The sequence below is a fragment of the Mobula hypostoma genome, chromosome 7, assembly GCF_963921235.1.
Source record: "Mobula hypostoma chromosome 7, sMobHyp1.1, whole genome shotgun sequence".
In the NCBI taxonomy this organism is placed as follows: domain Eukaryota; kingdom Metazoa; phylum Chordata; class Chondrichthyes; order Myliobatiformes; family Myliobatidae; genus Mobula; species Mobula hypostoma.
In genome coordinates, this window is record NC_086103.1 from 19187364 (window position 1) to 19253841 (window position 66478).

General features: G+C 41.8%; 1 protein-coding gene across 1 annotated transcript; it reads right to left on the bottom strand.

Moving 5' to 3' along the window:
• Positions 1-14491: 14491 nt before the first annotated feature.
• LOC134348856 (uncharacterized) lies at positions 14492-45878 on the bottom strand. The gene is made up of 11 exons (XM_063052638.1): positions 45630-45878; positions 39715-40056; positions 37939-38208; positions 34786-35124; positions 34412-34672; positions 31116-31235; positions 29364-29462; positions 27794-27868; positions 24767-24820; positions 16742-16785; positions 14492-16604 (listed from the first exon to the last, which is right to left on the bottom strand). Exons 1-11 carry the CDS (start codon positions 45688-45690, stop codon positions 16539-16541), a joined length of 1731 nt encoding a protein of 576 aa, XP_062908708.1. The 5' UTR covers positions 45691-45878; the 3' UTR covers positions 14492-16538.
• Between the last annotated feature and the right edge of the window lie 20600 nt (positions 45879-66478).

Genomic DNA, 66478 nt, shown 5'->3' on the forward strand with positions numbered 1-66478 from the left:
TGTCCAGCATTGTGTTACAGTGGCTGAGTGAGGACATCAGCTGGTGAGACTTTCCCAACAGCTAAAAAAATTCCTCCAGCTAATCATGAGACAAAGGAAATCTGCATTTAGCAGATTGGTTATGAACTGTACTAGTGAGCTGACCATTGTTAGTCATCAATATCAAAACAGCCAGTGTTCAAGAACTGCAATCCAGCAATACTTCAAAAGAAAAAGAAAACAGAAAACTCCAAGACTCCAAGATTTTCCAACACTGAAATCACACCGTTTTCTTTAACTGTTGACAAAATTCCCTGAGAATTTTAAAGTCGGAGTTTAACTTCTGTATGGATCAAGGAGAGTACGAATCAATGATTCACTATCGTTGAAAGATCATTGTTGTTGACATCTGTTACAAATTGTAACATTTTAGAAATAAACCAGCAGCAAGAGATTTCACACTGAGTCTGATTTTAATGTTAAAACCACTATCTTTATTAGTATCCACTTATAATATAGTAACTTAACCAAGACAGACAAAAGTTAACAGTGTTATGTGTATATATAGCTCCCAAACTATGTTGAGCTTGGGGAAACAAAGTCTTAGAGTCTTGAGATGGTAAAGTAGGGAAGTTCAGTTCATCCATGGAATGAAAGATAGGAGAGAGATATTTATAATCCAGGGTGAAATGTAGAGAAAAGGTGGTTGCGTCGAATTTCACAGGTAAATGAAAGTATCGTCATCGAAGATTTTTTCTGTTGCATTGTTCCAAATCCACATACTAGTTATCACCGAAAGTGACCTGTCACAGCGATATCATCTTCAAATGATTACCACACAACATACCCAGGCAAGGGTCAATACATAAGTGGTCTCCACAGGATATCCCGAAAGATCCACTCCTTTGGATTATACGAAGTGATAGTCCCACATTCGTTGTGCAAGAGTTTCAAACCATCACAGTGACCAGCTGAAGTTTCAGCAGCTGGTCTTTTATTTCTTCTCTCTCTCTCCCTCCCTCCCCCACTCCCCCCCTTCTGGCTTCTGACCATGAATGTCTGTGTCCTTGTTTTAAAGTTAAACAAGCTGCAAGTCAGTCAGTGAACAACATCATAGTCCCGCCTCATTTAAGTGCTCTTAAAGTGACAGTCCACAGTAAACGAAACCTGTGGGTTCATAACACATCCATCATGCACAGATACCCTGCACTGTCCCCTTGATCTCCAGTTGTGACATGGGCATTCAGATCTGTCCAAGAATGACAGCATTTCTGGGACCATGATGATGATCCAATGTAGAAGGTCCCGAGCTTTCATCTTTCACTTCCTTGGTATTGCGTTCAGCCAACCCAAATAGAAATATCTGGCGTCAACATTTACGTAAGTGTAAAGTTTGGTAGCAAACTGTTCACATGGAAACTAGTATGAGGTCCAGTATCATTGACGTATGTCATGAAATTTGTTGTATTGCAGCAGATTTCACATGAGCTATAAATGTTATATTAAAAAGTCCCAGTGCAATTGGAGCTTCCGCTTTGCTCTGTGTCACATTCAGGAGGAGCCGAACCAGAAGGGGCAGCCGTATTGTAAGACAATAATCCAGACATCTGATTAAGTCTATTTATAATAATTATCAGTTAATATTAGTTTTTGATTTAGCCCTTCCTCCTATTTCCTGAGGAATGTTGTTTAGTGTCCCTATTTTCTGTAACATTTAAGTTTCTTCCTATCTGCCACCCAGGCAGTCTATCTGTCCAGCCAACTGCAGAGATGGGAGGTCCAACTACAGTAGGTTCATGAGGTCCCACTGCTAACATCATCAAACTTTGGTGTTTGCAGCTTTACCATGTTCTTGGCCCATCCTTAGCCTCATTTGCTCCTTCCCACTCATAGCAGGAGATCTACTGCCACTCACCAAGGTGTTCATCGGTCTTTGGATATCAGCCTCGAGCAAATCTGAAACATGCTTCCGTTAATAGACGACTGCCTCATCCCAGATTCCAAAATGCACAATAAATGTTACCGGTGTCTGCAAATAATTTCAACATCTGCAATGTTCACACCCTTTTCAGGGATGCACTACTGTATAACACATTTTTTGTCTTGCTTTATACAACACTCTTCCGAAAACTTTTGTGGCATGAGTGTCGTTAGCATAATCGAGTATACTTAGTGGAATTCAGTTTAAGTTGTAACCTGAAAGCTCAGATCCCAAAACCTTGCACTAAAATAGGAATTTACCGGACTAAGTTACAATTTGGAACTGGTAGTTTTGTTAGGGGCTATTTATTAAGATTTCACCACTTTTATGAGTTCTCAGCTTTTCTGACATTCAGTCAACTTTTCAGAAACTTCCTGTTAACTTAATCAGATTTTACAGTTCACCATGTGTGAATTGAAAAAGAAATACATTTGCATCCTGTGGAATTCAGGGGAAAAAATAGTTAATATCAATTAGAAATGAACACACTAGCTAAATTGTTGCAACACATGGATGAGGAAACATCGTCATTATCCACTTCCTCATTTATATTAACAGACTGTGGCAGTTTGAAACAGGGAAATAATTTGTCAAGTTGCTAAATATGGAAGCAAATGTGTAACTAGATGAAATCATAGATTTCTTACCACCGTTGCAGCTTTGACACATGAAACTTAGTTGTTTCATTTCTCTTTTCAAATCTCTTACTAGCTCTTCTTTCAGTTAGTCCTGACGAAGGGTCTTGGCCCAAAACGTCGACTGCACCTCTTCCTAGAGATGCTGCCTGGCCTGCTGCGTTCACCAGCAACTTTGATGTGTGTTGCTTGAATTTCCAGCGTCTGCAGAATTCCTCATGTTTGCACTGCTGAACTGTTGCAATGTTTGCTAAATATGGAAGCAAATGTGTAACCAGATCAAAATTACAGAGCTCTTACCACCGTTGCAGCTTTGACACATAAATCTTAGTTGTTTAAGGAGTCAGCTCACCGGTTAGTAGACAATAACTATTGGCTTTGCCAATGATACCAGCATGCTGTGGTTAAAGTAGCAATACATTTTATCACACTTTCCAGTAGAGAATACAGAGATAGATTTATTTTGTGTTACAGCAACTCTATGGACTCACATTTTATTGACCCAAAACCCAAAACATATTATCAGAATAATATTCTGTATTGTTTTATATGGATAAATGTTGTATGTTTCTGTCTATCTTAACACATTTTTAAATATCAGCTGTTCATTCTTAGATGAAATGTTCATGTCTGATTGATTTTCAGACACGAGCAAGGTCAACATCTAAAATCAGGAACTTGTTTTTTCGTAATCTGACTTAATCTGTGTATACAGGGTGTAATGCAATTCCCACCTTACTCAACCATCGGTTTATAACGGTTGCGTAATCCCCTGTTCTGTGGTGGGATGTTTTCCTTCTGTTTGAACATTGCCTATTGCCACTCCTTAGGTTTGCCATATTCCACACTTTATAAACAAAGCAACTGGCTGCTTTCAACCAACACCACTGAAGTTCAAAGTACAAAATAAATATATAATCAAAGTATGCATACCATACACAACCTGGAGATTCATTGTCTTGTAGACACCCACTGCAAAACAAAGAAATCTACAAAAAACACATATAACAAAGAGCAATTCACATCCAATGCACAACGGAGAACAAGTTGTGCAGATAATAAAAAAGTAAAGAAATAATACATAGAATAATAACTGTAGAGACCTTGAAAGTGAGCCCACAGGCTCCACTGCCCTCTCCAAATCTTAACTGATTTTTAGAGGAGCACCATTGAGAGTGTCCTGACAAATTTCATTTCAATCTGGTATGCAAGCAGCCTAGCATCAGACTGGAAGTCTCTACAAAGTACTAAGACATTTGTGGGGTCTCCCTAGCATCCACTGAGGACATTTGTCAGGAACGCTGAGTACACAGGGCTCTTAGTATTATCTGGGATTTCACCTGTCCATCCAGCATTCTCCTTGACTTTGTACCATTAGGCAGGAGACTCTGATGCATAAAAACAAGAATGATCAGGATGGGAAACTGTTTCTTCCCCCAGGTCATCAGGCTTTTGAACTCCCTGGCAGATCACATTCGAAGTGACACTGGCTAATCTGTTCTGTACCTTACAGTATTTAATTTATGCACTTCCATCCAGGGGGTCAGTGTGGACATGGTGGAGAATTACAAATACCTGGGGTTACGAATTGACAATAAACTGGACTGGTCAAAGAACACTGAGGCTGTCTACAAGAAGGGTCAGAGCCATCTCTATTTCCTGAGGAGACTGAGGACCTTTAACATCTGCCTGAAGATGTTCTACGAGTCTGTGGTGGCCAGTGCTATCATGTTTGTTGTTGTGTGCTGGGGCAGCAGGCTGAGGGTGGCAGACACCAAAAGAATCAACAAACTCATTTGTAAGGCCAGTGATATGGTGGGGATGGAACTGGACTCTCTCATGGTGGTGTCTGAAAAGAGGATGCTGTCTAAGTTGCATGCCATCTTGGTCAATGTCTCCCATCCACTACATAATGTACTGGGTGGGCACAGGAGTACATTCAGCCAGAGACTCATTCCACCGAGATGCAGCACTGAACGTCATAGGAAGTCATTCCTGCCAGTGGCCATCAAACTTTACAACTCCTCCCTTGGAGGGTCAGACACCCTGATCCAATAGGCTGGTCCCGGACTTATTTTATAATTTACTGGCATAATTTACATATTACTATTTAACTATTTATGGTTCTATTACTAGTTATTATTTATGGAGCAACTGTAATGAAAATCAATTTCTCCCGGGATTAATAAAGTATGACTATGACTATTTACTTTGTTTACTTATGTGTAACTCATCTGTAGGTTTTATCCTTACTCTGCTAAGATATTGTGTGTCTATAAAAATATTTAACCCTCTTGGAAGTTTTCATGTTTTATTGTTTTACAACATTGAATCACAATGGATTTAATCTGACTTTTTTGACACTGATCAACAGGATAAAAGACTCTTTCATGTTAAAATGAAAACAGATCTCTACAAAGTGATCTAAATTAATTACAAATATAAAACACAAAATAATTGATTGCATAATTATTCACCCTCCTTTAATATGACACACCAAATCATCACTGGTGCAGCAAATTGGTTTTAGAAGTCACATAATTTGTTAATTGGAGATCTGTTTCTGGAGGCCTGTGTGCAGTCAAGGTGTTTCAATTGATGGTAGTAAAAATGCCCCTGGATCTGGAAGGTCCAACAGCTGGTGAGTCAGTATCCTGCAAAAACTACATCATGTAGAGAAAAGAACACTACAAGCAACTCCACAAAAAGGTTATTAAAAAGCACAAGTCGAGATGGATACAAGAACATTTCCAAGTCACTGAATATCCCTTGGAGTACAGTTAAGTCAATCATCAAGAAATGGAAAGAATGTGACACAGCTGCAAATCTACTTACAGCAGGCCATCCTCAAAACCTGAGTGACTATGCAAGCAGGGGAGTAGTGAGGGAGGCCACCAAGAGACCTATGACAACTCTGGAGGTGTTACAAGCTTCAGTGGCTGAGACGGATGAGAATGCACATAAAACAACTGTTGTCCAGGCGCTTTATGGGAGAGTGGCAAAGAGAAAGCCACTGTTGAAAAAAACTCGCATGAAATCTCAGCTAGAGTTTGCCTGAAGGCCTGTGGGAGACTCTGAAGTCAGCTGGAAGAAGGTTCTTTGGGCTTATAAACCAAAATTGTGCTTCTTGGCCATCAGAGTAAACTCCATGTTTGGCATAAGCCAAACACTGTACTTCATCAAAAACACACCATCCCTACTGTGAAGCATGGTGGTGGCTGCATCATGCTGTGGGATGCTTCACTGCAGCAGGCCTTGGAAGGCTTGTGAAAGTAGAGGGTAAAATGAATGCAGCAAAATATAAGGAAATTCTGGAGGAAAACCTGATGCAGTCTGAAAGAGAATTGCAATTTGGGATAAGATTTGTTTTTTAGCAAGACAATGTCCCAAGTTTAAAGCCAAAGCTACACAGGAATGGCTTAAAAAAGACAACAAAGTTAATGTCCTGGAGTGGCCAATTCAGACACCAGACCTCAATCCAATTGAGAATTTGTGGCTGAATTTGAAAAGGGCTGTTCAGTCGGGATTCCCATGCAATCTGACAGAGCTTGAACAATTTTGTAAAAAAGAGTGGGGAAAATCTGAGTGTCCAGATGTGCAAACTTGATAGAGACCTATCCACACAGACTCAAGGGTGTAATTGCTGCCAAAGGTACATCTACTAAATACTGACATGAAGGGGGTGAATACTTATGCAATCAATTATTTTCTGTTTTATATTTATAATTAATTTAGATCACTTTGTAGAGATCTGTTCTCATTTTGACATAAAAGAGTCTTTTTCTGTTGATTAGTGTCGAAAAACCAAATTAAATCCAATGTAAAACAATATTACATGGGGGGATGAATACTTTTTATAGGCACTGAATGGGTGTGTTATGTGTACTACTGCGTCTTGCACCCTTGTTCAGAGAAACGTTGTCTTGTTTAACGGTATACATGTGTATAGTTAAATGACAATAAACTTGACAGTGTCTGTTCAACACTGAGGCGAGTGAAGCCGGTTCAGAAACTCGTGGCTGCAGGGCATGAACTGTTCCAGACCTGGCAGCATGGGAACCATTACTCCTGTACCTCCCACACAAAGGTAACGGTGAGAAGAGAGGGAGACAGGTCAAACGCAGATGGAATAGGCTTTTCAAGATGCTGCTGGATTTGTACCGCAGCGTTTTGTGGAAGCCCACTAACCTGAGCAATTCATAGAGCAATGGGAGCAAACTTTCCTGCCTGAACTGCTTTTTTTGCCCTTTGCGATCATGTGAGCTAGAGACAATATTCTATTATTTGGAGTCAATTGTTAAGAATGAGGTTACAGAATACTTAGTGATCAAGGACAAGATAGGACAAAGTCAGCATGGTTTTCTTAAGGGAAAATCTTGCCTGGCAAACCTGTTGGAATTCTTTGAAGAAATTACAAGTAGAATAGTTAAAGGGGATGCAGTAGATGTATATTTGGAATTTCAGGCTTTTGACAAAGTGCCACACATGAGGCCACTTATCAAGTTAAGAGCCCATGGTATTACAGGAAAGTTACTGGCATGGTTAGAGCATTGGTTGATTGGTAGGAGGCAGTGAGTGGGAATAAAAGGATCTTTTTCTGTTTGGCTGCTAGTGGCTGGTGCTGTTCTGCACTGGTCGGTGTTGGGACCGCTTATTTTGATTCTGTATATCAATGATTTAGATGATGGAATAGATGGCTTTGTTGCCAAGTATGCAGATCATACAATGATTGGTGGAGGGGCAGGTACTATTGATGAAACTGGTTGGCTGCAGAAGGACTTAGACAGATCAGGAGAATAGGCAAGAAAGTGGCAAATGAAATACAATCTTGGAAATGCATGGTCATGCACTTTGGTAATAGAAATAAATGTGCAAATTATTTTCTGAATGGTGAGAAAATCCAAAAATCTGAGATGCAAAGGGACTTGGGAGTCCTTGTGCAGAACACCCCAAAGGATAACTTGCAGGTAGGGTTGATGGTGAGGAAGGCAAATGTAATGTTGTCATTCATTTCAAATGGTCTAGAATACAAGAGCAGGGATGTGATGCTGAGGCTTAATAAGGCACCGGTGAGGCCTCACCTTGAGTATTATGAACAGTTTTGGCTCCTCATCGAAGAAAATGTGCGCTGGCATTGGAGGAGTTTCAGAGGAGGATCACGAGGATGATTCCGGGAATTAAAGGGTTAGCAGATGAGGAACTCTTGATGGCTCTGGGTCTGTATTCGCTGGAATTTAGAAGGATGAGGGGGCATCTCATTGAAAACCTTTTGAATGTTGAAAGCCCTTGACAGAGTAGATGTAGAAAGCATGTTTTCCATGGTGGGGGAGTCTAGGACAAGAGGGCACAACCTCAGGATAGAGGGATATCCATTTAAAACAGAGATGCAGAGAAATTTCTTTAGCCAGAGGATGGTGAATTTCTGGAATTTATCATCACAGGCAGCTATGGATGCCATCTTGTTGGGTGTATTTACGATAGAGTTTGGAAGGTTATTGATTGGACGTGGCATCATATGTTACGAGGAGAAGGCCCGGGAATGGGGCTTAGGAGAGGGAAAAATGATCAACCAAGATTGCATGGCAGAGTAGACTCAATGGGCCTCTAATGGCCTAATTCTGCTCCTATATCTTCTGGTCTTATGGTCTTACTTCTTTCATCTAAGTTACTAACTTAGTGGACACAAACAAGAGAAGATCTGCAGGTGCTTGAAATCAAAGTAATGCTGACAAAATGCTGGAGGAACTCAGCAGACCAGGTAGCATGTGTGGATATGAGTGAACAGTTGACATTACAGGCTGAGATCTTTCATCTGCACTGGTGAAGGTCCGGACAAAGGGTCTCGGCCCAAAACGTCAACTGCTTACTCCTTTACATAGATACTGCCTGACCTGCTGAGTTCTTCCAGCAATTTGTGTGTGTTACCAATATAGTGAACAGTTGTGTGTACAAGAGATGAACCCTGTGATATTTCACTGGTCACTATTTCCCACTTGGAAAAAGTGGTAAAACCACTTATTCCATCGTTTTTCTTCCAGGCTGCCAATCAGCTTTCTTTGTATGACAGTACATTAACCCTAATCCCATACACTTCAATTTCAAACACTAATCTATCATGTAAGACCTTGTCATAAGTAAGCCTTCTGGAGTTTACATAAATTTGTCAAACATAATTAGCCTGCAATGCCCAACTTTCTATGTTAATCATTATTGTAATTATTTGACAAATTTATTCAAATTCTTTGAGGATTTGCAAGCAGGTTAGATAAAGGAGGATCAGTGGATATTATTCATTTGGATTTTCAGGAAGCCTTTGACAAGGTGCTGCACAGAGGGCTACTAAACAACGTAGTAGCCCATGGCATTAGAGACAAGGTACCAGAATGGAGAGAAGATTGACTGGTGATAAAGTGGTCCTCTTCAGGATGGTTGCCGGTGACAAATGGTGTTCCAAAGGTTCATGTTGGGATTGCATCATTTCCCTTTTAACATTAATGAACTCGATGAAGGAACTGATGTCAAATTTCCAGAAGATAGCAAAATAAGCAGAGAACATAGTGTCACAGTGTCAGGGAATCTGCAGAATTATTTTAATAAGTTAGAAAAGTGGGTAAAGAAGTGGTGCACAGAATACCACTTATGGAAATATAAGCTTATGCTTTTTGGTAGGTAGAATCAAGGTGTAGACTATTATCTAAATAGGAAGAAAATCCAGAAGTCAGAAGTGCAAAAGGACCTAGGTTAGCAAACACGACGAAGGGTCTCGGCCCAAAACGTTGCCTGTACCTCTTCCTATAGATGCTGCCTGGCCTGCTGCATTCACCAGCTTTTTATGTGTGTTGCTAGACCTAGGTTAGGATTCCTTTACAATTAGCTTCTTGATTCAGTCAGTAGTACAGAAGGCAAGTGAAATGTTAGCCTTCATTTCAAGAGGACTAGAATATAAAAGCTAAAATGCACTGTATTCCTTGGGCTTTACAAGGTATTGTCCAGGCTGCATTTGGAATATTTGAACAATTCGGGTCCCTGTATCTAAGAAAAGATGCTCTGGCCTTGGACAGAGTCCAGAGGAGGTTCACAAGAATTAACATATGAAGGCTTTTGATATTTCTGGGGCTACGCTCAACAGAGTTCAGAAGGATGAGGGTATCTCCACGAAACCTACCAGATACTGAATGGCCTAGAAAAAGTGGATGCAGGGAGGATAGAAACATAGAAAATAGGTGCAGGAGTAGGCCATTCGCCCTTCGAGCCTGCACCACCATTTATATGATCATGGCTGATCATCCAACTCAGAACCCAGCCTTCCCTCCATACCCCCTGACCCCTGTAGCCACAAGGGCCATATCTAACTCCCTCTTAAACATAGCCAATGAACTGGCCTCAACAGTTTGCTGTGGCAGGGAATTCCACAGATTCACCACTCTCTGTGTGAAGAAGTTTTTCCTAATCTCGGTCCTAAAAGGCTTCCCCTCTATCCTCAAACTGTGACCCCTCGTTCTGGACCTCCCCAACATCGGGAACAATCTTCCCGCATCTAGCCTGTCCAATCCCTTTAGGATCTTATACGTTTCAATCAGATCCCCCCTCAATCTTCTAAATTCCAACGAGTACAAGCCCAGTTCATCCAGTCTTTCTTCATATGAAAGACCTGCCATCCCAGGAATCAATCTGGTGAACCTTCTTTGTACTCCCTCTATGGCAAAGATGTCTTTCCTCAGATTAGGGGACCAAAACTGCACACAATACTCCAGGTGTGGTCTCACCAAGGCCTTGTACAACTGCAGTAGTACCTCCCTGCTCCTGTACTCGAATCCTCTTGCTATGAATGCCAGCATACCATTCACCTTTTTCACCGCCTGCTGTACCTGCATGCCCACTTTCAATGACTGGTGTATAATGACGCCCAGGTCTCATTGCACCTCCCCTTTTCCTAATCGGCCACCATTCAGATAATAATCTGTTTTCCTATTTTTGCCACCAAAGTGGATAACTTCACATTTATCCACATTAAGTTGCATCTGCCATGAGTTTGCCCACTCACCCAACCTATCCAAGTCACCCTGCATCCTCTTAGCATCCTCCTCACTGCTAACACTGCCACCCAGCTTCGTGTCATCCGCAAACTTGGAGATGTTGCATTTAATTCCCTCATCCAAGTCATTAATATATATTGTAAACAACTGGGGTCCCAGCACTGAGCCTTGCGGTACCCCACTAGTCGCCGCCTGCCATTCTGAAAAGGTCCCGTTTATTCCCACTCTTTGCTTCCTGTCTGCTAACCAATTCTCCACCCACACCAATATCTTACCCCCAATACCATGTGCTTTAAGTTTGCACACTAATCTCCTGTGTGGGACCTTGTCAAAAGCCTTTTGAAAATCGAAATATACCACATCCACTGGTTCTCCCCTATCCACTCTACTAGTTACATCCTCAAAAAATTCTATGAGATTCGTCAATTAGAGAATCTGGGATTTTAGGGCACAGCCTCAGTTAAAAGAAACTTCCCTTTAAAAGGAATTTCTTCAGCCAGTGAATGGTGAATCTATGGAATTCATTACTACATAGGGCTGTGCAGTCCAGTCACTGGGTGTATCTATGGTAAAAATTGATAGGTTCTTCATTGATAAAGTGTTAATAGTTACATACAGGGAGAATGCAGGACAATGGAGCTAAAAATAATATCAGCCATGATTGATATACTCCATAGCAACTGATGGAGAATCAAAAAAAATGTTGGAAAATGATGGTCAATTCATCCACTGTGTCTAGTCACTTCCTGAAGTACTGTGAAGTGTAGATTATCAGAACCTAGGTACACACCCAGTGGCCACTTTATTGTGTACAGATGTACTTAACAAAGCAGTCATTGAATATATCTTAGTGATCTTCTGCTGGATATTTTTGTTTATTGCATCATTAACTATAAACTCTATAGACTGTTACCTGTGAAAACACCAGGAAATCAGCAGATTCTGAGATACTCAAAACATCTTGTCTGGCACCAATAATAATTCCAGGGTCAAAGTACTTAGATCACATTTCTTCTCCTTTCAGATGTTTGGTCTGAATAACTGAACCTCCTAACTATGTCAGTATGCTTTTATGCATTGAGTTGCTACCAGGTGATTGGCTGATTAGATATTTGCATTAACAAGTAGGTGTACAGGTGTACCTAATAAAGTGACCACTGAGTGTATATTGGCTTCCCATGAATTTCCCTAATTTGTACTTTTTTTCCATTCCTCCCTCTTTCAAGATCCTTGATTCCAAACATTTTCTCCTGACTCTGGTTATGCCTTCCAAACTTGAACTTTTCTGCAAGTTTGAAAGGATTGTCTCTATTGGTTTATTGAAGTGGGCATTAATTGACTGATAACAGGCAGGTAAATTTACTAAACTGCACATGTCTCCTTCACATATCCACAGGTGGCCTGGCTTTGAGCATGCTCATCTATGTCAATAACTCTATTCAATATGCAAGGGTTATGTCAAAACCACTAGGTGTTCCTCCAATTTGGGACTGACCTGCTATGCTGCATTATTTACACTGTGATAATCACCAGATTTGTTTCTAACTCCAATTAACTCTGCACACAATGCCTTTTCTCTCCCTCTTTTTTTCACTCTTAAGTCTATTGTTTAGACGTGATTTATTGTGATCTTCACTGACTCACTGTCGACATAGCCAAATGGTCAAAAGATAACCAGGTATTTTATTGCTGCTTTGTCACGTGTTTGTAATCATTCTTTGCCAGGCCATTGCAGATTATAAAGTTATCAAGTCATAGAGCACAAAGAGGCCCTTTAACCTATATAGTCTGCCTAATAACATTGAACTGCACCTGGACCATAGCTCTGGATAACTGTCCCATCCATTTACCTATCCAAATTTTTCTTTAATGCTGAAATCAACCCTGCATCCATCATTTGCATGTGAAGCACATTCCGCATCTTCAGCACTTTTTGAGTGAAGTTGTTGCCCCCTCATGTTCCCCTTAAATATTTCACCTTTAAGCCAGGCCTCTTGTTACAGTCTCATCCAACCTCAGTGGAATAAGCTTTCTCATATTTACCCTATCTATACTCCTCAGAATTTTCTATACAACTATCTAATCTCCACTAATTCTTCTAAATTCTAGAGAATAAAGCCCTGACCTATTCAACCTTTCCCTGCAATTCAGGTCCTCGAGTACCAGCAACAGCCTTGTAAATTTTCTCTACATACTTTCAATCTTACTTACATCTTTCCTGTAAGCAGGTGACCAAAACTGCGCACAACTCTTTAGATTATGTCTCACTAATGTTTTATGCAATTTGAGTACAAGATCCTGTACTCAGCTCATTGATTCTTGAAGACCCTATCTACCTGTGGCGCCACTTTCAAGAAATTATAGATCTCTATTCCCAGATCCTTCTGCTCTACCACACTCCTCAGTGCCCTACCACTCACTAGGTGCAACACCTCCCAAAGTGCAACACTTAATACTTGTCTGCATTAATTTCCATTGACCATTTCTCAGCACCGTTTTTTTGGCTGGTCCGGATCCCACTGCAAGTTTTGATAGTCATCCTCGCTGTCCACCATATCCCCAATCTTGGTATCATCAGCGAATTTGCTGATCTAGTTTACCAGCAATCACCTACTCATCTGATCTTCCAGAGGACCAATTTTGTCCCTTGCTCTCCATTTGCTCTGAATACATCTGTCTGCTAGAACAACCTAATGCCTTATTTTAGCCTTCCTGATTTCCTTCTTAAGTGTTCTCTTGCTTTTATTATACTCCTGAAGTACCTCATTTGTTTCTACCTGCTATAACTGTTATTTACTTCCTCTTTTTCATAACCAAGCACACAACAGCTCTTGAAAACCAATTTTCCATAAAACTGTTATCCTTGCCTTTTATTCCGACAGGAACATACAATCTCTGACTCTCAAAATTTCAATTTTGAAGCCTCCTGTTTATCATGGACGCCTTTGGCAGATCCTTTCTGATACCATCAAAACTGGCCTTTCGCTAATTTACAATCTCAATCCAAGGACCAGACCCACCTTTCCCAGAATTAACTTGAAACTAATGGCATTATGATTACTAGATGCAAAGTTTTCCTCTACACAAATGTCTGTCACCTGCCCTGTCTCATTCCCTAATAGGAGATCTAGTTTAGTTTAAAACTTTAGTTGGAACTGCTATACTGATTAAGGAAACTTTCTTGAACACATGTCAAACTCTTTCCCATCCATTAGTTTTGGAGTTCCAGTCAATATGTGGAAAAATAGTCACCTACAGTCACGGCATTGTGTTTCTTGCAACAGTCTGCGATCTCTCTGCAAATTTGTTCCTCTAAATCCAATGGACTGTGGGTGGTCTATGATATAATCCCGTTAACATGGTCATCCCCTTTTTATTCCTCAGTTCTACCCATAAAGCCTCACTAGATGTGCTCTCTAGTCTATCCTGACTGACCACTGCCATGACATATTCCCCAACTATTAATGCCATCCATCCCCCTTTAATCTCTTCAACTCCCTATCACATCTAAAATAACGGCACCCCAGAACATTGAGCTGCCAGTCATCCCCCTCCTACAACCAAGCCTCACTAATGGCTTCAATGTCATAATTCCACATTTTGATCCATACCCTCAGCTCATCTGCCTTAACTACAATATTCCTTACATTGACAGCTCAGAACATAAGTCAACTTTCTGAGCTAGCCTTGTATGTGGGCTTAACATCGTCTTTCTCCACAGCCACTCAACCACTCCACTACCTGGTCTGGCATTCGGGTTCCCTCCTCCCTGCACTCTAGTTTAACAACCTCCACCCTCCATACAGCTCCAGCAAACCTTTGCACAAATTTGATACACATGGAGACACAAGGAACACGAATACATTTATTAAAAGTTTAATTGCTTCAAAATTTTACATACATTTTGTTGCAACCCAGAGAGCACTCAGTCCTATGACTTCTAAAGGGGTAGGAGCCTTAAAGAAACAAATACTGTTCACATCTAATAATGCTTTTACCATACTACATTTGGTAAATTCTCATCAAGAAGCAAAGACACCTCTAATATTGATGAGAAATCCTGAAATCACATCAGCCTCTGCATTCTGATCTTTTTGATTATTTTAACATATACTCCCTACATCTAGAATAATCTGATTGAACAGCATGCAAACAAAATGTTTTTCTGCACCTTGGTACAGGTGTCAATAATAAACCAATCACCAACTCTGATGCTTGATACTTCCTCATTTTCCTTTAATTTTCTCTTGTCCTTCTAGAGCAATCATTCTGTTGTATTCAAGCCTTTGAGCATTTTCTACTTTTAAATTTCCTTTATAATTTCACTATTTTATAAATATTAAAAACATGGTAACCGACAGTATGTTTTTCAGCTTCAAAAAATGTGAAAAAACACCATTCAAAATTATTACCTTGTAAAGTAAAAAAGAAATGCATCCTTCTTTTAGTGAGGTAATATTTTAAAAGTTTTATTTTCTCTCTTTAATTTCTCTCTTTCTCTTAAACAAAAAAGAACTTGCCTTCTCTCCAAGAAATTAAATGGAAATTGCCTTATGTACATTTAAATATTGGCAATATGTGATTATTTTTATTTCAGGGACTGACACTTGAATATTCATCTGGTTGCCTTTCACCTTCTGCCAGTTGCCCTTTTCGGTTGGTATCCATGGAAATCTAGAAATTGCCCTTTTCGGTTGGTATCCATGGAAATCTAGAAATTGCTCTGGCTTTTTAGGTTGCAACAACACTGTACTGTGCAAATAGTTGATAATTCTTGGGCAGCTGTGCTGTTTCCTTGTTTTTTGCCTTGCAAATTACACATCACGAGCTGATCAATTAGAGCTACTTTGAAGGTGGGTCAATGGAATAATCTGCAGGTGATTTTTACATTTTTGACACTCCAGTGTGGACAACGTAAATAGCACAATGTCCCAGAATGTATTGCACTCCCTTATCACTGACAGCTTGTGTTTTTCATGCTCAGATTAAATCATAAAAAGTTGCAATTTTGAAATATTTGTTGAGTCAATTGTAAAGTCACCACTAATGTTCAAAATAGTTTGCATAATGGAGTTGCATTTTTACATAGCATCTTCAGCAATTGTGAAAATATTTTCAAACTCAAAAAAAATTCTTACTGCCACGAAATTTTTCATAAATTGAGGATTTTCTTTGAATAATGTTATCTCAGAACAGACTCCCATGAAAAACATGTACAGAACAGTTCCAAGGGAAAGATTTCAAATCCCGAAAACATACAATTACAAAATTTTGGTTTATATTCTGAACAGTTCACTCATATCAAAATGTTGGGTGAAATCAGCAGGTCAGGCAGCATTCATGGAAATGAACAGCTGGTGTTTCGAGTCAAGACCTTTCTTCAGGACTGGAATGAAAATGGGGGAAGATGCCAGAAAAAAAAATATTGGAGGGAGGGAAAAGAGGATAGTTAGAAGGTGATACGTGAAGCCAAGTGGGTAGGAAAGGTAAAGGACTGGAGATGGAAGAATCTGATAGGAGAGAAGAGTGGTAAAACATTTTTCCCTTCCCCTCTTCTTCAATTCCCCAATCTGATTTTCACCTGCTTATCACATTCCACTGGTACTCCTCCTCCTTCCTTTTCTCCTATGGTCCACTCTCTTCTCCTGTCAGATTCCTTCATCTCCAGCCCTTTCCCTTTCCCTTTCCCACCCAGCTGGCTTCATCTATCACCTTCCAGCCATCCTTCTTCTCCTCCCCCCACTTTTTTATATCAGCATCTTCCACCTTCTTTTCCAGTCCTGGAGAAGAGTCTTGGCCCAAAACATTTCCGTGAATGCTGTTTGATCTGCTGAGTTCCTCCAGCATTTTGTTTACGTTGCTTTGGATTTCCAGCGTCTGCAGGATTTCTTGTGTTTATGAGTTTATTCATATTACTTGTGCTACTTGTGCATAGATGATACCACGTTGATCATCCTTTGAATCACCAACATCCTGAAAGAGAAGACAGAATAAATATTTGTAAAGGTAATCTATCTTTAGACCTTTTTTCATTAAAGAACAATTTATAAATTTGCAACATCAAGTAAAAAATAATTCAAGATTTGATCAATAGGAATTGATTTACTTACAACAGTTGATGATTTGTTACTGCCCTGCATGACATGTCTGCTATCTGTGATAATTGCAAACACAATTAAAGATAATATTAATTAATAACGTAATAAGATACAACTACCCTTTTTGTGTCGCCTTTGCCTTATACAGACAATAGGTCAACAAAGGCACAAATTGACAGTGACTTAGTTGCCATCTCTGAGAGTCAAAACTAAACTAACTATAGTATTTACACAGGGAAGCAAGTGGACTAAGTTCCTTTATGAGTGGTATTATTCACTGATAACTCAGTTAGGAATTGTTGGCCATGTGTTTTTCCAAGTGAATCCAAGGAACAGTTAATTTTCTAGGAAATGATAATTCCCAAAATATTGATGATGGAATATTTAGCAAAGGTCATCATTCTTCCCTTATTTGCATCCACTTATCTTACTCTTTATTGATCATATTCCAGAACCTGACGACCTTTGATTTCTCCACTTATGACCTCCCAGCCTCTGTCTCTACTTTCATATTTCCCAACTGGCTCCGTTTGCTCATCAACCTCTCCTGGCAGTGATACTGGCAAAGCACTGGTATTTTCTGATTAAGACATTCCCATGGTTGGGTAGGGATGGTTGCCTCTCTGATCCGAGGGCTAATACTAGTGGTGTGCCATAGGGATTGGTCCTGGGTCTGTTTGTTGTTGTTACCTATGTCAATGATCTGGATGATAACTGGGTAAACTGGATCAGCAACTTTGCTGATGACAGCAAGGTTGGGGGTGTAATGGACAGCTGGGACGGCTATCAAAGCTTGCAGCAGGATCTGGACCAGCTGGAAAAATAGGCTGACAAAATGAGGTGTTGCACTTTGGGAGGACTAACTGGGTAGGTATTACACAGTAAGCTGTAGGGAACTGAGAAGTGTGGTAGAACAGAGAAATATGGAAATATAGATCCATAATTTCTTGAAAGTAGCATCACAGGTAGAAAAGTTGCAAAGAAAGTTTTTGGCCTGTTGGCCTTCAAACATCAATGTACTGAGTACAGGAGCTGGGATGTTGTGTTGAAATTATATAAGACATTGTTGAGGCCCAATTTAGAGTATTCTGTGCAGTTGTGGTCACCCACCTATAGGAAAGTTGTGATTAAGATTGAAAGAGTGCAGAGAAAACATACAAGGTAGTTGCTGGAACTTGAGGATCTCCATTATCGGGATAGGTTAAATAGGTTAGGACTTCATTCCCAAGACCATAAAAGACTGAGGGGAGATTTGAAAGAGGTATACAAAACTATGAGGGGTATTGATAGGGTAAATGCAAGCAGGCTTTTTCCACTCAGGTTAGGCTGAGACTACAACTAACAGTTATGGGAGATCAGAATCAGAATCAAGTTTAATATTACTGGTATACATCGTGAAATTTGTTAACATAGCAGCAGAAGTACATGATAAATATAAAAACATTTACAGTAATTTTTAATAGATATATTAAATAGTTAAATTAAAAATAGTACAAAAACAGAAATGATAAAGAAGTGAGGTAGTGCTCATGGGTTCAATGTCCACAGAAATCGGATGGCAGAGGAAAAGAAGCTGTTTCTAAATCAAGGAGTGTGTGCCTTCAGGCTTTTGTATCTCCTTTCTGATTGTAACAGTGAGAAGAAGGCATGTCCTAGGTGATGGGGGTTCTTAATCATGGATGCCATCTTTCTTTGGCACCGATACTTGAAGATGTCCTGAATACTATGGAGGCTAGTACCCATGATGGAGCTGACTAAGTTTTCAACTTTCTAAAGCTTCTGTCAATCCCATGCAGTAATAAACCCCATACCCCCACCCATGCCTGACAGTGATGCAGCCTGTCAGAAAGGTGAAATGTTTAAGGGGACCAGATGGGCTGAAAAAACTCTTTCTGTGCTGTAGTGTTCTATGACCATACGTCTTTAATCTCTGAATTCAGACGGTGATAATGATGCATAGTGGATATGTCTCTGATTTAGGATGGTATGTAACCTGGAGGGGAACCTTACCCATCAATTCACAATGAATTTTGTCTCTTCACTGTCCATCCATTGGATTTGATTGTTTTGTCTGCTCCAGAGATCTTGCTGTTTCGGAGTTGGGAAACAGCCTTCTCAACCTATTGCTTGTCAGGACTGGTGGCAAGACTGGCTTGGCTAGGGGTCTGTGAGGTGGAACCAACTGCACTCACCTCAAGGAAATCTGGTTTTGTGAGAGAAGCTAGAGAGTGGTAGTAGATGGGTAACTCTCTGACTGGAAGCCTCTGATATCCTGCATATATTTTTGCATATATTCGCTGCCCTCTCTTAAGCTTTTATGCTGTCTTTGACTTCCCTTGTCAGCCACTGTTGCCTCATCCTTCCTTTCGAAATACTTTTCATCTTCGGGATGTATCTATCCTACACACTCTGAATTGCTCAGAGAAACTCCACCCACTGCTGATCTGCTGTCATCTGTGGTAGAGTCCCCTTCCAATCAACTTTGGCCAGCTCTTCTCTCATGCCTCTGTAATTCCATTTATTCCACTGTAATACTGATACCATACGTTTGAATTTTAGCTTCTCCCTTTCAGATTGCAGAGTGAATTCTGTCATATTATGATCACTGTCTCCTAACGTTTCTTTTACCTTAAGCTCTCTAATCAACTCCAGTTCATTATACAACACCTACTCCAGAAAAGCTGATCCCCTAGTGGGATCAACCATAAACTGCTGTAAAAAGCAAACTTGTAGGAATTCTACAAATTCCATCTCTAGGGATCCAGCATCAGCTTGATTTTTCCAATCTACCTGCATCTTGCAATCCCCTATTATTATCTTAGCATTGCCTTTTTTACAATCTTTATCTATCTCCGATTGCAATTTGTATCCCATATCCTGACCACTGGAAGCCTGTTCATAACTCCCATCAGGATCTTTTTACCCTTGCAGTTTCCTAATTCTACCCACAAGGATCCTGCATCTTCCAATCTGAAGTCACCTCTTGTGAAGGATTTTATTTTACTTTTTACAAACACAGCAATCTCACCCCCTCTTCTTACTTGCCTGTCCTTTAGATACAAGGTGTAACTTTGGATGTCAAGCTCCTAACTATAATCTTTCAGCCAGGATTCAGTGATGCCCACAACATCATACCTACTAATCTGCAATTGTGGTACAACATGATCTAACATTCCGTATACAGTTTTCATTCAAATATAACACCTTCAGTCTGGCCTTCATCACCTTTTTCACTTTTGCCCCCATGATAATTTAGTTATTGAGGTACTGAAATATTGTAGAATCATAGGGCAGCACCACACAGAAACAGGCCCTTCTGCCCATCTAGTCCATGACACGCTGATATTATGCCTAGTCCTATCGACTGGCATGTAGATCATAGCCCTCCAATATTCTCGCAGGCAGGTTTGTTAGAGGTATTGGGAAGGGTTTAAACTCATTTGCCAGGGATCTGGGAACTGTAGTGAAAGCACTCAGGAGAGGACAGATAGTAGGAGCACAAAGACAGTGCACAGTTAGACTTTCAGGAAGGGCAGATAGATGACAGGACAATTGCAGCCAGCAGGGTGAGTATCAGTGCATTCAGGAAACAAAAAAAAAGATAGAAAATGCATTTCTCAAAGTGTCATATCTCAATATATGGAGTATAAGAAATCAGGTGCTTGATCTTGTTGCACTTTTACAGATTGTCGAGTATCAGATTGTGGCCATCACTGAATCGTGGCTGAAGGATGCGTGTAGTTGAGAGCTGAATGTCCAAGGTTACACATTGTATCAGAGGGATAGGAAGGTGTGGCTCTGCTGGTGAAGAATGGCATCAAATCATTAGAAAGATGTGATACAGGATCAGAAGATGTTGAATCCTTGTGGGTTGAGTTAAGAAACTGCAATGGTAAAAGGACTCTGATAGCAGTAATATACAGGCCTCCAAACAGTAGCTGGGATGTGGACAACAGATGGCAACAGGAAATAGAAAGGGCGAGTCAAAAGGGAACTGTTATGAATGTCATGGGAGATTTTAACATGCAGGTCAATTGGGGAAATCAGGTTGGTAATGGATCTCAAAATGAGTGAATTTGTTGACTGCTTATGAGATGGCTTTCAGAGCAGTTTGTCGATGAGCTTACTATACCGGATTGGGTGTTATGTAATGAACCGGAGGTGATGGTGGAGCTTGAGGTAAAGGAACCCTTAGGAGACAGTGATCACAATATGATTGAGGTCAACTTGAAATATTATATAGAGAAAGTAAAATCTGATATAGCAGTATTTCACTGGAGTAAAGGAAATTGCACTGGTAGGAGAAAGATGTTGTCCAATGTAAATTGGAAGGAGAAGCTGGCAGGGATGACAGCAGAGCAGAAATGGTTTGAACTTCTGGGGAAAATGAGGAAGTTGCGGGATAGATATAATCCAAAAAAAACATACTCAAATGACAAAATAGTTCAACTATGGCTGACAAGGGATGTCAAAGCTAATGTAAAAATAAAAGAGAGGGCATACAACGATGCAAAAATTAGCAGGAAGATGGAGGATTGGGAAGCTTTTCTCATGTTTGAGGAAGATAGAGATTGGAAAGCATTTAAAAACCTATAGAAAGCAACTGAAAGAATTATTAAGAGGGAAAAAATGAAATATGAAAGCAAGCTAGCAAATAATATCAAGATGGATAGAAAAATCCTTTTCAAGTATATAAAAAGAAAAGAGATGAGAGTGGATATAGGGCCACAAGAAAATGAGGCCAGAGAAATGATAAGGGGGAACATGGAGATGGCAGATGAACTAAATAAGTATTTTGTATCAGCTCGCACTGTGGAAGACTCTAACAGTGTGCCACGTGTTAAAGGATATGAGGGAAGAGAAGTGAGTGCAATTACTATTACAAAAGAGGTGCTGAAAAAGCTGAAAGACCTAAAGGTACATAAATCACCTGGGTCAGATGAACTGCATCCTAGGGTTCTGACAGAGGTAGCAGTAGAGATTATGGAAGCATTGGTAATGATCTTTCAAGAATCATCAGACTTTGGCATGATTCTGGAGAACTAGAAAATTGTACATGTCACTCCACTCTTTAAAAAAGGAGGGAAGCAGTAGATAAGAAATTATAGTCCAGTTAGCCTGTCTTCAGTGGTTGGGAAGATGCTGGAGTCAATGTGGGGGATTAGGTGATGAAGTACTTGGTGACACAGGACAAGATAGTACAAAGTTAGCATGGTTTCCTTCAAGGAAACTCTAGCCTGATGAACCTGTAGGAATTTATGAGGAGATTGCAAGTAGGATAGATAAAGGGGATACAGTGGATGTTATATATTTGGATTTTCAGGCTTTTGACAAGATGCTACACATGAGGCACCTTACTAAGTTATAACCCCATGGTGTAACAGGAAAGCTACTAGCATGGTTAGAACATTGGCTGATTGGTAGGAGGCAGTGAGTGGGAATAAAAGGATCCTTTTCTGGTTGGCTGCCAGTGACTAGTGGTGTTCCACAAGGGTCGGTGTTGGGACCGCTTCTTTTTATGCTTATGCTTATCAATGATTTAGATCATGGAATAGGTGGCTTTGTTACCAAGTTTGCAGATGATATGAAGATTGGTGGAGGAACAGGTAGTGTCAAGGAAACAAGGAGGCTGCAGAAGGATTTAGACAGATTAGGAGAATGGGCAAGAAAGTGGCAAATGAAATACAGTGCTGGAAAGTGCATGGTTATGCACCTTGGTAGAAAAAATAAATGTGCAGATTATCTTCTAAACGGGGAGAAAATCCAAAATATATGCGATGCAAAGGCACTTGGGAGTCCATGTGCAGAACACCCTGAAGGTTAACATGCAGGTAGAATCGCTGGTGAGGAAGGCAAATGGAGTGTTAGCATTCATTTCAAGAGGTCTAGGATACATAGAGTAAGGAAGTGATGCTGAGGCTTTATAAGGCACTGGTGAGCCCTTTTCTTGACTATTGTGAACAGATTTGAGCTCCTCATCCAGGAAAAGATGTGCTGGCATTGGAGCGGTCCAGTGGAGTTTAACAAGGATGATTCTGGGAATTAAAGGGTTATTATATGAGTGACTTCTGATGTCTCTGGGCCTGTACTCACTGAAATTTAGAAGGATGAGGGGGATTTCATTGAAACCATTTGAATGTTGAAAGGTCCAGACGGAGAAGATGTGGAAAGGATGTTTCCCGTGTGTGAGAGTATAGGACAAAAGGGCACAGCCTGAGGATAGAGGGGTATCCATTTAAAACAGAGATGTGGAGAAATTTCTTTAGCCAGAGGGTTGTGAATTTGTGGAATTTGTTACCATAGGCAGCTGTGAAGGTCTTGATTGCCACGGGATCAAAGGTTATGGGGAGTAGGCCAGGGAATGGGGCTGAGGAGGGGGAAAAATAGGATTGATCGTGATTGAACTGTGGGGGAGACTGGATGGGCAAATGGCCTAATTCTGCTCCTATATCTTATGATCTAAACCCCTTGCATAAATGTACTTGTCCAACCTTGTTTTAAATTTTGCAATTGAAATTGCTAGTATCACTTCCGCAGACAGGTCATTCCATATTTATGTCACTCTCTGTGTAAAGAGCTTCCCCCTTAGCTTCCTCTTTAATATTTAGCTTTCCACCCAGAACATATGACCTCTATTTCTAGTCTCACAGAAGCTCAATGGTAAAAGCATACATTAACCCATTCTGTACTCCTCATAATCTTTTATACCTCTATCTAATCTCCCCTTATTTTCCTACTTTCCAGGGAATAGTCCTAACCTCCTCAACTTTTCCCTATAATTCATGTCCTTAAGTCCCAGCAGTTTTCCTGTAAATTGTCCTGTGAAGCCCTCAACATTATCCTGGTAAAGAAAGACAAATTCAATTTAGCTTTGTCATATTCGATAACAAATTGAATGCTTGGGCTGCCCTTTATGTTTTCTTGTTATTTGTTTCAAGTTCTGAAATCTCAATACAATTTCTAATAATTTGAGACAACATGTAGAATATTTCTTTCAAAATTCCATATTGTGTTCCTATTTGGTATGTAAATGAATGTATTTATCAAAAGGAACACTGAAATGAAGAGCTTTGTGATCACCCGAGTGTGCAAACAATGCCTCGGTGTAACATTTTATCTGAAAAGCAGCACTTTTGGCCATTATTATAGTTTCCTGTGTTTTAATAATCTTAAAGTACTGGTGTCAAAATGGTTGTTGTGATGGGTCTAGAGTGTTAGTGCAGTGGGTAGTGCTTGTCGCTCTCACTTTCAGCTTACATCACTGGCTAGCAGTTTTGCGAAAAGGTGAGCTGAATGTGTAAGTCTGCCGCCAGTACATAACCTCTCCAACAGCAAGCCTCATGTAATGCCCCCTTGCTAGTGACATATGAAGTCGAACTTATTCGGACTCAGTCTGAACCACAGAGAATGGGGAGGAGGTCTGGCCCCTGCAGATGTAGCATATAAGCCCACCAGTGTGTGGACACGGCCTGGTGCTCGTGAAGCAGATACCCAGCTATGAGTAAGTAGCCCCCCTGCCTTGTGGGCAGTCTCAGGAAAGACGTAGGCTATGGGAGTGAACCTAGACAGCAAATCTGGAGTGGAGCTCCTAAGGTGGCTGGATTTCATTGAACATCCTTCCAGCAGCTCTTGCAACAAGGCTGATGCCAAACATATTGCTTCATAAGCTTTCCTTTGGACTACACTGGTGAAGCCAAGAGAGAGATCTTGACAACTGGGAATCTCAGGATCTCCATACCTTCTGCCCAGGCCTGGGATGATGATGATCCTCACCCATTCTCCTTTGAGACAGATGGATACCAGTCAACCAATATTCTTAAAACGATTAAACCACTGATTTGACTCAGAGATGCATGTGTAACTGATTGTGCCTCTGCTGCTAATTTCCTGATGAGGTACATAGTGAGGAGCTTTACACCAGCATCTTCTTAGCTGTTCGAAGGAGACTAACAGCAATGAATTTTCTTACACAGCACTAACTGCCTGAAAAGATAAAGCAAAAATGAAAAAGAAATTTGAAAAAAGTGTTTTCATTACCTGATGATTCATTTTTGAAGTATATATCCCCATAATGAATAGTTTTCTCTGTATCTGCAGAGACAAGTAACATAAAACTTACATAATGCATACATTGGACTTAAAAATGGAAATATTAATGTCAGACAAACATTATTCACGCTTCTAAAAATAGGAAATTGACACTAATGGTTCCTTTTGACATTACACAACAGCCCATGTCTTTTCCTTTTCCTTAGTTTAGTTGGTGAGCATTGTTATTAGTTTTTATTGGAGGGGGTATTGTTTTTTCCTTTTTCATGCTATTTTTTGTTTTTTTTTGTATATTATATTCATATTTTGCACAATTTTGGGAGGTTTAATACCTGTGTGTCAACTGAGTTTATATTTATATATAAATATATATTAATTATTAACAATGTAATCCCAATAGCTTTGTATTAATACTATGTTATGTTTAACATTTTGATATTAATAAAAAGATTGAAAAAGAAAGAAAAATCAAATAGTTACTCTGTAGTTGTCTTATCAGTTTAGGGAAGAGTTTTCACCCGTCCACTCCTCTGGTTTCCCTCAATCAATACAATCAGCATTAATTTGAACATTAATTTTACTGTGTTCCGTTCTGGTCACCTCGCTACTGGAAGGATGTGGATACTATAGAGAGAGTGCAGAGGAGATTTACAAGGATGTTGGCGTACCTTATGAAACTAGGTTGAGTGTACTTAGCCTTTTCTCCTTGGAGCGACGGAGGATGAGGGGTGACCTGACAGAGCTGTTTAAGATCATGAGAGGCATTGATTGTGTGGATAGCTAGAGGCTTTTTCCCAGGGTTGAAATAGCTAACGTGAGGAGGCATAGTTTTAAGGTGCTTGGAAATAGGTACTGAGTGGACGTCGGGGGTAAGTTTTTCCACACAGAGAGTGGTGAATGCATGGAATAGGGTCTTTTAAGAGCCTCTTAGATAGGTACATGGAGCCTAGAAAAATAGAGGTGCTATGTGCTAGGGAAATTTTAGGCAATTTCTAGAGTAGGTTACATGGTTGGCACAACGTTGTAAGCCAAAGGGCCTGTAATGTGCTATAAATTTCTATGTTATATGTTCTTAAGGAAGGTTTCATCTGAAAGGTGACACTTTTCCAAATTTAGTTCTCCAAATGTTTTGTCAATAGAAAGAACACATTCAAAGCCATAGATTAGATTAGATTAGATAAAGTGGGCTTTGAACCCTGAATTCTATTTTCAAAATTATACTATTGTCAAATAGGTTCTGTCTTATGTAGCTAACTAACTGAAATTAAGAACATTGCAATTAATCACATTTTCTTTTCCAGGTTATTTTTCTTTACTCCTATCTCTGCAATGTCATAGTCATAGTCATAGTCATACTTTATTGATCCCAAGGGAAATTGGGTTTCGTTATAGTTGCACCAACTAAGAATAGAGTCATGCTGTGTTTCTACCAATACCAAGAGTTTTCCGGCCTGTAACCCAACGTGCTTTATTCCTTCAGCCTGAATAGTGATGGGAAGCTAAATGATTATGTGAAGTTGCAAAGTCAAATGTGCTCCTGACATCCACATTTGCTCCTTCGGACATAATTTATTCATTTTCCCATCTACAAATTACTGGAGAATGTGAAATATCAAGATTATGAAGTATCAAGGATTTGTACTGTTGCAGCTGAGTAGCAGCAGTTTGAGAATGTAAAGCAAGACAAACACGGAACAAATTTACAACAATCTGACCTTGGGAGAGTAGAGGAACATCTGAAAGGCCATCTAATTCAAGCCTTTGGTGCAGGTGAAGGAACTGTCATGACTGAGGAAGTTTGCAGGAAGTTTCAAGAAACTTCAGAATAGAATTATCAGTGTTGACATCCAGTTGTCAATTATAAAGGTAATATATTATTGTTTGGCAAGAACAATAGGGAATGGATTAAAAAATAATCAAACTTAAGCAAAGGAGTCCAGGAACGAAATATGTAACTCACTAAAGGTAGGGTCACGATTTAATAAGGACAATGAAAATATTGTTGAGAGGAAGTGAACTTTCACCAAATGTCAGTTTGACCACATTCAGACATTGTATTAGAAAAGCAAATGGAGAAAGTACAACATTTCATAAGGATGATTTCAGAAATATGGGGTGATATTTTTAATAAATGATGCAAATATTGGAATATGTAAAGTGAACATTAAGTAGTGAGAGGCCAATAAAGATTTTTAACATTCTGTAAGGTTTGCTTGGTAAGGTACTGCTGAAAAAAAAATCAAAACTCAGGACCATCATTATAACACATGATTACACAGCAGTACAAAATCAAACATTACCTAAGATTGTTCAGACTTCATGACAAATATATAGGGCTTCCAGTACAAAATATGAAATTGCTAACAAAAACTTTAGCTCTGTGAAATATGGCAGTGTCTTTATTTAAAGAATGCTGAGATACATCCTCGGAAGAGCTGGGACACATCATCTGTGATGTAACCTGGGGTCATTGGGAGTTTCTGGTCTTTCAACATCAGACACTCTCACCCAGGCAACCCGGCCAGGATGGATCAGGTCCTGGCTTGTGTCCCAGAAGCATTAGTCCACGAGTTACACCTCTTGATCCAGAGCCATCTTGAGGCTGCTTCAGCAGCCTCTGTTATAGTCTTGATAGCTCTTTTCTTTGCAGCCCCTGGTATGCTAAGGAGAGAGTAGATTCTACATAGCGAACAGCCAGCCAAACCTCAACACTCCAGCTCTATCAGCTTGCACTGTGTGCTCCACCCTGTCTCTGGCACTGCCCTACCTGCTGTTGCTGGTGTTTGACTTTCTTACACTCAAACTCGTCCTCAATCCATTCTTCCTAAGGGACTGTCAGTTCTATCACGACAACCTGCGTTGAGGTTTCTGACAGAATGCCTCTGGAATGATGATGCATGAAGTCCAGGAACTTTAACCGCTTGCCAAGAACAACTTTGTTGCCAGTCAGAAACAGTGGTGTGCAAGCAAAAAAAAACTTGCATTGAGAGGTGTATAACTGATTCATCTCCTTACCTTTTTGCTTTGACTGGTTATCGACAGACATATATTCAGCTACATGACTGGTCTCAGTTACAGGTGTCTGATCTCCTGGAAAATATACATATTTTTCTAATTCAGATTAACTTTAAAACATTTTTCCCAGATATATATACACAAAAAGTAGTCAATTGCTATAGAGAGCAATCAGAATGTATATTGTCCATCGGAGAAAACTATCCTATGTAAAAGCAATGCTCATTGCAGAGAGAATCTATAACTTCATCTCTGAAGATAATTTGTGAAATATCCTCAATGGCCACTTTATTCGGTATCACCAGTAACTAATAAAATGGCCACTGAGTGTATATTCATGGTGTTCTACAGCTGTAGCCTATCCATTTCAAGATTTGATGTGTTGTTTATTCAGAGATGCTCTTCTGCACACCACCACTGTAATGTGTGGTTATCTGAGTTACTGTTACCCTTCTGTTAGCTTGAACCACTATGACCATTCTCTTCTGACCTCTCTCATTAACAAGGCATTTTCAGAACTACTGCTCACTTGATGTTTTTTTGTTTTTCACAACATTTTCTATAAATTCTAGAGATGGGTGTGTGTGAATATCCCAGGAGATCAGTAGTTTCTAAGATACTCAAACCACCCTGTCTGGCACCAACAATCATTCCACAGTCAAACTTACTTAGACTGAATTTCTTCCCCAATCTGATGTTTGGATTGATCAACAATTGAATCTCTTGATCATGCCTGCATGCATTTATGCATTGAGTTTCTGACACGATTGGCTGATCAGATATTTCCGTTAATGAGCAGGTATATAGGTGTATCTAATAAAGTACACTGGGTGTATGTTAGATTATTTTAGTGGCAGAAGGCTGATTTCACAAGCAATGCAGGATCACTCCTGGAAGTAAACAATTATCCAGTCAGTATGGCATCATTATTTTCAGGATGCATCAACGTGCAAGTTAACCATCAGTAAGATTTAATTTCATGCAAGTGATTATTGCATGCTATCTTTTCCCAATGCTTACAGGGAATGAAGAATAAAATTAGAACATGATACATTGTCTTGCATGTAAAATTTGACAATCATTGGTATCCACATCACATCATCAATTAGTAGTGAACTCAACTATAAATATTCCAGATCATTTCCACTGCTTTGAATGAATGAGCTTCATTGGGTTTTGGGTGGCTGATTGTAGCAACTTGAGCAATTGTTCAGGATCTTTATAGAGAAAATGTATTATATAAAATCCGTAAATCATAAACATGAGAAAGTCTACAGATGTTGGAAAATGTTGTCTGTCTATTCGTTTCCATAGATGCTGCCTGACGTGCTGAGTTGTTTCAGCACTTTGTGTGTCTTGAGCGCCTGTGACAAAGCAACAAGTGAGACTGTGGGGAATTGTCAAATTGTCTCAAATCCTCTGAGGTTTTGAGTGAAGCTAAATAAATACACAACTTGTGCCATAAAGAGTTCCTAATCTGAAAATGGCAAAAGTGACTGAACCATTGCCAACAGCATTGGAACACTCGGTGAGTAAAAGCCCAGTTTTGGTTTAGATGTTTCCATGTTACCTTGCATTTGCTGGACTTCAACAGCATTTGAATAAAGATGAGATGTTTCTTCTTTATTTCCACCTGTTTGCAGAGGCTTTTGTGTTTGATTTCCTGAATCTGTTTACATAGATGACACCTATTAAAACACATTCATTTTTTCTTATGATTTCCTTGTATTCCCCTAAAACTCTATAAAATGCTTGATTTGCTGCAGTGCTTCATTGTATGAAATATATTATAATAACATGTAATGAAACTGGACACAGATATGAAGACACAGTATAATCCAGTTTGTTTTCAAGTGTTTTGGCATCAGGACCTTTTCTTTATCATGGGCACGTGATCAGATCTGGTCATCTATATAACACTGAGGGAGAGCTCTGTTGTCAGTTTGTGAACACTGAAATAGATATTCAAATGCATACTAGTCATAGTCATAATCATACTTTGTTGATCCTGGGGGAAATTGGTTTTTGTTACAGTTGCACCATAAATAATTAAATAGTAATAAAACCATAAATAGTTAAATAGTAATATGTAAGTTATGCCAGGAAATAAGTCCAGGACCAGCCTATTGGCTCAGGGTGTCTGACCCTCCAAGGGAGGAGTTGTAAAGTTTGATGGCCACAGGCAAGAATGACTTCCCATGACGCTCTGTGTTGCATCTCGGTGGAATGGGATCACAACTCACAACCCTATCAACTTAAGGAGACGTAGCAAGAATAGTCACTTGACCACTAAAACTTGCTGTGCCAATCAGTTTAATCATGATTGAATAACACCAATTCCTGCTTTCTCCATACCCTTTCACTCCACTGCAGTTCAGACAATTGTCTATTTCTGCCTTGAATGATCCTCACCTTCACATTGCTCAAGAATAGAGAATTACAAAGCATCAAGAGCTCACAGAAGAAATTCCATTTTAAACAACAATCCCTTATTCTGAACCATTTCCCCACACTCCAGTTCTGGATACCTGCACACGGACACTTTGCTGTAAATTCTAAAGCCCTTCATTTCAGAAATCAATGCAGAGAATTTTATCCACGTATCCCTCCTTATGTATGCAAACCAATACTATCACAAATACTCCAGGTATGATTTCAGCATGCTCTATAAAGTTGAATAAAAACTTCTTAACTGTTATTCTCCATAGATATTCTATCTCCCTTCCTAATTACTTGTTGTATCTGCATGCAAACTCTTTGTATTTCACACTATAGGGCACTCATATCCCTTTTTCTCACAAAATTTAGTAGTATCATTCATCTAAATAATAAGTTATTTTTTTCATTCTCCTCTCAAGGTCTCCGTTTTCCTATATTATACTCCATCCGTCAGTTACATAGCTAATTACACCTTGGTTCCAGAGGAATGTTGTTTTGTTTAGCTGTATATATGTGTACGGTTGAATGACAATAAGCTTGAACTTAAAGATCATTGCCCATCACCAGCTTCAAATTATCAGCAAATTGACCTTTCATCGCATATACTATTGTCCAAACTTTGAGTGAAAACGATTGCTCTAACTCTTGGTTGAACTGCAGCTACCATATTTCTCACCACAAATGAATTCTAAACCCTTACCATAACCCTCCCTACCAATGCTAAGTTTTAAAGCATAATCAATTACTTAAGAAATATCACATCAGGCAATGGCATGCACTCAATATTTAACAGATTGCATGTAAATGCATCTAAGATAAAATCCTCAATGATAATTTTGTTTTGGATTTGGGCTTTCATTAAGATTTTTGTCATGCATCTCACCTTTACTCTTGCATTTCTTCAAACACAACACCAGTCCCAGGATAATGATGAGAAGAAGAACTAGAAGAACTAGACTTCCAATAATAGACTTCCAATAATAATAATAATTGGTGTAGTTATCTGGCAGAAGAGTAAGCACAAATTTCATCTTTAGATTACAGTAATTAATCACTATTTAAAAGATCTCTGAAAGACCAAATGCTTTTGCATTAGATTCCTAATCCAAATTAACCAAACAAGAAGACTGGAGTATTACAAATGACCCTTCTGACAGAGATAAAGCAAAAATAAATCACACAGGGATTTCATTCGTGGTATTAGCTGAGAGATTCCATCTGGAAGATATGTAGAGTTGGCTGATCAATAAAGGATCTGATTCAGCTTTACACTTTTTGCTGTACAACAGCCATAAACTCAGTGGAATCTTTATTGTACCAAATAAAGTGGGCACTGAGAATATGCTTGTGATCTTCTGCTGCTGCAGCCCATCCGCTTGAAAGTTCAAGTTGTTGTGCATTCAAGGTGCTCTTCTGCACACCACTGCTATAATGTGTGGTTATTTGAGTTACTGTCGACTTCCTGTCAGCTTCAACAAGTCTGCCCATTCTCTTCTGACTTATCTCATTAACAAGCCACTTTCAGAACTGCTTCCCACTGGATTTTTTCCTCTCTCAGACAATTCTCTGTAAACTCTGGAAACTGTTGTGTGTGAATATTACAGATCAGCTGTTTTTGAGATACAAAAACTACTCCATCTGGTACCAACAATTATTCCATGATCAAAGTCACTTAGTTTACATTTCTTCCCTGTTCAGATGTTTGATCTCAACAACAAATAAACACTTGGCCTTATCAATGCTTATACACAGAATTCCTGCTGTAGGATTGACTAATCAGATATTTGCATTCAGGAGCAGGTGTATTTAATAAAAGGACACGGAGTGTATTTGCTCATTGTCTGGACCAGGAGCTCCCAACATGGGGTCTATGGACCCCTCCATTAATGGTAGGGGTCAATGTCATAAAAAAAAGTTGGGAACCCCTGTTCTAGACTGACACTGAAATAATTACTATTTCAGAGGAAAACTAAACAAGGTAAGGAAGATATTGCCTTTGTGTAATATTACATATTTCATGGGCTGATATAAAATTTACTAGACAAGAGGGCATTGAGCCGTTGTGTTTGTGCTTGTTGGAAAGAAGTTACTGACTTCACTCATATTCCATCACTTGATCACAGCCTAAAGGTGCACAGATCTATTTTCAAAGGAATTATTTTGCAGAATGTGGTGTCGTTGCAAGGGCAACATTCATTGTTGCTCGCTTATTGTCCATGACAAAGTGGTGGGGTACTCACACCGACTTTCTGGTGAAGTCCCCCCATGGTCCTGTTGGGTGGGGAGGTCCAGGATTTGGATCTTGTAATTCAAGGGTCCCCAACCTTTTTTGTACCATGGACCGGTTTAATATTGACAATATCCTTGCGGACTGGCCGATGGCGGAGGCGTGGGGGTGGGCAATGTGTTGAAGTTCAACAGTACGTGACAGGGAATGAGGAAAGGTGCAGCTGACTCATATTGTGTCATATCGCCAAATCATATTGTTTCCTCATGGCCCGATAGCACATGCTTTGCGACCTGCTACCAGTCCGCGGCCCGGTGGTTGGGGACCACTGTTGTAATTAATAAGCATTGAAAGATACATTTCAAAATCATGCAACTTTGAGGGGAAACATGCTGGTGGACCTGCTCCCATGCACCCTTGTCATTCTTATGATACAGATGCTGTTGGAGTAATCTGGCTGAATAAATGAAAGGAAAAAAGAAGCTTATCATCTAAATGGTGAGAGATAGTAGAGCTTTGAGATCCAGAGGAATCTGGGGATCCTGGGACATGAAATACTGCCAGAGTATATAAATGGGGAAGTTAACATGTTCCATTTACTGCAAAGAGAGTTGTACACAAAAGTAGGATCTCACACTTTACTGATATTTACATACTTCAATGATATTGAGTAGTGGCATGGAAGCATAGTGGTTAGCACAATGCTTTACAGTACAGGCGACCCAAGTTGCATTCCCACTGCTGCCTCTAAGGAGCTTGTACCCTCCCCTGTGATCACGTGGGTTTCCCTCCCACAGTCTAAAGACCTATCGGTTGGTAGGCTAATTGGTCATTGTAAATTATCCCGTGATTAGTATAGGATGCAGTCAGGTGATTGCTAGCCAGCATGGCATAAAGGGTTGGAAGTGTTGACCTGTGCTGTATCTCAATAAATAATTAAATAGAAGCATTTATGACATCGTATCTGGAGTATTTTGAGGAGTATTGATCTCATTTAATTTTACTGGGCTGATATCTGGATACCTAGTTTGCATCAATGAGGAAAGACTGGGGAGGTTGGACATGTATTCACTGGAGTTTAGAAGATAGGTTGTGTCATACATACACAAACCTGGTTTCAATACAAACTAGAGTACTGTGCAAAAGTCTAAGGTACATATATACAGTTGATGTGCCTAAGACTTCGGAATAGTACTGCAGTAATTGTATGTATTGTACTATACTGCTGCTGCAAAAAAACTACATATTTCATGACAAATGTGAATAAAAATTAATCAGATTCTGATACAGTTTTCTGTTGTGGACTGAGAGTGGGAAGGGGGTAAGGAGACGGAAATCATGGTTGGGAAAAGGGACAGGGAGAGGGGAGGGAGCGTGAAGCAACAGAGAAACATTCCATAATGGTCAAGAAAACAACTGCTTGGAAGCAAATGTCCTTGCGTGGTGTCTCATGGCTTGTTGTGTCTGCACCCGCGCATTCTCCCACCTCAGCATCTGTGCATTCCCCCACCCTCAGCACACCTCTGCACATGTCCCCATCTCAGCACCCCTCTGTCACATGTCCCCCCAGCACCCCTCTGTCACATATCCCACCCCTCTGCACCACTCTGTCATATGCCCCCCACCTCAGCACCCCCCGTCACATGTCCCACACCTCTGTCACATGTCCCACACCTCTGCTGCAGTGCCCATCCCAACTCCATTCCCAAAATCCTTAGCTTCCCACCAGATTTACAAACTCGCTCTCCTCTCACATTGACAAATACTGTACTGTGCAAAGGTCTGGGGCATCCATGCTGTAGGTGTCTGAGACTATCGTACAGTACTGTAATTCTAAGCTTTACCTCCGTGAGATTCTCCCACACAGTGTGGAAGAAAAAAGTCACTGCTCGCAAACAGAACCAAGCCTCATTATGAAACTTGGTACATTGGGAAAAACTCGAGACGCTTACCTCTGACTTCCAGATTATATGGTACTGAAAGCTGGAGAGTGTTCTGATCAACAACACCACATGTCCATTTTCCTCTGTCTCTCTCAGCTTTCTGTACGATCAGACTCAGTGATTTCTCTTCCCCAGTCAGTGTTTTGTCTCCAACAGTTTCACCGTCTCCGTTGATCCAAACCAGTCTGGATGATGCAGTGACGTCAGACACAGAGCAGCTCAGGGTAACGGTGTCTCCCTCAGTCACTGTATCAGACGGTTCAGCCGTGACTGTGGAAACAAGAAAAACGTTATTAGTCTCCTTAAAAACAGGAGTGACATACTGCACAAAAGCAAAATGCTGTGATTTTGGGAAATCTGTTGTCACACATTCTGTCTCCTACCTTTAACTGTGATTAGTGTGATAGTGCTAAATACACTTGTTTCCAGAGTACAGGTGTAATCTCCTGCATCTTCAAACACCACAGGAAAAACCCTCATACTGAAATTCCAGCCGTTAAAAGGTGTCTCTGTGAGCATCAGTCGATTCACAAAGTTGTTCTCACTGACATTCACGGGCTGAGATTTCAATGCTGTTGCAATTGTTTTCCACGGACTTTGATGAACATGTGACAGCCAAGTCCAGGCAGCACTGTTGTAAACAGAATGACTGTAACAGATGAGTTGGAATTCACTGTGATCCGTAACTGAGCGATAAAGTGTGTAACGTTTATCATATCGATCTGCATGAACGAGAGGAGAACTCATTAAAATGTTACAATGCCATTCGGGAGGCAGTGATGAGAAGCCGCCATAAAACCATAAAGCATAGGAGCAACATTAGGCCATTCAGCCCATCGAGTCTCCTCTGCCATTACACCATGGCAGATTTATTATCCCTCTCAACTCTTCTTCTGTCCATCTTCGATGCCCTGTCTAATTATGAACCTATCACTTACTACTTTAAATTAATTACACAGATTCCCTACCCTCTGGCGAAGGATTCACCACCCTCTTCATCTCTAAACAGATAACCTTCTATTCTGAGGCTGTGATCTCTGATTTTAGACTCTCCCACTATTGGAAACATCCTCTCCGCACCCACTCTGTTCAGCCCTTACAAACTTCGATAGGTTTCAATAAGACCTCCCTCATTCTTCTAAACTCCAGGGAGGAAAGGCCTCGAACCATCAGATACTCCTCATTCTTAACCCTTTCATTCCCAGAGTCATTCTGATGACACTCCACTAGACCATCTGCAAAGCCAGAACATCCTTTCTGAGAGAAGGGACCCAGAATTGCTCACAATTCTCCAAGTCCAGTCTCAATAATGTCTTGTAAAGCCTTGACATCCTTGCTTTTATATCCTTATCCTCTCAAAATGATTACTAACATTGCATTTACCTTCCTCACCACTTAATCAACCTGAAAGCTAACCTTTAGGGGATCCTGCACAAGGACGATTCAGCCCCTTTCTTTTTACTTCTGAATTTTGAATTTTCTCCCTGCTTAGAAAATAGTCTATTCTCCTAATTTGTTTAAGTCACATATTCAGCTTCAGTTTCTGAATGGACCTCAAGTGCTGCAACATCTCATTGGTCCACACTTGAGACCTAATCTCCACTGAAGCCTGAGTCTGTCATTGAAGCTGGAATCACAACAAATACGATAAAGACTTGGCAGGAAGGGTCAGTGAGAGAGAGAATGGTTTGTTGTTCAGTGATGCTCTGTGAACCGGGACCCAGTGCTGAGTGTGAGTCGGAAGTGCTGGTGGTTGTCGTGTTGACTCCTCCTTCACTGTAACACTTTGACATGAGTAACACTTTAATATCCACCACTGAGTACATGAGTAACATTTTAATATCCACCACTGCAGTTGAACATTTACAGTACCGAATTGTGATTATGATTGGTTTTAGTCTCCGAGTTGGAGAATGTTGCGCTGACATATTGAATGATCGGTATGATTCCAATCAAAACTACGTATGTGAGAATGCTGTTCTTGGACTGCAGTTCACCATTCTAAACTATAATTCCCTCCAGGCTCAACGAGAAGTTCAGAGACCACAGCCTTCACTCTGCCTTGTGTAACTGGATCCTGGACTTCCTGTCAGATCGCCAGCAGGTGGTAAGAGTGGGCTCCCTCACCTCTGCCACTCTGACCCTCAAAACGGGTGTCCCTCAAGACCATGTCCTAACCCCCTCCTTTACTCTCTGTATACCCATGACTGTATGAATGTTAATTAATCTGCTAATTAAATTTGCTGATGACACTACACTGATTGGTGTAATCTCAAATAATAGTGAGGTAGCCGACAGAGAAGAGGTCATCACCCTGACACAGTGGTGTCAAGAAAACAACCTCTCCCTCAATGTTGCAAAAACAAAGGAGCTGGTGGTGGACTACAGAATGAATGCAGACAGGCAAACACCTATAGACATCAATAAATCTGGGGTTGAGAGGGTGAACAGCTTTAAGTTCCTCGAGATAAACATCAGTGATGATCTCACATGCTCTGTACAAACTGGCTGTGTAGTATAAAACACACAACAACACCTCTTTCACCTCAGACCATTGAGGAAGTTTGGTATAGGCCCCCAAATCCGAAGAAATTTCAGCAGAGGCAAAATTGAGAGCGTCCTGACTGGCTGCATAACTGCCTTGTAGGAGAACTGTACTTCTCTGAATTGCAGGACTCTGCAGAGCGGTGTGGAAGGCCCAGCGCATCTGTAGATGTGAACTTCCACCTATTCAGGACATTTGCAAAGACAGGTGTGTAAAAAAGCCCGAAAGACCATTGGGGACCCGAGTCACACCAACCGCAAACTGTTCAGGCAGCTACCATCCGGGAAACTGTACTGCAGCACAAAAGCCAGGACCAACAGCTTCTTCCAACAGGCCATCAGACTGACTAATTCATGCTGATACAATTGTATTTCTATGTTTTATTGACTGTCCTGTTGTATATACTATGTATTACAAATTACTATAAATTGCACATTGCACATTTTGATGGACAGGTAATGTAAAGACTTTAACTCCTTGAGTACACAAAGGATGTAAGAGTTAAAGTCAATTCAATTCAAGTTGTAATGATGTAATTTAAAATTGTTCCCACCGCAGATTTGCTCCTCCTGATCTATGTATTATTTTCTTTAATGCCCTATAAACCCCAGATCTCAGTCACAGGGTTAAACGGTGGGGAAACAGAACCTTCATTTCAACTCTTCTCTGCCAAACAAAGTGTGACACTAATACACTAATGGGACGAGCTTAGATCGGCATGGACCAGTTGTGCTGAAAAGCCTGTTTCCATGCTGTACGACTCCATAGTTTACGGACTGCCAATGTCTCCTCCTTCATAATGTTGATATGCGTCACGATATCACTTTTCTCTGGCCTGAATTCACTAATTTCCAATTCTTCTGCATTGTAAATATTAATGAGAAATATCCATTTAGACCTGGCCATGAACTCTTCCTGTACTATTTTTAACAACCTCCTACCAGACAGATATATTCCAGCCCAATACGTACAGTGAGGTAACAACACTTACCCATGTCTACAGTAAAGTCTGCTTGCCCTGTTCCAACAATGTTTCCGTTTTCCTGTACTTCACACTGATACAACCTTCCATCCTCCACTGTAACGTGTCGGACAATCAGATAGACGGTGTTATTCAGGCGGATCTGATCAGTGTTTCTCCTGTTCTGCTGGGATGAGCCCACTGGTTTCCAGTGGAGACCGACGGTATCTGGGAGTCTGGAGATGGTACAGCTGAGGGTGACGTCACTGCCCATTACAGGTGATCGTGGATTTGCTACAACTGTGAGAAATAAGACCATAAGTCAAAATGACACAGAAGCAGAATTAGTCCATTCTGACACTTGCGTCTGCTCGGCCATTCCAACATAGCTGATTTATTTTCTTTCTCAACCCCTTTCATACACCTTCTCCCTGTAACCTTTCACAACTTTATTAATCAAGAACCCTTATTTAAACCTCTGCTTTAAATGGATCCAGTGACTTGGACTCCACAGCCACCTGTGGCAATGAATTCCATACGTTCTTCACCCTCTGGCTAAAGAAATTCCTCTTAATCTCTGTTCTAATGGACATTCTTGTAGTCTGAGTCTGTGCCCACTGGTCCTATACTCCCCCACTATCGGAAACATCATCTGCACATCTGATCTATCTCAGCCTTTCAATATTTGGTCCAAATATTGGATGGGTGGAGTGAGCAGTAACATGTCCAATGATTGGGTTCAAACTGACCTCAGGAGCTGACCGTGATCAGCACTTGTGTCTTGCTACAGGACAGAGATTGTTGGGTCTCCGACACAGAATAACACAATGGGCACACAAACTCTCAGTCTGGTTACACCAAATTCAGTGAGACAGAGCAGAGGGAATTAACTCTTTACCACATCCTCCCCGAACCTGATGGAATGTCAGGGTTCAGCTGGCCAGGCGAGGCAACACTTCACTTGTGAGTCTGTTGGGGTCATCTATTGCATCCGGTGCTCCCGGTGCGGCCTCCTCTACATCGGTGAAACCCAACACAGATTGGGGGACCACTTTGTCGAGCACCTCCACTCTGTCCGCCACAACAGACAGGACCTCCTGGTTGCCACCCACTTCAACTCTGCTTCACATTCCCATTTGGATATGTCCATCCATGGCCTCTTCTACTGCCATGACGATGCCAAACTCAGGTTGGACTTCATATACCGTCTAGGTAGTCTCCAGCCCCTTGGTATGAATGTTGAATTCTCCCACTTCCAGAAATTCCCTCCCTCTCCCTTCCCCTATCCCTATTTCACTCTGCCCCCTCCCCCAGCTGCCTACTACCTTCCTCATGGTTCCGCCTCCATCTACTACCCATTGTGTTTTCCCCTATTCCTTCTTCACCTTTCCTGCCTATCACCTCCCTGCCTCCCCTCCCCCACCCCTTTATCTTTCCCCTGACTGGTTTTTCACCTGGAACCTACCAGCCTTCTCCTTCCCACCCTCCCCCCACCTTCTTTATAGGGCCTCTGCCCCTTCCATCTTCAGTACTGCCGAAGGGTTCCGGCCCGAAACGTTGACTGTTCGTTTCCTTGGATGCTGCCCGACCTGCTGAGTTTCTCCAGCGTGTTGTGAGTGTTGCTTTGACCCCAGCATCTGCAGAGTATTTTGTGTTTACCTAAATGAACACAACTTTCTCCCTGTGAGTGTAAATGAGCAGAGAATACAAACCTCACATGATCCCTATAAAACATTCAGTACTGGAAAGTAAATTATTGATGAAGAGAAACATTTTTTACACTTTTCAAATCTTTGTCCCATTTACCTTTGATCCCAAAAATTTCATATTGCTTCAAGATTTCATAACTGGGCTCTCTTTGCACCAAGATGATAGATCCTGCAAATTTAGATGTGGGCTGAGTAATTATCAGATCAATGGTACCAGCCGTACTGTCCATAGCATGAAAGATGCCATCGTGTTTGAAGTGTATTTCCCAACGTGGGTTCCACCCTCTGGATCCTTCTTTATAAAATGTCACAAGTTGTTGTGTGCCTTGCTTGTAGCTTGGTTTCCAATCCCAGCCAACAGGGCCATTTCCAGGAATGTCCAGTCCAGTGAAGACAATTTTATCTATCTTATCAAAAATATAAAAATGTTTTGGATTTTCTGTTAAAAAAGAGAAACAATGAAAATGTTACAGCATGAAATCACAAATGTTTCATTCTATTTCACTGCGTATCAATGTTCCATTGGTGCAGTATTACTATTTTATCAGTTGATCACAACAAAACCACTGACACAATTAAAATGGTAAGATGGTTCATTACTGTCATATGTACCAAGGTACAGGAGGGAAATCTGTACTGTGGGAGGGGTGGTGAGGGAGATACACACTGTGGGAGGGGTGGTGAGGGAGATGCACACTGTGGGAGGGGTAGTGAGGGAGATACACATGGTGGGAAGGGTGGTGAGGGAGATACACACTGTGGGAGGGGTGGTGACTACAGTCATGTATCATTGAAACAAAACAATTGACATTGAAAAGGGATGATAGACAAAATTTACTCTGATTTCTCATCTACAGGGGTCAGTATTACCGTGGAGAGCAGGGTAAGAGAAATTGGCAGTGGATGTGCTGGTGACACTAGCTGTGTGATCTTGCTGCTGAAGTGAGTGTGCTGCTGGCATCGTCGATAAGGCAGAGAGCAAAGGATCCTCAATGGAGGCTGCCGGTGGCAACAGGGACACGACACCTGACACGATGCTTCAGTGGACAATATGGGATTGTGCCTTGGCTAGATTTGCCAGACATCTGCTAGGTGCAGATTTCCTGTGCACCCAAGGGCCTGTATTGTGCTGCAGGCTTTCTATGTTTCCATGTTTCTATGCACCAGCCCATGTGAATTCACTCACTTGCTGGGTGAGTTCACAAACCTCAACAAACCCACATTTTCCACTATAGTCACAAAGCATGGGGATTGGGCACCACATCTGCACAACTGGCTCACTTGTCCATGCCCGTCCGTGTAGACAAGAGTCAGAGAAGCTGGCCAGAACAAAAGCTGAGATTGTAAACACGGAAATGCTTGACATTGTACATGGGTCAAATCACCCTCGGGCTTCACCTCCCCATATGGTCACGAAGCCCGATGGTGGTTGCCGTCCATGTAGTGATTACCACCAACATAATGAGACCACCACACCCAATTATTGCCCAGACCCACATATTCAAGGTTTTTCAGCATGTTTAGTCATTAAGATGAAATTTTCTAATGTGGACTTACTCAGGAGCTACCATTCATTGCCGACATGCGGTGAGAACATTCCCAAAACTGCATGTTTATGAACCTGTCTGGCCTATTTGAGTTTCTGTGCGTGCCACTGGGGCTGAAAATGACATGCCAAATCAACTCTATGTTAAACGATTCAGATGTTCCTTTTGTTTACCTCGATGACATTCTTGTTGCCAGTGCATCCAAAACCGAACACTGTTCAAGTGCTTAAGCCAACATTCCACGCTTATTGATCCCGCCAAATGCCTGTTCTGGTTGTCTACTATCAAATTTCTTGGCCACCTTCTGTCCCCAGCTATCAAGGGCATCACTATTATGGACTTCCACTGCTTCGCACTACTGAAGCACAGAAAGAGTTCAAAGTATGTTGAATTTCGATCACCATTTAATTCCACGAAGTGCTGAATTTCTGCTCCCCTTGAAAAGTGCCCTTAAAAGCAGAGCCCCAATCACATTCTTGAGTGGTCAGCGGACATGATCAGAGCATTTGATGATACTAAACAAGCTCTTTCGAGCATGATTCAACAGGCGCACCAGTTCGCCAATAACCTACAGCCATCGCTGCTGACTCTTTAGTCTCTGCTGTGTGTGCCCTGCGTGAACAGTTGGTTAGAGGAGTGTGGTAGCCATTTGTGTTCTTCAGCTGGATCCTCTATTCCTCTGAGGGATGTTTGACCATGAGCTCCGTGGTCTACATCTGGTCATCTGTCAATTTTGTTTTCTACTGGAGAGTCGGCAGTTTACAGTGTTCAATGACCACAAACCTTTTGTGTATGTGATGGCCAAAGGATCAGGCACTTGGTCTGCATGGCAGCAATGCCACCTGGCCTGTATTTTGGAATTCATGATTGACATATAGCACATTGAAGGGGAAAATAATGCTGTGGCTGATTGCCTCTCATGGCCCGCCATTGATGCCATACACATCAGGGTTGACTAAGCTGGCATGGCATCCGACCAAGCTACCGAATAGAGGCTTACAGGATAGAGGTCACGTGCTGAAGAGACGCTGGAGTTTCTCTCCTATCTGATGTCTCAACTGGTTGCCCTCACCCCATAGTGCCTGCAAACTGGAGGCAGACAGTTTATAATTCCATTCACAGCCTCTCGCAACTTGGCGGGAAGGCTTCACTGAAACTGGTTGCTCTAAAGTTTGTGTGGCATGGCCTTAGAAAGGTTGTGCGAGCCTGGAGTGCGAGATTAATTGTCATATGCGGGCACCGGCAAAGCTTTCGAGCTCCCAGAGAGATGGTTTGAAATCATTAATGTAGACCTGGTTAGTCCTCACACCGCCCACCACTGTGGGTTCACACACCTCCTTACCATGGTGGACCACACCACCAGGTGGCTACAGGTTGTCTCTGGAGCATCAATGACGGCGGTGGACATGGTTTGGGCATTCAACAATAACTGGGTCACTCGTTTCGGGGCCCGACCTGATATTTCTTCTGACCGCAGTCCCCAAATCACACCCAACTTCTGAGCTGCAGCTCGGTGTTAAACTAGATCACACCATACCATATCACCCGCAACCCAATGGCCTGTGTGAGCAGTTTCACTATTCCTTAAAGACAGCTCTCAGGGCCCTTCTGATGGTCAAGTATTGGCACGATCATCTCCTCTGGGTCCTCCTGAGTTTCGGGATGGCTCTAAAACACGATTTGCTGACCTCCACAGTGAGTTTGTTCATCAGCAGTGGCATTATCTGCGGGTGATTTTATTCCTGATGTCATGACTACTTGGTTGGCTTCTCAGCAACGATCTGCCTTCCTCAGAGAAATCAGTTCCTTTAATCCTTTTCCTATCTCACACCATGCCAGACAGCTTTACTGGGTTCCAGTTGACCTATGTTCCACCTCATTCCTTTTTGTCTGCAATGATGCACATCAATCCCTCCTTAAGCCCTCTTACAATCGTCTATTCTGCATTGGAAAAAGGAGCAAAAAGACTTTTATTGTAGTTCGGAAAGTTAAATCTGAATGTAGTTTTGAAGATTGTCTTAAATTAGCCCACAGGACCTGGATGGTTCCACTATCATACCCTCTGCATCACGACATGACCATGTGGGTGTCTGCACACCCCAGGACGGATCAGAGACACATTGCTATTCCAACCAAGGCACATAAGACCCAAGCCAGGTGAATCTCACATGTTTTATTCACAAAATCCACACACGCTAGAGAGTCTTACATCAGTTGTATGGAAATTGTTTGAAAATCTTGTTATGGAGGGGGAGTTCTCACATCTGGACAACCAACTTTAGGAATAATCAGCATGCCTTGCGTGGGGGCATCTTGTCTTACAAACTTGATGCTGTATACACAGACATGGTAAAGCTTTCAACATGATCCCTAGTGATCAACTGATACTGAACATAAAACCACATTTGATCTGTGGAGAGTTGGTAGGTGGGATTCGAAATCAGTTTGGCCATAGTTGACAGAGGGAAGTGGTAGATTGGTGTCAGTCTGACTGGAAGCCTGTTGCCAGTCATGTACCACAATGATCATTGATATATGTCAATAATTTGGAGAAAAATGGAATTTGGTATGTCAGTGGATTGTGGATAATGAATAAGGTTGTCATAGAATTCAGCAGCTTACAGACCAGTTATAAATTGGGACAGTGTAATGCCTGATGGAATTTAATGCACACAAATGTGATGTGTTGATCTTGAGGACATCAATTGCAAGAGGTATATATATAGTAAATGCCATGTCCCACAGGGCTGCTGATGTACACAAGCACCTTGTGGTACGAGTCCACTGGTCTCTGATAGATTGGTGAAGAGCCTCGCAGTATACTTGCCTTCAATGGTCAGGGTGCTGAGTATAAAAGTCAGCAGGTTGTGTTGCAGCTGTGTAAACCATTGGTTCATTGGTTACGCCACATCGGAGTGTTGCGTGCTGTTCCAGTCGCAGTGAAACAGAAAGTGTGGACAGTGTAGAGGCTTTGGAGAGCTGGGAAAGAGTCTCACCTGGATGTAGCTTGAATTAAACAGTATTAGCTATACAGAGAAATTAGACAAATGTATTGCTTTTTTTCCAATGCCAAGGAGAGATTTTGGAGAAATTTTTAGTTATAAGAGGCATAACTGAAATACTGATTTTCTCAGTGTGTAAATGTGAAACACGAGATGGCATAGCTTTAATGTGAGAGAGGGAATGTTTAAATGAAACTTATGAGACAAGTTTTTATAAGGAGAGATTAGAGGGGGCCTGGAATTTGCTGCCAGGGAAGTTAGTAGAAGCAGATACAGGAGCAATATTGAAGAGGTGTTTAAACAAGCTCGAGACAAGACAGAGGAGGAGAACAATATAGACAATGTGCAGACAGTCATACAGTTTAAATTGGCATCATGTTTGACATCGACACAGTGGGAAGAATAGCCCATTGCTGTGCTGTCCTGTTCAGTTTCTGAGGACACAAGTATCCCATCTAAAATATATTTATAATATTAAGCAATGTGATGGCTCCTCCAAACTCCAGGTAAAGTTGCTGAGATGCTGTTTGTCTTGTGGAAGCTGAAAGAATTTTTACACAGATTGTAAGGTGTGGAGCTGTGGACATCAAGAGCACATTTGTTTTCTGAATAACCAGTGTATGACTTCAAGAAATTCAAAGTTCAAAGTGAAATATATTATCAGAGTACATACATGTAACCACATACAACCCAGAGATTCTTTTTCTGTGCGCCTACATAGAAAATCTATAGAACAGTAACTGTAAACAGGATCAATGGAGAATAATCTGTGCAAATGCAGTTATAAATAAATTGCAATAAATAATAAGCATGAAATAGAAAGATAAAAGAGTACTTAAATGTGTGTCGTTATCCCCTTTTGTTCAAGAGCCTTTTTGTTCAATAAGTAATAATAATATTGAAGCAGCAGTATACCATTCAGCCCATCATTCCTGCTATATCATTCAACAAGATCATGTCTGACCTGACCCTCAGCACCACTTTCTTCTACTGACCCCATGTTCCATAATTCCTTCAACATCCAGAATGCTATTGATCGCTGTACTTGCTATGACAGAGTGTACACAGCTCTATACAACTGAAAATCCTGAACAATAACTAGTATACAGAAAAGATCTTTTTTTTTCATTTTACTTGGCCTGACTCTATACACCACAGAATTTTGCATGTTTTGGTAAGATCATCTTGAACTCTTTTAACCTCTGAATAATTCAGTTCCAGTCCGCTTCACCTGTTTTGCTGAACAATATCCACAGCACCTGAATTGTTGGAATATCCTTTGTGCACATCTCCATATTACACCCAATACCATCCACATCATTTTCTTTTAACTTCTTGTGTACAACCTTACTGAAGTAACAACTAAATGTCCAGACACACTGGATCCACAGTCCCTCCTGATATGTACAAGGACTGAAAATGCAGAAAACAACAGTGACTAATCGGTGAGCTAAAGTACTTACTTTGGGTGAAACCAGACTGAAGGAGCGAAACAAATAAACTGAATATCAGAAGAGAGGACATTTTGCTGCAGCCAGTTTAAAACTTCATTTCACAGGTTCCATCTCTTTCCCTGTCAGAGTGAAACAAATACTGAAACGTGTAGATCCAGTCTTCTGAAACAACCCGAAGTAAATCCGGAGTGGATTTAGTCAATTTTTTTAACACCTCGGAGTCTGAAGGAAAGAAAAACAAAGTATTTTGCTCATTCCAATTGCAAACCGTAACTGTTCACAGTCACACCCTCTTCCTGTCACAATATAGATAAAGATTACTCTTTTCATTTCCAAAGAAAATGACAGCATGTTTTGGTTCCTCTTTCAGTTGTGAGAACAGTAAAGAACAGCACACTTGTTAAAATTGTCCTGAACTGGTATAATTTGCACTGGTCAGGAACTAAACAAATTGATCTAACTGAGGATATGAAGTCAGAAAAATTATTATATTCTTGTGTCTGCCTATGTGTTGATCAGGTCTCCAGGGTAACATCATGTTGTGGAATGAGTATCAGCAAATCCCAACAAACACTTGCTGACAGTTGACATGATCAGAAAATCTAATGAACCAGCCAAATGGCAAATGGACCAGATCAGAGCAGGATGTTGCGAGGAGGTGGGCAGTGAGATCTCATGCTTATCTTATTCTCTGACATTGACAGTGTATGTGAGAGATATAAAGTAACGTTCTCTAACTGAATGGAAATGTGAGGCTCTAACAACAAAAGACACTCACTGATATCCAGAATAGATTGGCTGCAGGAAAGAGATGCCTATTGATGTTCTCAGATACTGATTCCTTTCTCTGTTGGTTCACTGTGGACTCATGGTCCCACCATAAAGAAGGTGATATGGCAACGGTTTCTCCAACAGCACCCTGGAATCCAGCATTCTCCACTGACATGAAAGCAATATGGACAGCAAGGAACAGCAAGATCTTCATCTCATTCAGGGATAGATGGGCCGAAGGGCCTGTTTCTGTGCTGTACTCTCACGACTCTGTGACTCGGTCCATGCTTACATGCACATTCAATATTCGTCTGTCATCATTGTTGACATGAATTTCAAAACCTGTTACTCAACGATGCTGGTGTAATCCTCATTTCCAACCTCTCCAGGAGACCCGACGATGCTCAAAGCACAAAAGTCTTAAACAGTCTGCCCAGTGTACAATGTCAGTTTTCCCTTTTGAAACGCATTTTGCAACTGATTAAAGTTAAATGATCCAGGGCAGTCAGAGAACCAGAGTGGACCTAAGACTTTTACAGGATACTGTATTTATCAATGTTGAGAGGAGAACGACTTTGTAAATCTGACAAGAGCCAACAATATTGGAAGTGGCGAGGGTGTGGGACGGGTGGCAGAGAAGCAGTGCCAGGATTGGGAGATGGCACGGGTGCAGACACACCCAGTCCTGAGACACCAGGCAAGGTATTTGACAATTGATTTATTCATCATAACAGAATGTCACTCTCCCATCTCCCCTACCCTTTTCCCATCTATGATGCCCTCTCCATGCTCCCTTCCCATTCTCCATCCACAATTGAGACCCATATCAGAATCAGGCATGTCATCACTCACATGTGATGAAATTTGATTGTTTGCATCCGAAGTACAGTGAAATATATAAAATTACTACAGTACTCTGCAAAATCTGAGGCACCCTAGCTATATATATGTGCCTCAGACTTTGGCACAGCACTATCGGTGGAGAAGTTTCTACTCAATTTGGGCTCTTTTCTTCAACCATTTCTTTGCTACAATGTCAGATCTATTGACTCTGCTTCCTACCCTTGTATGGGACTCAAATCTTTCTTTACTTTTGCTGAAAATTTGCACTCTGCTCACATTTTCATACAGTCTATCTCTGAATTTTTTTCGTATTTAGAGTTCCAGCACAGTAACAGGCCCTTCCAGCCGAACGAGCGTGTTCCAACTTATCACACGTGTGACCAATTCACAGACTATCTTGTGTATGTTTCAAATGTGAGAGGAAACCAGAGCATCCAGAGGAAATCCCCGTGGTCATGGGGAGAATGTCTAAACTCCTCATACTCTATGAGAGAATTAAACCCATGACTCTGGTGTTGTAATTGCGTTTTGCTATCCACTATGCAAACATGCCTCCACAAAACATGTTGACCCATCACTTTCTGAAATTGCCCAGCTTCCTCTCTGATTTGGTGAGTGATGCGTATTCATTAAAACTGATGGACTTCAGTGATCATCCTTTGGAATTTCTGCTTTCTTTAACAAAATTCCACAGGTAGACAAGTCTTTGGTATAAACATTCTGAATGTACAGTCCTCCCTCGGCTGCATCATTATCTTCATCAAGTCACAGCGTTTACCCAGACCACTGCAGGACATGCATCATCTGCCTTTATTCCACTTCCCTCCCGTTATTCCAGAACTGAAACATTGCAAACTACTGAAGCAGACATTCACTTGCACATTTCACAATCTAATATACTGTATTAATTGTCTGAAAGTTAGTCTCATCGACAATGGAAAAACCAAATGCATATCAGGTGACTGCCTTGTAACAACAAAGAGTTTCCTGTTGCATGTCAAATTAATTCTTCATTCTAACTCCACTCTGACCTACCTCTGTTCTATCGACTGGGCAGTTATAATGACACCTACTATAAGCTTGAGAAACAGCACATCAGCTGCCACAGAGGCACAATACATCTTTCATGTCTCAATATCAAAATTAATGGCATGAAGTACCATGATTTCTCTATGTCTCCATGATCCGTCTTTTCTCTGGTAAAACATCAGCCTCTAATATTGGTTCATTTTTTACTCCCTCCATGATCATGGCTCAACCTGTTGAGTAGTTTCTTCAGCCCTGTCTTAAAATCTCCTTTTACTTTCCTTTCTTTGTTCTTGCCTCTCACTGTTTAAGCCCTCATGAACCTCTCATATACTTATCTTCATCAACATCTTGTTCCATGACAATTATGACCTTACCCCTCAGATATTACCACATTGTCCAATCCATCAATTTCAACACGCTCTGTTCCTGACAACTTGCATTTTTTCAACAGTATTTTTCAATTCTGATGATTGATCTTCTATTTGAAACATAGTCTCTGTTTTTATTTCTACATTTATTTCATCTGCTGTGTTCTTCCAGAATTTTATGTGTTTGTTTCTGGTTTTTAACATCTGCACTGTTACACTGTTAATTTCAAATAACCAATATTTGATTTGTGTTAAATCTGAACCTAAATCATCACCAGCTAGACAAATGTGGAACACTTATTGTGTAAAATTAATTGTGCATTTAGACATTTTGATGATAACAATGACTGAAATAGGCATTTATCCTTCTCTGTATAAATTTCAGATCAAAAGCTACCTTATTTGGTCTGGAAGATTGTCTCCTCTCACATCAATGATGATTGTTCCACTTGCTGACAGTGAATCCTACAACAGCACAAGAACATTTCTTAAAGAACCAGAAGAACAAAATTAAAAAGAAAACTAAAGAATTGGAATTCATCACTAGAATAAAAGAAGAATCAAAGGAGATTTTCCAGCAGCCTAGTTGTGTTGGGAGAGAGAGAGAGAGAGAAGGCACTTCACAGGTCCATTCATCAGATGTAAGAAAGAGTATTCGCGGGATTTGCCATTTTCCGATGTCCCGAAGAAACAGCAATCATTAGCAAGGACAAATAAACATATGGTAGATACAAACAGAGCATCCATTGTTGGAGTGGTCATTGTGTGAGTGCAACTGTTTGAGTGGGAGGCTTTGTTTTGGGAACATAGAAAACCTAGCCTTTTAACCAAGCCAAAACATGTCTTTTGTCCCACTATGCTGTGCCAAACATGTAATTACTTCAGAAATTACCTAGGGTGATCCCTAGCCCTCTAGTTTTCTAAGCTCAATGTACCCTTTACAGGAGTCTCTTAAAGGACCCTATTGTATCCGCCTCCTTCACTGTCACCGGCATCCCATTCTACGCACTCACCACTCTCTGTGTAAAAAACTTACGCCTGACATCTCCTCTGTACCTACTTCCAAACACCTTAAAACTGTACCTTCTCATGTTGGCCATTTCAGCCCTGGGAAAAAGCCTCTGCCTAGCCACACGATCAATGCCTCTTATCATCTTATACACATCTATCACATCACTTTTCATCCTCTGTCCCTCCAACATCCTTGAAAATCTCCTCTGCACCGTCTCCATAGTTTCCACCAATAGCCTCCACCATAGTTTTATCAAGTTTGTGTGAGGTACTTAACTGGAAGTTTCTTCTTCTCCATTCTCCATTCCTCATCTGTTGGTACGTAGTTGGAACAGTGAGGATGGCCCCAGGAGCTGAGTTGTGTTCTTTTTGAGAAATGTGGGAATTCTGGGAGATATCCATCATCCCGGATGATCACATCGGCACCAGGTAAACTGAACTTCAGATCCTCAGAGAACTTTTTAAGGTACTGGAGCTGCAGCTTGATGATCGTTGTCTCGTACAGGCAACTGAGGAGGTAATTGATAGGAGCTACAGAGAGATAGTCACCCCTAAGATCCTGGAGTCAGGTACCCGGGTGACTGTCAGGAAAGCAAGTGGGCAGCCAATGTTGCAGATGAGCCAGCAGGTTTACAAGTAGATGATGGGTGTAACATGAATGTAAGGAAGGACAAGTCAATGATTGGGTACAAATACAGACAGACCAAAGAGCTATATTGTACAACAGAGGCGATATTCAAAAGGGCGAAGAATACAGGACTGAAGGTTCTGTATTTAAATGCATGTAACATTTGGAATAAAGTGGATGAAATCTTGGCACAATGAGTGATTGGTCGGTACGACATTGTACGACTGATTAGTAGAATCTAAGAAGTGTCAGATGGAATACTGTGTTGGGAGGTGTATGGTCATGCACGTGGGCAGAAGGAATCAAAAGAGACTATTTTCTGAATGGGGAAAAAATTCAAAAATCTGAGGTGCAAAGGGACTTCGGAGTCTTCTTGCAGGATTCCCCAAGAGTTAACTTGCAGTTTGAGTTGGTGGTAAGGAAGGCAAATGGAATGTTAGCATTAGTTTTGAGAAGACTAGAATATAACACAATGATGTAATGCTGAAGCCATATAAGGCACTGGTGAGGCCTCACTTTGAGTATTGTGAGCAATGTGGGTCCCTTATCTGTCAAAAGATGTGTGACATTGGACAAAGTTCAAAGGAGGTTCACAAAAATGATTCCGGAGTGTTGCAAGGCTCTGGGCTTGCATCTGTTGGAATTTTGAAGATTGAGGAGTATCTCATTGAAACCTATCAAATGTTAAAAGGCCTAGATAGAGTAGATATGGATTAGATGTACCCTATTGTGAGGGAGTCTAGGACTAGAAGGCCCAATCTCAGAATAGAGAGACATCGATTTAGAACGGTGATGAGGAGGAGTTTCTTTTGCAGGAGAATGGGGTTGACAGGGAAAAGAGATCAGCCAAGTTGACATGGCAGAGCAGACTCGATGGACAAAATGGCCTAATTCGGCTCCTATGTCTTATGCTCTAAAACAGTTTCATGGCAAGTGGCAGTTGCTAAAGTCAGCTTAACACCCTTTCATTGACAAACTTGAGAAAAGCAGATAAAGCAATATAGCAAACTAATGTAAAAACAGAAAATATTTGCCACGTTATAAAAGTCAAGAAAGAGAAACAATTGATATTTCAGGTGTTACGAGAATACACATAAAATTAAGATGTTTGCTGGCCTGGGCTAGCATCAGTGGCATCAGCAGTTGGTCTGCCACCTGCCCTCAGGGGAAGGAGAGATAAGGAACAATGGAGCAGCGTCTGGAGATGTGTAATGAAGGGATGTGGGAGAGAGAGCTGTCTGGAGCGGCTCCCCCCTTTGAACCCTGAACTGTTTGAAGTGATGGACAGGCGATACCCCAGAAGGGGGATAAAAAGGGACAGGTTCGCTAAGACAGACACACACGCCACCCGAGGTAACGAGACCCTGGAAGCGGTGCGCCTCTCACGAGTGGTGAGAAGTATCGGACAACGACCAGGGTGGAAAGGTACGATCAGCGGGAACCCGGTGTGTGTCCGCCCTTGCCTGGGTGCCGGGTTCACTGCAGAGGATCGACCGCATCTGGAGGAGGGGTCACAGTCGGTGACCTCAGGTGACATCACCAAGGACCTGCCCAAAAGCTGTTTGTGAGCCATCTCGCTGGTCTGTGAGTGAAGCCGTTCTGAATGATCAGTTGTTCCTATTCTATGTCTCTCTTCCCCCACGTTGTCCACCGCCATGGCAACGATTACTGCGAACTGAACTACTAACTGGACTGAACTTTGAGTCATTTTGAAATTGGTCATTTACCCCTAGACAACGATAGAGCTTGATTGATGCTGTTATCTTAATTCTGTGCACATGTGCGTTTATCATCGCTGAACTGTTGCATTTATTATCCTTTCGATTAATGTGTTGCTTGTTTCTTTAATAAAACTTTCTTAGTTCTAGTACTCCAGACTCCAACTGAGTGATCCATTTCTGCTGGTTTGGCAACCCAGTTACGGGGTACGTAACATAAGTGGGGTTCTCGTCCGCGATTTTGAACGCTAAATTTGGGACGGAGTAAATTGATTGGGTTAAAATTCCCGAAAGAAAGAAAAGACAAACAGCAGAAATGGAGGTTGAGGAATTTATAAAGGCGCCGACCTTGGAGGCATTAGAGGATGCCAGGAAATCGGAATTGATAGCTGTGGCCAAACGGGTGAATCTTGCCAAGGTGAAGTCGACAATGAGGAGAGAGGAGATACACAGAGCTATTGTAGAGCACTATGTATCTAAAGGTGTGTTTCCCCAAGGTGAGCTGGGGGTGGTGTCTATTGAAAAACCTGCTGGAGACGCGGTACAGGTACAGCTTGAAAAACTGAGACTCGAGCACGAGTTCCGGGTACGGCAGTTAGAACACGAAGAGAAGCAGTTAGAAAGGCAGGAGAAAGAGAGAGAGTTAGAAAGGCAGGAGAAAGAGAGAGAGTTAGAAAGGCGAGAGAGAGAGAAAGAGGTAGAAAGGCAAGAGAGAGAAAGACAGTTGGAGAGAGAAGAGAGAGAGAGGGACAGACAGTTGGAGAGAGAGGAGAAACAGAGGGAAAGGGAATTTGAGCTGGAGAAGTTAAAGATAAGGGCCGAGCAGGGGCTCGTGCCGAACCAAGGTGGAGGGTTCCGGGCGACCCAGGAGGTTAGGCTGGTTCCCCCATTTGACGATACCGATGTGGATCGGTACTTTCTCCACTTCGAAAAGATGGCTATAAGTCAGGAATGGCCGAGGGATAAGTGGGTTGTTTTACTTCAGAGTGTACTGAAAGGGAAGGCCCAACAAGCTTACTCAGCTTTATCCGCGGAAGATGCCCAGAGGTATGAGGTGGTGAAAGAGGCCATCCTCAGGATTTATGAGTTGGTCCCGGAGGCATACCGGCAGAGGTTTCGGAATGCGAGGAAGCGGTGGGACCGCACGTATTTGGAGTTTGCTCGCGAGATGCAAACATATTGTGAGCGTTGGTGCGCCTCGAAAGGGGTAGAGGGGGATTATGACAGACTGCTGCAGCTGATTCTGATTGAGCAGTTTAAAGGTTGTGTCCCTGAGGGTATGAGACCCTACCTCGATGAGAAAGAGGCAGCCACGTTAGCCGCAACTGCTAAGTTAGCGGATGAGTATGCGTTGACGCATAAAATGAAGTTTGCCCCGAGTAAAGGCTACCAGAAGGGTAGTCAGGACGGAGGGGAGAGTCCGCCGGAAAAGTCAGAAAGTAAGCCGGGGACTAGTGAAAAGGATAAGGTAGACCGGGAGCAGTCTGGTAGGAAGTCTCCTGGGGTCGTCTGTTATAATTGTGGGAAAGTCGGACACTTTGCGTCCAGGTGCTTTGCCCCAAGGAAGGAGACGGGGAAAGGAAAAGCGGAAATTTTGAATGGCTGTATTGAGCTGTTAAGCGAACCGCTAGGGAAGGACAGGTCTGAAAAAGTCCAGGAAGGGCGCGAGAGGTTTATCTCGGCCGGACTGGTGTCAGTGAAGGAGAGGTTAAAACCAGTTCCAGTGCGGATCTGGAGAGACACGGGAGCGTGTCAGTCACTAATACTGAAGAGTGTATTGGAGTTTAGCTCAGAGACCCAGACTGGGGAGGTAGAGGTCAAAGGTGTTGGGGAAGGGACAGAGTCGGTCCCTTTGCACCAGATACATTTACAGAGCAACCTGGTCTCTGGACTAGTCACGATCGGGGTGAGGTCCGAATTACCGATGAAAGACGTGGAAGTCTTGCTCGGTAATGACATCGCCGGAGGAATCGTGTTCCCAGTCGTGAGATTGACGGGTCAGCCTGCCAGCACGGAGGCCCCGCCCGCGATGGTGAATTTGGCTGAAACATTTCTGTCAACCTTGTATGAGACAGGGTGTAGTGAGATAAGAGGTAGTGAGGGAGCTGGGACGGACGTAGCAGTAGCCAGGAAAGAATTTGTGCAGACGCAGGAGCGAGGCGAGGGGCTGATGGGTTTTGCAGAGACAGCTCTCTCTGACACAGCCTTGACAAGGGAACTAGTAGGCTATTGTGCGGATGAGGAAGTGCTAAGGAAGAAAGGGAATTCAAGGACAGTATCCGCAGATGAGGAGTGGGGGGTGGTGCAAAAGAGTTATGGGGATGAGGTTTTTAACATGGCCCACGAGGTACCCCCCGGTGGACATTTTGCGGTGCTGGAGGAAACAGTTGGTGGAATCATGAAAGAGATTTACCGGCTGCCCAGGGGGAAGAATGTTATTGATCATGACCGACGCGAACTGAGACGGTCACCGGCTTTTGATATGCTAACAAACCTAGTCGGTGTTAGCGTGGAAATCAATGAAGCTAGGGGCCCCCTGCTAAGAGGAAAAAACCATTTTGAAAAGATTGGGATGGGATCGGTCAGATGGGAGAAGGCTATTGTTTTGGCCAGGTCTACTGATAAGGTCTCTCCCTTAATCCCCGAAGGAGTAATTAAACGACTCGCACCCATGTGTTTGATTGTCCCGAGGAAATGCAAAGAACGGGGACGTTGGGTGATTGTGGTTACAATAGGGCAGCCAAGTAAACAACACCCATATTTTTTGAGTAATTCAGTGACTAAAGGGCTGATGAACACAGAGGTGTGTATTGGCAATTTAACACGGCTGTCCGAAGCCAGCTTGATAGTGAACCTTGAAAAAAATGAATTCGGCCACACGAAGGTCACTTACCTGGGAATTGTGGTGACACAGGGGCAGCTGGCAGTGATGCAAGCTACAGTGCAGGCTATCGCTGACCTCCCAACCCCGACAGACAAGAGGGCCCTCAGAAGGCTCTTGGAGATGGTGGGGTACTGCAGGAAGTTTTGCAATAACTCTGCGGTCAATACCCGTCCCCCTCCTACTAAGCCCTTGCGAGAGAAAACTGAGCCGGAATGGGACGACCCTTGTTGTTGTGGTCCGGGACAAAACCAAATGAGAGGTTACATTGGTCGCAATTCATCAGTGTTTTTGGCCACTATGAAGTTTGCTGAGTTGGAGCCTGGTCTAAGGGATTATTAATAACACGTGTAAAAGGAACAGAAAATGTGATGACTGTCTGTCAAGGTGTTGACAGCTTCAAATTCTCTGTATTAGCTAAATAACTGTTAAAGATGTATATTGTGTATGTATCCGATAATGTAGTCATGTTTGTAATTTTTACCTCCCGGTAAAAATCCTTAAAGGGGGGAAGTGTTACGAGAATACACATAAAATTAAGATGTTTGCTGGCCTGGGCTAGCATCAGTGGCATCAGCAGTTGGTCTGCCACCTGCCCTCAGGGGAAGGAGAGATAAGGAACAATGGAGCAGCGTCTGGAGATGTGTAATGAAGGGACGTGGGAGAGAGAGCTGTCTGGAGCGGCTCCCCCCTTTGAACCCTGAACTGTTTGAAGTGATGGACAGGCGATACCCCAGAAGGGGGATAAAAAGGGACAGGTTCACTAAGACAGACACACACGCCACCCGAGGTAACGAGACCCTGGAAGCGGTGCGCCTCTCACGAGTGGTGAGAAGTACCGGACAACGCACAGGGTGGAAAGGTACGATCAGCGGGAACCCGGTGTGTGTCCGCCCTTGCCTGGGTGCCGGGTTCACTGCAGAGGATCGAGCGAATCTGGAGGAGGGGTCACAGTCGGTGACCTCAGGTGACATCACCAAGGACCCGCCCAAATGCTGTTTGTGAGCCATCTCGCTGGTCTGTGAGTGAAGCCGTTCTGAATGATCAGTTGTTCCTATTCTATGTCTCTCTTCCCCCACGTTGTCCACCGCCATGGCAACGATTACTGCGAACTGAACTACTAACTGGACTGAACTTTGAGTCATTTTGAAATTGGTCATTTACCCCTAGACAACGATAGAGCTTGATTGATGCTGTTATCTTAATTCTGTGCACATGTGCGTTTATCATCGCTGAACTGTTGCATTTATTATCCTTTTGATTAATGTGTTGCTTGTTTCTTTAATAAATCTTTCTTAGTTCTAGTACTCCAGACTCCAACTGAGTGATCCATTTCTGCTGGTTTGGCAACCCAGTTACGGGGTACGTAACACAGGACAAAGGCTTACTGCTACAATCAACTGTGTTTTTCTTTCCACAGATGCTGAGTGTTTCAGGTTGAACAGAAGAACTAGTCGACTAAAAGATCAAAAGGTACAAGTGATCAGTTTTACATTCTGTTTAAACCAATCTTTTCCCTGAAGTGAGACTGTAGTTAGGCTGTCTACATTGTGGGAAGAGAGATGTGTTGAAGGACAGAGATTCAGCAGCAAAGGTCCAAGTACAGAGACACACAATAAGCTGTGGTCCCCAGTCTCACTCTGCACAGTCACTGATGCTATCTCTTATGAAACAACATGGCCTCAAACTTCCTCCTCCTTTCTAGTTCAAGGTGTAGATATCATTGTTGCTCAATGCTGTTGAGCTTCGATAGAAAAGAAAAACAGAGCAGGGTTCAAAAATGGGAAGTTAAAGAGCACAAAGTCATTTTAGACGCCATTGGTCTCAAAACCCCACCATCTGGACCATGCTCCCTACCCACTACTGCCATTGGAAAGGAGAGACAGTGGTCCTAGGTTGTACACCACCAGGTTTAGGAACATTTAAATTCCCACAAAAATCACGTTCTTGAACAGTGAAAGATGAATTCTCTCATCTCAACTCTGAATTAATTCCAGAACCTATGGAATCACTTTCTAGGCCTCATGCATTCAATATTATTTATTCATTGATTTGTGGTTATTGTTCTTTTTGTTTTCTCTTTGTATTGACACAGTTGTTGACGTTTCACTTTGCTTGTTTGCAGTCATCATTGATCCGATTGTGTTTCTTGTATCTACTGTGAATGGTCACAAGGAAATGAATGTCAGTTAATATACGGGGACATATACAGTACATACATTGGTTATCAATTTGCTTTGATCTTTGACACTTGCGACATTAAATGTTGAGGGTTATCTCAAATTAATGAGCTGGTAAATCAGAGAAAATGTTTTCACATGAAATGCCTGATTCCGTAAAGGAATGGAATCAATATTTGTGAGTTCAGGTTAATCTCTTCCCTGAATTATCCGCAATCGAGAAACACAAGATGCATTCGTTAGTAATTTAATCGTAACTTCTGATATTCCCAATCCATCCTGAGACTGAATTTGGGGAGGCAACTGGTCCTGACAAGAAAAGTGAGACAGAATAAAGTGGGAAACAATGTAACCAGTTGTGTTTGGATCTCAACCTATCTGGAGCAAACTGTGGAAAACTGTTGCAGTGTTAAGCACAGCTTTGATCACAGCATTTAGGGGAAGGAGTCTGCTGTGAAAAGTCATATTTGTGCTGTCTCTATCCCCCTACCACACTACCCACCTCCCACAGGTTCTCCTCAGTCAGGAACAGGAATGGACATCAATCCAAGATGAATTGGGAGAGCAGATTAGATGGGCTGAATAGCCTAATTATGCTCCTATGTCTAAGTGTTTTATGGTCTTATTAGATCATACATTCCTTCATTGGAGAAAATCCACTGAATGTATTTACATTCCCTGATACAGGTCTGCAAGTTTTGATGGTGAAAAGATCGACGACCAGGAAACAGACTGGGCTTCATCCAACAAAAGGTGGTGCAAGTACCGTCACTGCCTGGTACAGACAACGTGATTTGTTGGTAATCGGAGACGGTTGACTTGTTGCTGCTGGTTGGATCAGAATCTGTTGCCTCTTTCTGCCATTGGCCCAAAGTCTATCATAGACAGAAAGGGTTGTTTTTGCATTTCCCATTCTCCAAGAAAATAATGAAGGAAGTGAGGAAGTGATTCATCCCCATTCAGGGAGATTGCAACTGTTCAGTAATGTAAATACAAGGAAAATCATCATGTCTGTATTCTGTACACATTTCAAGGACCATACAATTCATCTTCTCAGCATTTGTTTGATTGTTCATTTATTTATTTCTCTATCTATTTCTTTATTTTTGTTGGAAAGTACAGGGTCATGCACTTTGGTACATTAATAAAAGTTTTTGAGTGTATTTGTTGACATACCAAATCTCTTCAAACTCCTAATAAAGAGTAGTCTCTGACTTGTCTTCTTTATAATAGTATCGATATGTTGGGACCAGGTTCGATCCTCAGAGATCTTGACACCCAGAAACTTGACTCTGCTCACTCTCTCCACTTCTGATCTCTCTCTGAGGATTGGTACGTGTTTCTTCATCTTCCCCTTCTTGAAGTCCACAATCAGCCCTTTCGTCTTACTGACGTTCAATGCCAGGTTGTTGCTGTGACACCTCTCCACTAGTTGGCATATCTCACTCTTGTACGCCCTCTTGTCATCACCTGAGATTCTACCAATAATGGTTGTATCATCAACAAATTGATAGATGCTATTTGAGCTCTGCCTAGCCACACAGTCATGGCTATAGAAAGCGTCGAGCAGTGGGCTAAGCACAAACCGGAGGTGTGCCAGTGTTGACCATTAGTGAGGAGGAGATGTTATCACCAATCCACACAGATTGTAGTCCTCCGGTTAGGAAGTCAAGGATAAAATCACATCCAGAGGTACAGAGGCCCAGTTTCTGTAACTTCTCAATCAGGATTGTGAGAATGATGGTATTAAATGCTGAGCTATAGTCGATGAACAGCATCCTCACATAGGTGTTTCTGTGTCCAGGTGGTCTAAAGCCATGTGAAGAGCATTGAGATTGCAACTGCCATTGACCTATTGTGGTGACAGGCAAATTACAATGGGTCCAGGTCATTTCTGAGGCAGGAGCTCAGTCTAGGCATGATCAACATCTGAAAGCACTTCATCACTGTAGATGTGAGTGTTACTGGGCAATAGTCATTAAGGTAGCTCACATTATTCTTCTTCGGCACTGGTATAATTGTTGCCTTTTTGAAGCAAGTGGAAACTTCCACCCTCAGCAGTGAGAGTTTGAAAACGTCCTGGAATACTCTCGCCATTTGGTTGGCAGAGATTTTCAGAGCCTTACTGGGTACGCCATCAGGACCTTCGGCCTTGCGGGAGTTCACTCTCTTTAGAGACAGCTCTTTAAAATCATCAGCCTCTGCAACAGAGCTCATAGGGTCATAAGCTGCAGCAGGTTTCTTCACAGCTGTCGTTATATTTTCCCTTTCAAAGTGGGCATAGAAGGCATTGAGTTAATCTGGTAGTGATGAATCGCTGTCATTCATGCTGTTGGGTTTCGCTTTGCAGGAAGTAATGTCCTACACACCCTGCCAACGTTGTTATGCATCCGATGTCACATCCAACCTTGTTCCAAATTTTATCTTCATCCTTGAAATAGCCCTCCCCAAGTCATACCTGGTTTTCTGTTACAGACCTGGGTCGAGATCTTTGAATGCCACAAATCTAGCCTTCAGCATACGACACCTCCTGGTTCATCCACGGCTTTTGGTTTGGGAATGTACAACAAGTCTTTGTAGGCACACACTCATCCTCACCGGTTTAAATAAAGTCAGTAACAACAACAGCATACTCATCCAGATTCCAAGATGAATCCCTGAATACAGCCCAGACCACTGATTCAAAGTAGTCCTGTAAGTGCTTCTGTGCTTCCCTTGTCCAGACCTTCTTTGTCCTCACTACTGGTGCTGGAGTCTTCAGTCTCTCCCTTTACTCAGGGAGCAGAAGTACAGCCAGGTTCGATCCTCAGAGATCCTGACACCCAGGAACTTGAAACTGCTCAATCTCTCCACTTCTGATCCCTCTGTGAGGATTGGTATGTGTTTCTTCGTCTTCCCCTTCTTGAGGTCCACAATCAGCCCTTTCGTCTTACTGACTTTCAGTGCCAGGTCGGTGCTGTGACACACTCCACTAATTGGCATATCTCACTCCTGTGCGCCCTCTCGTCGCCACCAGAGATTCTACCAATAATGGTTGTATCATCAACAAATTGATAGATGCTATTTGAGCTCTGCCGAGCCACACAGTCATGGTTCTAGAAAGCGTAGAGCAGTGGGCTAAGCACAAACCCGAGGTACAGCCAGGTGATCAGACTTCCCGACATGAGGGTCAGCAATAGTATGGTAGGCATTCTTGGTAGTGTTGAAACAAAGGTCTAGTGTGCTGTTTCCTCTGGTATTGCAATTGATCTGTTGGTGGTGATTGCTTAGTGATATTTTTTAGACTGGCCTGGTTAAAATCCCCTAAAATGATGGTGAAGGCGTTCGGGTTCGCTGTTTCGTGCATGTTGATCCTGTTGCTCAGATCATCAAAAGCTTGATTGACATTGGCGTGAGGTGGAATGTATATCACTACTAAAATGATCCCGGAAATTCCCGTGATTGGCAAAATGAACAACACTTACCTGCAAGATATTCCAGGTCTGGTGAGCAGAATTGGGACAGCACTGATATATTTGTGCACCAAGAGGAATTGATCATAAGACCATGACTTAGGAACATGTTTCGGCCAAATAGCCCATCCAGCCTGCTCTGCCATTCAGCCATGGCTGATCCTTTTTTCTTTCTCCTCCTCAATGCCAGATCCCGGCCTTCTGCCCATAACCTTTGATGCCATGTCCAATCAAGAACCTATCAATCTCTGCCTTAATACACCCAACAACCTGGCCTCCACAGCAGCATGTGGCAACAAATTCCACAAATTCACCACCCTTTGACTGAAGGAATTTCTCTGCATCTAGAAACATAGAAAACCTACAGCAAACCTTTGGCCCACAATGCTGTGCCGAACATGTACTTACTTTAGAAATTACCTAGAGTTCCCCATAGCCATCTATATTTCTAATTGTTTTGAGTTCTAAGTATCTGTGTTTTGAAAGGGCGCACTTTTATCCTGAGGCTGTGCCCTCTTCTCCCAGAATCTCTGACCATGGGAAACATCCTTACCACACTTACTCTGTCTTGGCCTTTTCACATTCAGAAGGTTTCAATGAGATCTCCCCTCATCCTTCTGAATTGCAGCGAGTACAGACCCAGAGCTATCAAATGTTCCTCAGATGATAACCCTCTCATTCCTGGAATCATCCTTGTGAACCCGCTCTGGACCCTCTCCAATGCCAGCACATCTTTTCTGAGATGAGAGGCCCATAACTGTTCACAATACTCAAGGTGAGGCCTCACCAGTGCCTTATAAAACCTCAGCATTACATCCCTGTATTCTATTATAATGTATTGTATTGCATGCTTGTATGCTCTTTTATACTAGACCTCTTGAAATGAATGCTAACATGGCATTTACCTTCCTCACTACCGACTGAACCTGCAAGTTAATCTTCAGGGTATTGTGCACGAGGATTTCCAAGTCCCTCTGCATCTCAGATTCCTGAATTTTGTCCCCGTTTGGACAATAGTCCACACCTTTATCTCTACGACCAAAGTGCCTGACCATGCATTTTCCATCATTGTATTTCGTTTCCCACTTTCTCGTCCATTCTCCTAATCTGTCCTACCTGCTTCCTTAACAAGACCTGCCCCTCCACCAATCTTCGTATCGTCTGCAAACTTGGCAACAAAGCCATCTATTCCATCATCTAAGTCATTTATATACAGCATAAGAGGAAGTGGTCCCAACAGCGACCCCTGTGGAACACCACTTGCCCCTGGGCATACTCCTCCGCTTCTGCTTTTGAGAGACTCTATATATCTATCCTGATGGTTTGTCGTGACCCCGTGGATCTGAATTTCTACATCCGGCACGGAAGGGTTCATCAGGATTCCGTGAAGTAAAGGACACACGCGGTCCTAATGTCCTCATGGTCAGCATCCCAGCTCTGATATTATCCATTCTATTCACCGGAGACTGGACATTTGCCAGCAAGAGAGTCGGTATTGGGAGTTTAAAACCCTGTTTCCTTAAACGCACTTGTGTCCCTGACCCGAAGCCACGTTTCCTACGTGGAATCCGCGAGAAGTACGTCAGCATTGTTTCCGTCAGTTTTAAGCAGCGATAATACATTTAATCGCATTAAGACATCATTGTTAACTGTACTGTCCTTTGAAGCAGTTGTGTTTTTAGCTGCATCTGGCTGAAACGAGAATAATGAATCGTATCCATTGAGAGTTCTGCTGCTATACACAAGTTGCCACTGGAGGCGCTCCGGGATTATCGACATTTCCGCATTTATCGTCTGGAATTTGTTGCATTATATTTATGCATTGTTGATATTTTTGTGTCCTGGATTGCCACAAGGAGCCTGCTGTTTCTGGGAACATGTCTCCAACTCTGAACCAGCATTCGACGCTTCCTTGTCAACATCTAGTCTGCTCAGATCGTGGGGATGTCTTCCTGGCGTAGTCCTGCTCTTCGTTTGTTCAACTTCTTCTGTAGTGATAATTTCTTCATTTTTCGGCGTTGTCCTCTCATTTAAGTTTAGTTTGTACTTCTTATCAGATTTGCATGTTTTTGCCTGGAGTGCCGAATCTTGTTTTCGTTAATTAAAAGGTATTTTTAGAAGATTTGTCTGACTGCTGTGTAAAATTTTAATGCTGTTAATCGTCTTCTTCCTTCTGTCCTCGTGTTAATCTAAGCATGTTCTACTATACGGGGTGTTTTCTAACATTTGTAATTTCAGTTCTGATTTTTCTTTGCAAACTTTCCAGTTCACTTTCAGACCATAAGGATATAATGGCAAAGGAATACGTGAATATGGGACTCGCAAAATTGTTTAATGCCTTTTGTTATATTTTTCTTATTGAACCCTGTTTGGCAGATTTTCTTTAGCCTTGAAGTAAATTCATTGAAAGTTTTGCCATTGTCACACTATGATCTATTTTGTTTGTTTGTTAATATCCCATGTTCATCCATTGGTTGCTCTGTTTTGTTTCTGTTAGCTCTATTGCATCTTTCTTTATGTTTAATATTCTGCACTTATCTAGTCCAAAATTTATGTGTATATCTTTTAAAAATAGTTCAACTATTTGAAGTATTTGATTTAGCTTTACTGATAAAGGACCATTTAATTTCAATCTGTTCATGTATAGAAGGTGTGTCAAGGTATAATTTGTTTTGTTCCTTCAGAATTGATATCCAGTTTTCCTTCGATTCAGTAATTTGGAGAGGGGTTTCATACCAGACAGAACAATAGTGGGCTTGCAAAGTTGCCCTGGAAAATGCCTCAGTTTATTTTGATAATGTTATTTGGCATTTTTTGGTCATTAGTAGATTGGTTGTTTGGATTCTGCAAATGCTTCATCAGATGTTGAAGGAATTTCACAAGTATTGGGTGTAGTTCATATATATTATGGACTATGAGTGGTGGGCAGAATCAAGTGCTTTTTGGAAGTCAATATAACAACATACCTTTCCGTCGGACTTGATATACAGTTGCAGAGTCTATTATCATTGTTCTTTACATCCTTTCATAGCCTTACAGCATCCTTTCTGCACTTCTGTAAGTATATTGTGGTTGTCTCAGTGAGTGGTGATTAGTTGCGAGATGCAGGATATTACAACTTAATATATAGTTTTTAAAGGAATACGAGGATGATATTTTGATGGATCATTTGTGATTTGTCCTTTAAATAAGAGCTTTTCTTTTTAACCTTCCTGCTCAGGATATTCATTTTATATTGGGTATGCTATTCCTGCTCTGAAGGTTTCAATTTAGTTTCTTAATTTACTCTGCCATTTTGGTGTTCTCATTCCATAACTCTTCTTTCAGTTTCTATGAATGAATGCCTCTACTTTAGAGCCATTGCACGGCACTGCTGTTAATGCTGTGCAGTATGTCTGTGTTTGTTAGTGATTGTATGGTAGAGTTGGTGACAGGACCCACAGCGCCTGAACAGCCAGTGAAAGGTTTGTGGAGGCCGATGTTGGTAAGACTTCTGACAAAGTTAGGAATCAAAAAGTTGAGCATGGTGCAACCAGTGTCCTGATCTGTCTATCGTTCACTGCAAGTAGTATTGTAGGGAAGGCAGATAATGGTGCTGAAGATGAGGGAGCCTGTTGACAAACAGAGGCAGTGTGTAGTGAGGCGAGAGTGCTGATGGGTCAAAATTGCAGTCAACACGATGAGTTGCAATGTAAAAGGCGAGGAAGTTAAGCCCAAACTGAGACTGTAGAAAACGAGTCACCATTCAATTTAAAGTATCAGAGTGGAGTGACACTGAATCTTCAGTAAACCCTGTTAATTTAACCCATGGGTTCCCACACACCTTGATGCAAAAGAAAAATCAGTGTAAGACAAGTAGAGAAGTTGCATCTTATTTTGAGATGAAGGCTAACAACCTGGCCTCAGAACATTCTACTCCCCATATGGTCCAAAAATAACACTGAATAACAAGGTCTAAAATAACATAACCCTCAAAGTGATATGCCTTTCATTAAACAGCACACATCAAAGTTGCTGGTGAATGCAGCAGGCCAGGCAGCATCTGTAGGAAGAGGTGCAGTTGACGTTTCAGGCTGAGACCCTTCGTCAGGACTCATTATCTTGCCTTTCATTATCTTGGGCTAAGGGAAGGGCATAGGCTGGGCATGATTAAAACTTGGGTGGGTCACCTTGGCGAGAGTATTGGACCAGTGTAAATGTAAAGTAGGGATGTTCAACCTCTATTTCAGGTGAGTCCTGATAAGGGTTCTCAGGGAAATGTACGGAAGGAATGTGGCAAATGTTCAGGGGATACTTGTGTAGGGTTCTGCATAGGTACGTTCCAATGAGACAGGGAAAGGATGGTAGGGTACAGGAACCATGGTGTTCAAAGGCTGCTGTAAATCTAGTCAAGAAGCAAAGAAGAGCTTAAAAAAGGTTCAAAAAACAAGGTAATGATAGAGATCTAGAAGACTATAGGGCTAGCAGGAAGGAGCTTAAAAATGAAATTAGGAAAACCAGGAGGGTCCAAGAAAAAAACTTGGCGGACAGGATTAAGGAAAACCACAAGTCATTCTACAAGTATGTGAAGAGCAAGAGTGTAAGACTTAAGAGAATAGGACTAATCAAGTGTAACAGTGGAAAAGTGTGTATGGAACCAGAGGAGATGGCAATGAATACTTTGTTTCAGTATTCACTGCGGAAAAGTTTCTTGGTGATTGTAGGGATGACTTACAGTGGGCTGAAAAGCTTGAGCATTTAGATATTAAGGAAGAGAATGTGCTGGAGCTTTTGGAAAGCATCCATTTGGATACGTCACTGGGACCGGATGAGATGTACCCCAGGCTACTGTGGGAGGTGAGGGAGGAGATTACTGAGCCTCTGGTGATGATCTTTGCATCATCACTGAGGACAGGGGAGGTTCCAGAAGATTGATGGGTTGCATATGTTGTCCGTTATTCAAGAAAGGGAGTAGAGATAGCCCAGGAAATTATAGACCAGTGAGTCTTACTTCATGGTTGGTACATTGATGAAGAAGTTCCTGAGAGGCAGGATTTATGAACATTTGGAGAGGCATAATATGATTAGGATTAGTCAGCATGGCTTTTTCAAAGACAGGTCATGCCTTACAAGCCTGATTGAATTTTTTGAGGATGTGACTAAACAGATTGATGAAGGTAGAGCAGGAGATGTAGTGTATATGGATTTCAGCTAGGCATTTGATAAGGTACCCCATGCATAGCTTATTGAGAAAGTAAGGAGGCATGGGATCCAAGGGGATATTGCTATATGGATCCAGAACTGGCTTGCCCACAGAAAGCAATGTGTGGTTGTAGATTGGTCATATTCTGCATGGAGGTCAGTGACCTGTGGTGTGGCTCAGGGATCTGTTGTGGGACACCTGCTGTTTGTGATTTTTATAAGTGACCTGGATGAGGAAGTGGAGGGATGGATTAGTAAGTCTGGTGATGACACAAAGGTTAGGGATGTTGTGGATAATGTGGAGGGATGTCAGAGGTTGTAGCAGGACATTGATAGGATGCAAAACTGTGCTGGGAAGTGGCAGGCGGTGTTCAACCCAGATAAGTGTGAAGTGGTTCATTTTGGTAGCTCAAATATGATGGCAGAATATAGTATTAATTGTAAGACTTTGGCAGTGTGGACGATCCAAGGGATCTTGGGGTCTGAGTCCATAGGACACTCAAAGCTGCTGCACAGGTTGACTCTGTGGTTAAGAAGACATACGGTGCTTTGGCCTTCATGAATCGTGGGACTCAGTTTAAGAGCCGAGAGGTAATGTTGCAGCTATATAAGGCCCTGGTCAGACCCAACTTATAGTATTGTGTCAGATCTGGTCGCCTCACTACAGGAAGGATGTGGAAATCGTAGTGTAACGCTCAGCTATATTGGCTCATATTTATCTAAGGGAAACCCCGTCCGCCGGTTGCTATGCAACTGCCACCTGATTCAGTTTTAAACATCAATCATCAGCCAGCAC

What these genes read in the sequence shown, in the direction of transcription:
- LOC134348856 (XM_063052638.1), bottom strand. Translation starts at nt 45,690, where the DNA reads ATGTCCTCTCTTCTGATATTCAGTTTATTTGTTTCGCTCCTTCAGTCT. An exon ending in TAACCAGTCAAAGCAAAAAG is followed by an intron (nt 24,821 to 27,793) that starts GTAAGGAGATGA and finishes TTGTCTCTGCAG; the next exon opens with ATACAGAGAAAACTATTCAT. An exon ending in CTTCAAAAATGAATCATCAG is followed by an intron (nt 16,786 to 24,766) that starts GTAATGAAAACA and finishes CAATTATCACAG; the next exon opens with ATAGCAGACATGTCATGCAG.